This window comes from Oncorhynchus clarkii, chromosome 21 (assembly GCF_045791955.1).
Source record: "Oncorhynchus clarkii lewisi isolate Uvic-CL-2024 chromosome 21, UVic_Ocla_1.0, whole genome shotgun sequence".
Classification (NCBI taxonomy): Eukaryota; Metazoa; Chordata; class Actinopteri; order Salmoniformes; family Salmonidae; genus Oncorhynchus; species Oncorhynchus clarkii.
The window spans coordinates 10,113,641-10,169,879 of NC_092167.1; the positions used below are offsets into that span (position 1 = coordinate 10,113,641).

The window sequence follows — 56,239 nt, forward strand, 5'->3', positions numbered from 1 at the left end:
TTTTTGTCTTGCCCATTGCTCAACATCTCCAGACTTAAAAATCCTTCTTTAACCTGTCTCCTCCCCTTCATCTACACTGTTTGAAGTGCATTTAACAAGCGACATCAATAAGGGATCATAGCTTTCACCAGTTGTTCCTAATGTTTTGAACACTCAGTGTATAGTGCACTACTTTTGACCAGAGCGCTATGGAGTGCTTGTACTCCAGCTGGTGGGGGTTCAATACCCATGTGTTGGATACACAGTGGGGGAGCAGGACAAGGTCAGCTCTCTGCCTCACATCTTTTATCATCTCCAATTAGTTGTTAATTGTAGCTAATTCGTTAGAGCCTGTAGCTATGTTAATGACATTCCACCTGTACTGTTTCACCAGACAGTACTTGCACAGTAGAAACAAATTGGAGGTTTCATTGGCTCAGTGGGTTAGAGCATGATGCTGGCAACACCAGGGTTGTGTGTTCAATTCCCGCACAGGCCACTGAATACAGCTCTATTTGTCACTTTCGCATCTGTTAAATGATGCGAAGCTCAAGGCAAATGTCCAAAGAACTTGATTTGTGTTAAGAATAAGACCAAACTCGAAGGGAGGAATATTCCATGCTCAGCCTGATAGATTGTCCATGTAGTCTCTGATGAGAGTTTTAGTTGTATTACACTATGAACTCTCTGGTATAGAATCACATACCATGAAAGCAGATGTGTGTGACGGAATATTTTGGCTTAGAGTGGAACCACCCGTAACCCTAGCCATCGCTCAATGTATTTAACTTCGGTGTGGCAACAAAAAACACGTGTGTGTGTGTGTGTGTGTGTGTGGCCGCTTGTGAAACAAAGATACAGTCATAAGTACAGGTGGACAGTCCAGATTGCGTGATGAATTCTATAAACTGAAAGATTTATTTATCCTCCCAACAAGATGTTTTTGGAAAACTCCAAATGAAGCATACCAATGTTTTATCATCTCTGACCTCTACACAGAGCGGACATGTTTTACATGACACCACAGAGAATGCATCCTGTTCTCAGTTTGAGAGAGTTGCAGCTACCTACATCGTTTACAGTGTCAGAGAGGGCTGTTATTCAGAAACGTTCAGGTTCATTTCCCTCCTCTCGTCCTCTAATAATGTATCTCAGTTCTGTATGTAATGTCATGAAGATAGTTGCAGCCCATCCCTTCTGTCTGAGGCTGACGTGCTCTCAGCTTCATCACAGCCATTAGTAATTTACTGCTCCTTCCTCCTCGCCTCTGTAGAGGGGCTAGTTAAAGAGGAGACCCGTCTGCCTATATTCTCTCTGGGTGAAGAGAGGAGGCTTTACGGCCCTATGAAATGGTCTCCCACTCTGCTGCTCCGTATCCTGACAGTTTAATTGGAGAGGCATAAATCAGCCCATCTGTCAGAGAGAGGGGTAATTATTTTCCTGTGTCTCCACTACCAGCTATACCGCCCTCTCTTCCTCCCTTAAATAGACATGTAGGAGCACACCCACACATAGTAGTAGTAAATACACACACACACACACACACACACACACACACACACACACACACACACACACACACACTCAATTACATTTGTCTTAATATTGTGTTGCAATGTATTTTAACCGATTTTCTCTGAGTTAGTTTCAGAAAACACATTTGGAATGCATTTTCTGAGTTTATTGTATATTGAAAATGTATTGAACCATAACACATTGACAAATATGTATTTTCAATGGGGCGGTTTGCACCCAGCTTTCAAACTCTGTGAAAACTCAACCTCAAAGCTGTTCAAATGGAAAAGTGTAAATCCTGCTTGCTTGCCTTCACACATAAACTGACAGGAATTCAAGTCATTCCAAGAGCAACACAAATGTTCTCGTTCATGGAAACATAACCTGGGTAGAGTGTACAATATCTCACAGCCCTCTAGAGCACACTGGAAATATGGAGCACAATGGCATGTGGCTACTATGTGGGGTAACACATCTTATGTATTTAAGTATGTGCCAGGCCTTTGAACAATGTGGCTTTGTTTTGTCACTTTTCGCTGGCCTTAAGAGGTACAAACGAGGAGATACCACTACATATCTCATCCTGAGGTTCCTACTCAACTCAATAGTGGAAAATAAAGTAAATTCTCCCTCATTTTCAGAACCCCCTTAATTGTAACCCCCAAAGCTGACTCGGCACAACAGGGCTATGTTCATTAGGCACCAAATGGAATAAAATGCACTGAAACAAGGAGAGACTACCTGGACTTGTCTAATGAGAAATGGTCATTTTTATATTATGTTGCAAAACGTTTGAAAATGACCCAGGACTCCAAGGACCCCTTCAAACATGAAGTGTGTTTGGTGGGTGTGTTTTTAGGTGACTCTGAAAGTGATATGGTCTCTGCATGGTATGGTTGCATGCTTCTGGTCTTAGAGAGGACATACCACTCTGACCATGAGCCATACGCTCCCAGAGGCAACCCTACTATAGTAGATCTCTCAGGGATGCACTAACCTGCACTGTAAGTTATAATTTAGGCTTCTGGCAATACCTTAGTAAAGGCAATGGAATAATAAAGTGTTTTATTTATATATTATATATATATATTAGAATGGAGAGCCAGGCAATAAAAAAATCACACAAGTGGAGGAAATGAATAGTTTAGGAATATTTGTATGACTGCCATAGTAACTTCTGCCATAGTAACTTCCATAGGATATCAAATTATCATCAGAATTCAAATAATGTCTAACAACCTATTTTTAATATCTCAGCATTAAGAAAACATGTCCCACGACTAACTCAATATCTGGGCTATAACATTTTACGACACTACTATGAAATATTTAATTTGATGTTTTTGAAACTGTCTCCAGCCCATGTTAGATGTGATTTTATTATTTGGAAACATTCAACAGGAATAATATTTAATATTGGGTTGGTGTGTAGCTAGTGAAGGAGGAAGGGTCTGTGTTGATTTTAATCTACTGCTGAAGGGCAATATGACTGAATGTGTTGTGAGTGGGAAGTGAGTGTCCCTAGGTAAACTGTTCAGGGCTCTGTTGGACATAAATGATTATTACTGGCTCAGTCTCTCTTATATTCTCCTGCTTTCTCCCTGGTTACCTCTGTCTTCCTTATGTGAGGTAGGAGTCCTCTGCCTGCCTATGTGAGGTAGGAGTCCTCTGCCTGCCTGCCTGCCTGCCTGCCTGCCTGCCTGCCTGCCTGCCTGCCTTTGTGAGGTAGGAGTCCTCTGCCTGCCGGCCTGCCTTTGTGAGGTAGGAGTCCTCTGCCTGCCTGCCTGCCTGCCTGCCTGCCTGCCTGCGTGAGGTAGGAGTCCTCTGCCTGCCTGCCTGCCTGTGTGAGGTAGGAGTCCTAGGACTGGGAGGGATTGGGTGATCAGTTCGCTGTCTCGTTAGCTGACGGAGGGGGAGAGAGAAAGAGAAGCGAGGAGGGGGGGACTTCAGTAGAGTATGTAATAGGAAACCAGCCTTTTCTCTCTCTCCTCCTCTCTCTACCCTTCCTTCTCTCATCTCTTTCACTCATCAAGTCTGTCCTGCAGGCGGTTGAATGTAATAGCAGCAGCGCTCTCTTCTCTGCCTTCTTTCTGGGTTAGTCACCAGGGAACTGTCTCAGTGGTACTTAACTGCTTGACGGGGATAAGGACTGGGTCAACACAGGAACAATCAGGGAACCAGGGCTTTGGGATCGAGACAGAGCAGGAGAGGAGCCTTATAAGGTGGGTCCTAGGCTGGGCTGTCCTAGGCTGGGACAGGGGTGTGTGGACAGTCAATCTTTGTGACAGAGAGGCGGTAGTGGGAGAGGGCTGCGTGGACTCGGGCTAACAGGTGCAGGGTCCCACTGGTAGACAGACGGAAAGGGAATAAGAACGGCTGAAGCGAACACATTTAGACAAGTATTAAGAAAAGCTCCAAAAGACTTGATCCAAATGTAACTGCATTTGTGTCTTGTTAATTTAGATACCCGTTTACGGTTTGGTTTATTTTCTCCTTTCTATAATGATGGATAAGGGGTTCTCTGTGTTGAGTTTTGTGGAGATATGTCTGAAATGACGTGCTGTGAGGCGTCTGAAAAGTAATGCTGATCATTGAATGTGTTTTTGATTGTTCTTCATCACTGATGTTCACACACCATACTGTATTTATGGTGGGATACATGTTATATTAACAGTTACATTGAGTAGAAAGAAGTATAATTGTTATAGGACGTACTATTACAAATATATCAGGGTGATCACAAGTGTGCCTTTGCTCTGAGACTGAGATTCTCATGTTGTCTGACATCAACTATATGAGTAAAAATAGAAGTAAAAATAGAAGATGATTGACTATAAGCCAAAGATATATTTAAAAAGTGTTATTTAATTCAATTCAACAGGTTACTGTTGAGCCCTAAACCCTCAATTTTTATTACAAAAACATTTGTTTTTCTTAGCTCTTCCTGGTCAAACGTGTGTTTGGCAACATGTCCATGTACCCGAGCCGTTAACTTGTGAGTGACGGGGTGTGGTGTGAACACTCGGAGCCGCTCTGGTAGATCCTGTAGGCGGAGGGAAGACACCGATCCAGACAATTCACACAGTGTTCAACTCTTTACTCTCAGAATATTATTATCTGTTTACCATATTTTATTTATATGCTCTAGGTCTAAATAGCATCTCTTTCATGACTAGAGAGACTCTCTTGTGTAATTTGTGTTGTAATTACAGTGTGGTTATCTCTATCTAAAGTAGGAATCTTTGTACAAATAGAACCAGGAAGAAGAGCGAGTCTAGACCAAAACAATCCATTTATCAAGTCGTAATCCAGATGGGACTGCTTTTTCCTCATTACGCTCCATATACAGTGTATTCTGAAAATATTCAGACCCCTTGATGTTTTCCCCATTTTGTTACGTTACAGCCTTATTCTAAAATGGATAAACAAATTCCCCTCATCAATCTACACACAATACCGCATAATGACAACAATCTAGTGTACAAAGCCATATGGAGAGCCATAAACATGTACATTAATTTGTCTGGCGAGACTGTACTCTGTCCAGAAATACTGCTAATTGCAAATGTATTGAAAAAATGAAATATTACATTTGAATAAGTATTCAGACCCTTTACTCAGTACTTTTTTGAAGCCCCTTTGGCAGCAATTACAGCCTTGAGTCTTGGGTATGACGCTAAAAACTTGTAGCGTGTATTTGGGCAGTTTCTCCCATTCTTCTCTGTAGATCCTTTCAAGCTCTGTTAGGTTGGATGGGGAGCGTCGCTGCACAGCTATTTTCAGGTCTCTCCAGATATGTTCGATCGGGTTCAAGTCCAGGCTCTGGCTGGGCCACTAAAGGACATTCAAAGACTTGTCCCAAAGCCACGCCTGCATTGTCTTGGCTGTGTCCTTAGGTTCGTTGTCCTGTTGAAGGTGAACCTTTGCCCCAGTCTGAGGTTCTGAGTGCTCTGGAGCAGGTTTTCATCAGGGATCTATGTTCCATTCATCTTTCCCTCGATCCTGACTAGTCTCCCAGTTCCTGCTACTGAAAAATATCCCCACAGCATGATGCTGCCACCACCATGCTTCACCGTAGGGATGGTGCCAGGTTTCCTCCATACGGGACGCTTGACCTTCAGACCAAAGAGTCCAATCTTGGTTTCAAATCAAATTTTATTGGTCACATACACATGGTTAGCAGATGTCATTGCGAGTGTAGCGAAATGCTTATGGATCTAGATCCGACAGTGCAGCAATATCTAACAGGTAATAACAACAATTCCACAGCAAAACCTAATACACACAATCTAGTAAAGGAATGGGATAAGAATATAAAAATATATGGATGAGTAGTGACAGAGCGGCTAAGACACAAAAGATAGTGTAGGATACAGTATATACATATGAGTAATGCGAGATATGTAAACATTCTTAAAGTGACTAGTGTTCTATTTATTAAAGTGGCCAATGATGTATGTAGGCAGCTGCCTGTCTGTGCTAGTAATGGCTGTTTAACAATCGGCTGGCCTTGAGATAGAAGCTGTTTTTCAATATCTCGGTCCCAGCTTTGATGCACCTGTACTGACCTCGCCTTCTGGATGATGGCGGGGTGAACAGGCAGGGACTCGGGTGGTTATTGTCCTTGATGATCTTTTTGCCTTCCTGTGACATCGGGTGTTGCAGGTGTTCTGGAAGGCAGGTAATTTGACCCCGGTGATGCATTGTGCGGACCGCACCACCCTCTGGAGAGCTTGTTGTGGGCGGTGCAGTTGCCGTACCAGGAGATGATACAGCCCGACAGGATGCTCTCAATTGTGCACCTGTAAAAGTTAGTGAGGGTTTTCGATGACGAGCCACATTTTCTTCAGCCTCCTGAGATAGAAGAAGTGCTGTTGTGCCTTCTTCACCACGCTGTCTGTATGGGTGGACCATTTCAGTTTGTCTGTGGTATGTACACTGAGGAACTTAAAACTTTCCACTTTCTCCAATGCTGTCCCGTCGATGTGGATCAGGGGGTGCTCCCTTTGCTGTTTCCTGAAGTCCACGATCATCTCTTTTGTTTTGCTGACATTGAGTGAGAGGATATTTTCCTGACACCACACTCCGAGGGCCCTCACCTCCTCCCTGTAGGCTGTCTCGTCATTGTTGGTAATCAAGCCTACTACTGTTGTGTCGTCTGCAAACTGGATGACTGAGTTGGAGGCGTGCATGGCCATGCAGTCATGGGTGAACAGGGAGTACAGGAGGGGGCTGAGAACACACCCTTGTGGGACCCCAGTGTTGAGGATCAGCGGAGTGGAGATGTTGTTTCCTACCTTCGCCACCTGGAAGTGACCTGTCAGGAAGTTCAGGACCCAATTACACAAGGTGGGGTTGAGACCAAGGTCTCAAGGTTAATGATGAGTTTGGAGGGTACTATGGTGTCGAATGCTGAGCTTTAGTCAATGAACAGCATTCTTACATCGGTATTCCTCTTGTCCAGATTGGATAGGGCAGTGTGATGGCGATTGCATCGTCTGTGGACCTATTGCAGCGGTAATCAAATTGGAGTGGACTAGGGTGTCAGGTAGAGGTGATATGATCCTTGGCTAGTCTCTCAAAGCACTTCATGATGACAGAAGTGAATGCTACGGGGCTGTAGGCATTTAGTTCAGCTACCTGTGCTTTCTTAGAAACAGGAACAATGGTGGCCATCTATAAGCATGTAGGGACAGCAGACTGGTTAGGTATTTATTGAATATGTCCGTAAACACACCAGCCAGCTGGTCTGCGCATGCCATGAGGATGTGGCTAGGGATATCATCTAGGCTGGATGCCTTGCGAGGGTAAACACGTTTAAATGTTTTACTCACGTCAGCCACGGAGAAGGAGAGCCCACAGTCTTTGGTAGCGGGCTGCGTCGGTGACAGGCACTGTATTATCCTCAAAGCGGGCAAAGAAGGTGTTTGTTTGTCTGGAGACCCGGGGACGTGCTTTCAGTTTAGCGCGAATGCTGCCATCAATCCACGGTTTCTGGTTAGGGAAGGTTTTAATTGTCACAGTGGGTACAACATCTCCCATACACTTCCTTAAACACGCTCACCGAGTCAGCGTATATGTCAATGTTATTCTCTGAGGCTATCCGGAACATATCCCAGTCCACGTGATCAAAGCAATCTTGAAGCGTGGAAACCGATTGGTCAGACCAGCGTTGGTTAGACCTAAGAACGGACGCTTCCTGTTTTATTTTCTGCCAATAGGAAGGGAGCAACAAGATTGAGTCATGGTCAGATTTGCCAAATGGAGGGCAGGGGAGGGCCTTGTATGCATTGCGGAAGTTAAGAGTAGCAATGGTTGAGCGTGTAACTCACTCGTGTTCATCAGACCAGAGAATCTTGTTTCTCCTGGTCTGAGGGTCTTTAAGTGCCCTTTGGCAAACTCAAAGCGGGCTGTCATGTGTTCTTTACTGAGGAGTGGCTTCCATCTGGCCACTCTACCATAAAGGCCTGATTGGTGGAGTGCTGCGGAGATGGTTGTCCTTCTGGAAGTTTCTCCCATCTCCACAGAGGAACTCTGGAGCTCTGTCAGAGTCGTCATCAGGTTCTTGGTCACCACCCTGACTAAGGCCCTTCTCCCCCGATTGCTCAGTTTGGCTGGGCGGCTAGCTCTAGGAAGAGTCTTAGTGGTTCCAAACTTCTTTCATTTAAGAATGATGGAGTGTTCTTGAGGACCTTCAATGCTGCAGACATTCCCAGATCTATGCCTTGACACAATCCTGTCTCGGAGCTCTACAATTCCTTCGACCTCATAGCTTGGTTTTTAGACAGGTGTGTGTGCCTTCCCAAATCACCTCCAATCAATTGAATTTACCACAGGTGGGCTCCAATCATTTTGTAAAAACATCTCAAGGATGATCAATGGAAACAGGATGCACCTGAGTTCAATTTCGAGTCTTATAGCAAAGGGTCTGAATACTTATAATAAGGTATGTTTTATTTAAAAAAATCTAAACCTGTATTCACTTGGCCATTGTGTGTAGATTGATTTAATCCATTTTAAAATAAGTCTAACCTAACAAAAATGTGGAAATAGTCAAGGGGTCTGAATACTTTCCCAATGCAGTGTAAACATGATCAATTGTGTAAAATGTTAATATTCCATTACAAAAGACAGCCTTGGAAATTGCTCTCATTCAGTAAAGACATTATGGCAGAGGCAGAAAATCAGATCTCCTGTTCGGCATCTAAGAAAAACAAATTGGTCTTAAAATGTCGTCATACATTCATCAATTAGTAGTTTTTTAAAAGAGAGATGGGAAATTAATTAGACAAAGGGCCAAGCAACACACAATAAACCCAATTATCATTATACCACTTCGGTAATGTATTGCTGTATTTGTTCAAGTCCAGCTTCTTTATGGAGACCAATTTAATTGTCATCGCCAGGATTCCTGGCAAGGCTTCGACAAGCAGCAGTATTTCTGGTCTGATTACAGTCTCGCCAGACAAATGAATGTTTATGGCTATCCACATGGCTTTGTAGACCAGAATGTGGAGCAATGCTCCTTATAAGGCTGTTATGTATATCAATGGGGAGCTTGATTGTGTACATGGAGCACTATCAGGCTGCCAGACATGCCTTAGGAGGTTAGGGAGGTCAGTTGTACTAGCTAGGTGCCAGTCATATTTGTAGGGATCTCCATGATGTCACCTGACAGGTTATACAGTATGACCGTGGTAGATTTTACAGCAGGAGAGAAGTTCCAGTTGTATGTGTCTAATCCTGCTGAGGTGGCGTGTCATGGTAGGCCTGTGTCTTATCTCACAGTAATGACTCCTGGCACTCAGCAGCAGTAGAGGCTCCCATCTCCAGTGAGGGTTTAAGCAGCTGTGAGGCTGACATCTCCAGTCCAGAGCAAGGGCTTCTCTCTCCTGGAACTCACCCCAGCTAGGGTGGGCTGGGATAGGGAGGGCCAAAGAGATCTTAGCCCTTCTGCACTTTTCCATATGCGTTCTAACTCTTCACACGCGGCCCCTCAAACGACGACCCAAGCCCGTCATGCAGGTTACATTTCAGCTGGGTGATATATGGTTCATCTGATCCCAGTGCCTCAAACTTTCCATCAGCTGCATCCCAAATTGAAAGTTTCATAGATATCCCACCCTCATCTATAAGCCATGAGAATATACATCTGTGCTCGTTTGGGTGCATTTTATTGTTTCCCCCATTTTTATTATTTTTCTATTAAACCAAAATGGATACTCTGCGCATAATACATTGAGTGGCGTGGCCATGGGCAGAAGAGCCTGCTCAGTTTTTCAGAGGCAGTGAGAAGCTCAGTCTTTGGTTAGCAGTAAGACAATCTCTCTACAGGAGAAAGTCCCCTGGTAATACCTGTCTTTATAAATAATGGAACTCCTCTTGTCCAATAATGGAAGCAGAGTGAAGGCAGAGAGGAGATTCTCCCCCAGCTCTTTTGTGTAGATGAATCTCGTCCATAACAGGCAGCCATGTTAAAGGACATGGTAACTGATGGATTTAACTGTCATGTGACACTCGATCTCTCCTTTAACACGGATCCTTATTATTTATTGTTATTATTAGAACAGGAAGTAGACGCCATAGGACAGGAAGTAGACACCATAGGACAGGAAGAGATAATGGAGGGCTGCAGCACTGCTAGTTTTAATCCTACCTTTCTAATCAGGAATTGTTTCAGACCTGGGAAACAAGATGAGTGAATCAATCAATTACTGGGATCTATTAACTACCGGGAAGAGAAGAAAATCAGCTGTGGTGTAGCCCTCGTGGACTGGATTTGAACATCCTTGCTGCATCTGTGGTACTGTAGTCTGACCAGTGATGCACCGCTCTCTCCCTTAGGTTATTTGGACTAGGTGTGATTCCTGAGGCCCTGCTGTCATGAGGTGGCCGGAGGGGGTCGTGAAGACCCCGCCCTGGATAGGAGCCAGATCCACCCTCCTGGCTCTCTCTCTCCTCCTCACTTGTGTCTCCAGCTTCCTCCAGCCACTGCCAAGAGTCTTCCTCTCCTTCGAAGGTAAAGAAATGTCCTGTTTACTCCAACAGTGAATCCCTAAGCATTGGACAGACGTGTCCTACATCTAACCTTCTCCAGAACACCCGTAAAGCATTACCTCCGGCTTAGTCTCATCCTGGTCTGCTGTGTTTCACCACAGCTGTGATGAGCTTACAGAACACAATGAAGCTATTAGTTTATGGTGTTAATGGGTAACATATGGTCAATAACAGATTGATGCCCATCCAGAGGATGTACAATCATCTTCGTCGATTTGAACTAACAAGAAAATACTATATAATTGCCTTCTCTGCAATGTCTGAGATGAGGTCATCTCAGACATTCCCTTAGATGTTTGTGTTTGATTGACATTTAATCAGTGTTCTCTGCCAGATAGTGGTAGGGCGTCTCTAAATGTTATAGTACCCATGCTGCTTAGTCCCTGTGGGACTTAACATTGTCATGTTCTTGGTTTGGGCCTGTGAGACCCTGAGATCGTGGTTCTGTTCCATGTCATTGAGGCGAGCCAGAGCCATACCTCTGTGAGATCGTACTGTACTGTGTCATGAATGACTGACTGCCCTGGCTCCGCCTGGTCCTGGTTAAACGTTAAACACACACACTGGGTGGAGGCACTGTTTCCTTTCCCTGTGAGTGTTGTTACAGCCTCTTGGTTTGATTCTGTTTTATTTAATTTCCTTGACACCGATGATTGGATGAATTATTAACCCTCTGAACTAGGAAGGAGTTTGCGGGGGAGGAGGCTGGAGGGGTTGCTTCTTGTTTCTCTAGCTTTCAGGAACCATCTACCCCTCATAAGTGGTGTAGCTGTACACTGGTGTTGATGTTGTACAGCAACTTCTGGGTATGTTTGATTATCTTTCAGTACCTCCAGGCTGATTTATTTTGTCCAATCCAGGAAAGACTGTGGCTGTGCTATGTCTTTGTTGCACGTGTCTGTGCGGCGTCTGAGTGCTCAGACAGTGTGAAGAGGTGTTGTGGCTGTGACTCATTGTCTCTGGAAAGGCTGTGATATGCTGTGGTCATCTTTTTCCTTGACTCCTGGCACCTTTCTCTTCCTCTCACTGGCTCTCATCCTCTTTCCTTCCCTGACTTTCTCTCTCCTCTCCCTCTCTTCTTCTCTCTGTGTTTCTCTGTGATTGTCTCGAGTGCTGTAGCCCAGCTGTCAGACAGAGACAGGCAGTGAAACGCCCCACTCAGCAGAGCTGCTCACAGACAGGACCCAGGCTGTATACTCTTGTCTAGGGGATGTGTGGAGCATTGCGGGTGGCTTGGAAAAAGCCTGCTCGCTCACTGCAAACAGACCAAACCACTCAAATACCTCTGTGGCTTTTACATACAACCACGGTAGGCCTATTCACTCCTGCCCTGTTAAATGGCTGACCTCCAGGATTCATGGTCAACATGCTGGAAATGAATCTATCCCTGCTGCTGATCATGTGATTGGTTAATCCCTTTTCCATGTGTGGATTTAATATGTCCCCATTTCCTGTTTTAGTTTGGTTTTACTGTATCTGAGTGAAATGTCAAAGGGAACTATTATCAGTCAAAGTGGATCTTGGTTGGGTAGCTCTGGTTTTGTGGCGGACCGGTAATAGCTTGATTTTATTTATTTTTTATTTGAAAGTCAGGTGTGTGTATGTCACTTAGGATGATCTATGTAGGTGCTTCGCTGTGCTTTATTCCCATGGGACTCATTGGATTGAATTAGTGTGAAAACAGAAGCAGAGGGGATTTGGCAGTGACTGGAAGGACATATCAAGGTAAAGAAAGGAATGGAGATTTGATTGTGAGCCAAGATTTCAGGTGTTGGTTAGCTTCCATGCTGTGATTTCTAGAGCTATTCTGTCCGGGATGTTAAGCACAGGGGAGTTGAGCTGAACTCATCTATGTTGGTGGAGCTGGAAATCCTTTTCCGTTGGGGCAGACAGGCTCCATATTTCACCCTGCATTCAGTGGAGCTTCTGCCTGGGAGAGATCCAGATGTAGGGAGTTTGAGACTCCTCTGACCGAGGGAGAGGACTCTTCTCTCCAATAAACTCCAGTGTGGACGTCCACCACTGTGGGAATAATTTAGGGTGCATAGGCTCTCTCCAGTACCAGGGTGGGGAGAGGTGCAGGGCCCAGAGAGGGTAACAGGTGGGAGGTCCAGTCAGCAGCAAGTGTAAGGGTGTGTGTCAAAGGTTCTGCACTGGAGGCGAGATATACTGTAGTTCCCTAGAGTAAAGACTATTTTATTACTACAGCCTAAACTGACTAAACCAAAAAAAGAAACTCTGGGGGGAGACTTGTCAGTACACAGTATCTCACTCTCTCTCTCCCTCCCTCTAGCTATCCATCTTTTCTTCCCTCTCCCTTGAAACTCTAGCCGAGGGTAAGGCAGGTTCAAGTGGCTGAGTGAGCCAGCTCGCGTCTCCAGGAGAGGTTGCCGTCACTGACATTCCTGCTCCCTCACACTGCTTAATCTTGTCTTGGAGAAGCAAACGCAATGGCAACCAAAACACAATAATAAACAGTGAGAAACGCAGGCCCCAGAACGCAGCCCTATATAATAAACAGTGAGAAACGCAGGCCCCAGAACGCAGCCCTATATAATAAACAGTGAGAAACGCAGGCCCCAGAACGCAGCCCTATATAATAAACAGTGAGAAACGCAGGCCCCAGAACTCAGCCCTATATAATAAACAGTGAGAAACGCAGGCCCCAGAACGCAGCCCTATATAATAAACAGTGAGAAACGCAGGCCCCAGAACGCAGCCCTATATAATAAACAGTGAGAAACGCAGGGCCCAGAACGCAGCCCTATATAATAAACAGTGAGAAACGCAGGCCCCAGAACGCAGCCCTATATAATAAACGGTGAGAAACGCAGGCCCCAGAACTCAGCCCTATATAATAAACAGTGAGAAATGCAGGCCCCAGAACGCAGCCCTATATAATAAACAGTGAGAAACGCAGGCCCCAGAACGCAGCCCTATATAATAAACAGTGAGAAACGCAGGCCCCAGAACGCAGCCCTATATAATAAACGGTGAGAAACGCAGGCCCCAGAACGCAGCCCTATATTATAAACAGTGAGAAACGCAGGCCCCAGAACGCAGCCATATATTATAAACAGTGAGAAACGCAGGGCCCAGAACTCAGCCCTATTTAATAAACTGTCAAATACGTTTCAGTAAAGCTGGAAACTAAATGAGGGGCTTCCCCTTCCTCAATTTTTAGCAAAAATAATTTTGGATTTAGTAGCATGATAAGAGATTTGTATTTAAACTTTTCAATCACTTGTTTTCTCCAATATTTAGTCTAGCGACCCCTTTCATTTGACATATTCCAAAACACAAACTCCATCTGTCTCAGTGAAAGTTAAAATAATGAATAGCGGACCGCTCTGAAGTCTGTGTTTTGTCAGCCACGGATAAAATAAGATAAGGGCCATATTTTCCCATGAATCATTAAAATGTGAGACTGGTACAAAGCCCAGGACTAAGGACTGAATAATAAACCACTAACAGTGAGGCTTCCTATAGCTTTCCCTGAGCAGGTGAGGTGTAGATTAGACTGGGCTAGGTCTAATCCTAGGCCAGGATTCAGTGAAACGCAGAGAAAATGTAATAAAATATTTGGCTGAATCGTGGGTTAGGATTACCTAGTCCCAGTCAGATTTACACCTCACCTGCTCAGAGAAAGCTTTTGGGATTTGGAGCCCTAGGCGTCGTGATTTGATGGCTACTACAAGTCAAGAACACTGCGATGTCGATAATCTGTGTTTATTTAAATCCCTGCCATAGACTATATGGAGAAATGTTTCAATTTCAACTAAGGTGGAAAATGAATCTGGGTCTGTTCCAGTAGTCATATAGCATTGTCCTTTCTTAACCCGATTCAGTGACATAGGTGATATGCTTTTAATCAGAAACAGAATTCACTTTTCTGTCTTGGCTTTTTACTCCGCAAAATATACTTTCGAACATAAAGTATCTGGATTTCATCTCGGTCAAATTGCTGAGCATAGAAGAAAACGTTAGATCATCAGTTTCTTGGTCAGAAAGATGGCTCATGCCATGTTGATACTTTGTTTGACCCAGGTGAAACATTTCACAACCTTTTTGTTAGGCTGCGTTCTGCACCTGCCAGTGAGTTTACAAGCCAATACGACAATGTTTTAGCCCTGATCTAATTGTTAGGAGGCCGTATTAACGATTAACGAGTTGCCTGCCCAGGGCTATGGCTGTATGGTACTTATCACACATCTAAGGCTGTCTGTATACGGTCTGGTAGGATGATTTGGGTTTTGTTTCTCTCTGGGGGGTTGTGAAGAGGATTCTACACTAAGGCAGTGGGTGTTGAAAGTCATGGTCACTGTCGCTACTGACAGGGTACGTGTGGCTCAGGGTGGGTGCTGGTCTTTGTTTAAGATGTCATTAATGTCATCTGTCCTGCTGGTGGTCAGGGTGTCACTGTGTAAATGAGGCTTAAGAAAATATTCAAGTATTTGGATGTAAAAAAAATTAATTGTCTGTGTATATCTCTGTGTGTGTGTTTTAGCAGGTGTCTATTTGAATCCTTCGGTCTAGTCCTTGGTAGAGAGCCTTGGTCGCGTAGCTGTAGTTTGAGACATGTGGGAGATTTGATTAAGATGGTGTTCTTGTAATGAGTGTTCCCACTCTCTGGGAGCTACTCCTGTTCTCAGCCAAACCCTGAGCGGAACCAGACGTCACACACACAGCCGTCTGTCTCACAGCCTTTCACCATAGAACGGATGCTCTGGTTCCCCAGCTTCCTCAGATCAGTTCCTTCTTTTATCATGCGTCATTAGAATCTCCTCCTAGCCCTCATTATTCATAAAGGATGACTATCAGGAGGTCGTCCAACTGTGAAGTATGTTTATTTAATTGTGGTATGGTGTGTGGGTGTGCACGCGCATGCAAATTCTTCACATTTGATTACTTTCTACTTTTCCCTGAATCACCATGGAAACTGACAGTTTTTTTTTTCTCCATCCCTCTTTATAAAACAAATTGAGGCTCTGAACTGTTAAGTGAATATTTGGAATACTTCAGGTATCCTGAAAAATGTTTGACCCCTTTCAGATTTAACTCGAAGACTCCTCTGCGTTTTACTGAGGAAAATCATGAGGTGCATTCAGTGAAACTGAAACACAGCCAAGGTAAAACCATTTTCCGAATTCCTACGTGAAGGACTCATTTGGAAGATAAACAGCAGAGCCTTGCCAATGTAACATTCAACTCCTGTAAGATAATGTCTCAAACTTGAAATCTAATGGCAAGGTCTGAGCCAGTGGTTTGATGTTCAAGGTTTTATCCTTGCCGAACCTAAACCTCAAAACCTGATCATAAATCGCCTAACTTGCCCCAGATCTCATGATAATGTGCTCTCTATGGGTTTGCACTTTTGTCTTCTATCCCTGACCCCTCCGCAATTACAGGGCCTGGATAGGTCAAACAGACTGCTGCCTGCATGGTCGTCAGCAGGGTCAATAGGAAGTCAAAGGTCGTTAAAGGCAGGGCTGACGCAGGGCAAAAGTGGACCTGTGTGTCTGCATTAGTGCTCAGGGGCATGGAAGTAAAGTAAAATGCTTATAATTTCACAGAGCATCCCATATCTGCTTTACATTATTTTTCCCAGAGTGCATCTAAACTTGTAGTTTGCAACACAATTTGCCTTTGAAGTGAAATCACAAATCCGTGATGGTATGCTCCAGGGAGTTCAAGGCTATGCAAACCAGTGACCTGTCATTACTGTTGACAGAGAGATATATTTAAACATACAAATAACCAGGCTGACTGGGGTTGTTTTTTGTGTGGTTGTTGTTTGTGTCTCCAGGCATGTGTCCTGTTGCTAGCCGAGCTAATTGATTGAGTTACAAACAGGACATTTTCCAGTGAAGGTTAGCGGGTACAGGCTGCAGCAAAGCCTACGGCTGCTGTGTTTGCGGACAGGGTTTGACAAGCCTTCTGTCAGTCATACTTTTTCTCTCCTTTCTCCCCCTTTCTCTTCCTGTCTCTGTGTTTTGACATTCCTGTCTTTGACCTTGCCGCCCCAGATGAATGTTTTAGTGTTCATCCCGTGCACCATGTTGAAAGGTAATCCATGGCCATCAATATGGAAGAGAAGGTATCCTTCTGGAAGATGCACAAGGTCAAATGGAAATGGTGACGGTTGGTCTTTGGGAATTTAGGCTATTGATTCAGTGAAATGTGTTCTCAGCGTTGTTTTTCGGTCGTTTTTTTACAGGTGTATCATTAAATATTTTATCTTGCACACAACTATTCTGTATTCACTAACAATGGAACAAGGCTCAGAGTGACTCTTTTGGAATAACTCTTTATTATACCAGTGAAAATGTTTGTATTTTATTGTTGGGATCAATGACAAAATGTGAGTTATTTGTACCTTTTGAGGTCAAGACCCTTTTCTGAGATCTTGGTCATAACATATCGGTTTTGAGTGAAGATTAAAAGAAACAGCATGTCTGTGACCAGTCATTACTCTCTGTACCCTCAACAGTGGTGTAAAAAGTACCCAACTGTCATACTTAAGTAAATATATGTTATTAGAAAATGACTCAAGTGAAAGTCATCCAATTAAATACTACTTGAGTAAAAGTGTTTAGTTTTAAATATACTTAAGTATGAAAAGTAAATGTAATTGATCAAATGTACTTAAGTATCAAAAGTATAAATCATTTCAAATTCCTTATATTAAGTAATCCACACCGCACCATTTTTTTTAATTTACGTGTAGCCAGGGGCACACTCCACCACTCAGACATAATTTAAAAAGAAAGCATTTGTGTTTAGTGAATCCGCCGGATCAGCAGTAGTTGGGATGACCAGGGATGTTCTCTTGATAAGCGTTCACAATGTAAAGAGTAATTTCAGGTGTCAGGGAAAATGGAGTAAAAAGTACATTATTTTCTTTAGGAATGTAGTGAAGTAAAAGTCATCACAAATAGCAAAGTACAGATACCCTAAACGACTTACAGTAAGTAGTACTTCAAAGTATTTTTACTTAAGTACTTTATACCACTGACCCTCACCATAATTCAACAGCACTGAGATGACCGTTTGACATTCATGTCAGCCAGGAAGGAAAGACTTTTTAATCCAACAAAACGACGATCTCAACATGTCATCTCTGCCCAATTCACCTAAATTTTTCTCAGCCTTTGCTTCTCTTCCACTTCCACTAATAAATCAGAGAATCTCATGGCTCAGTACTGTCTTAATCCTCCCCTGAACCTGACAGTTTCAAGTTTTATTAGTCGTATACACTGTCCAACAAAATGCTTACTTGCAGTTTCCTTCTCAACAATGCAATAATAGAAGATAAGAATACGAACGTGAAGTAAATGACTTCGTAGAATAGAATAAACATTTTAGCATAAGTATAATACAGGAAGGCACATTTGATAGTTCAATATTGACTCTCCCTCTGGTCTCATGGGGCCTGTAGTCTGTAGCTGAACTGACAGTAAAAATACATTGATTTAGTATCTGCGGGCGGGGTGAAGGAGTAATTGGAGGACTGGTTAGGTGAAAGGTCATGAGAGGCCCTATCGGGGGGGTTGGTGGGATGCTATGGCAGGTGAAGAGGCCAGGTGCTAATTAAGGCTAACGCTTAGCTAGCGTGATGGACAGGTTGGGTTGCGTCTCCGGTTTCAGACTCCTGGAGGAGATATTACCCAACGCCACTGCAGCGCAGGTCATCCGTGTAAGAAGACTGCTCTGATACTGGTGCTGAGTAACCTCACCCTGCAGAGTCTTAGAGAACCACACTCTCACTGCCAAGGAGAAAGATTATTCTATGCCCTCGTGTTCTACCCTTGTGTCCTACATAGTGAAAATGGAGTGAGAAATCAATGATGGGGATGTCATACTAAAGGCTAATAGGAGAATAGTCATCCTACATATGACCGAGTCCCCTGACATGATGTCTGGAGACTACTAGATAATGCAGTAACTTACAGAAAATGGTGGGAAGAGGATGACATTGGATGGGATGAGAGTTAGCCGGCCGAGCGGTTGTCCCTCTTTCTCACAAGCAGTCCCTGTATGTCTATGGAGAGGAGTGTGTTGATACTTGAGCGGTGAGTTTGTGTGCTCCTGCTCCTCTTGCCGGGTCGAGAATGTGGTGAATGTCAGACAGACCGACGGACAGCCAGATGACTGTCGCCCTGCACTGGCCACTCTGGGTGGTCCCTCTCTACGGGAGGAACAAGAAGGAGACCATGCTCTGGCACGATACCCAACCCGTCCCCTCTGCTTTACCTGCCTAAATACCACCTGCCATAACACTGTATACTGTAGAGGTAATGTAGGCTAGGCCTATATCCCCATGGTGATGGAAGAAATGTCCTCGTGCGGGTCAGTGTCTCCAGAGCCAGACCGACGCTTTGAGTTGCCAGGATAAAGGTTGTGAGTGGCGCAGTATGTGTGAATGTACCAACATTGTATTAGAGGAGTGTAGCCATGCAGAACTGAACCCAAGGAGATGTGGCATTGTCCTCACAAAGAGCACCGACACTTGGCAAGAGGTCTAAAGTCAGACATTTATAAAGAAACCCACTCCATCTTCAGTGGGTACATGAATCAGGGGGCGGAAGTGTACTAAGCCCATGCTTCAATATTTATCAAGGCGAGTGATTGGCATCCGCCTACTCCTGCCCCTGAAAACAGTGGAACACAGCTCCTAGTCGTTGAAAATAGACTATGCCTCATTTGCATGTGGTTAATGAATTCATGATGGCCTTTGAGGGTGTGGCCCATTTTGAAAAGGAATGCATTGAATCTGAGACTCAAAGGGAGGTTTGTGATTGGCCGCCTGCCCGGCTCTGGTGTTAATGGCGTCTGAAGACCTCTGGGCCTTTGGCTCTCAAACACTGAGGTAGCCAACATCCAGCAAGAACTCTCACTCCACAGGCCTAGTTAACCATATAACGGCGGCAGGGTAGCCTAGTGGTTAGAGTGTTGGACTAGTAACCGGAAGGTTGCAAGTTCAAACCCCCGAGCTGACAAGGTACAAATCTGTCGTTCTGCCCCTGAACAGGCAGTTAACCCACTGTTCCTAGGCCGTCATTGAAAATAAGAATTTGTTCTTAACTGTTCTTAATTGCCTAGTTAAATAAAGGTAAAATAAATAAAAAAATTCAGTACCCCCTATGAGTAGAGCGGATTAAATCTTGGTTGTAGACTTGGTTCTCTTAAACTTCAGCCCCAGATGAGCCTTGGCTTGAACCGTCAAGCCAAATACGACATCCATATTAGGAAGTTGTCTATTCACACAATGCCGTAATCCTGATCCTTTGATGCCTCTTTGCACCTGGACACAGCTGGACTACACGTGTCATGGCTCAGTACAACCTGAGAGTGTCAGTCCCCAGCTGGTGCCCCCCACATAGAGAAAGGGAGAGTAGAATGAGTCTGTCAGGGTGGCTCAGTGGGCCGACCAGCACAGACTGCTGGCTCCATGTCCTTAAACCCGGTCTTGGGACCCACATACTCATCGCTCTTGCAAAAGCCAGACGGCGTACTTTCCAGCGGCGCTGAATCTCTCTTTTTACAATTCTGCAATGTGATAAAACTGTTCCTTGTATGGCGAGCCAAACCTAAAACACCACTGGCTTGTTTACTGGTGGGGATCATGGTGGAGGCCCACTACTTTGATCAGCCTAACAAATGGGAGAGTTAGTATGTCATTCCGTGTTATGGGTTTTCACTTCGCCGGAGGGAGACTTCTTGTGGTGGTACAACCCCCCCCCCCCCCCCCAATGTAATCACAGCAACGTGAAACAAGACGAGGCCTATCCCATCTACATTTATACAATTATGAAATGAACACTGCAATCTCTTCCACGATTTTAATTACAGTAATACCATCATGGGCGGAAGGACAAGTCCCTGCTGCTGCCCAAATCCTTCACTTAGATTCTACAGACTGACATCACAACTGCCCTTTGGATAGTACTATGTGGCATGCAGGACGGTTCTTGCCTTTCTCTGCTATCCTCCCTTAGTTTACAGAATACTGATGATGATGATCAAAGCTTGTAGTCTGGTAATGTCATCAGGTGTTCCTGGTGGGTTTTAGACTGGATTAAAAGGCTGCTGTCTAAAACAGATTTGCCCTCCGTGCACAAGGTTCACTGGACTGGGGATCAATGCAAATGTGCATCGAAAGTGTGTTTAATAAGCTGATGAAATATAGATCTGAGATCCTGCTGTAATGTCAAGGTGAATGTGTATCCATTAGGTTCATTAGTTACATTATCACCATCGAAGATCTCTGACCTGATGTCTTGGGTGACCGCTAGTATGGATTTATATCTGGGTTTTAGTCTTGCATGTGAAATATGTAGACTACTCCACTCAGACTAGATAACATCTGCAGTTGCTCTGCGGCAGTGTACAACCATGCGAAGCCCGCAACCCACCACCACTCTTAAATATTGAATGACCGTTGTGGTCTCTTGGCCCTGACTGAAGGTTTTTGTGCCGCTTCCGCTTGACCAAGCTCTCACAAATGAACCACTCTTCAAATGGACTAGAGGTATTACTGTGTGGTCACCTGCAGCGGTCGGCTGCTCTGCAACCCACAGTCCACTACATGGGTGAACGATCCTGGTCAGAATGTTATTCCTGCACAGCGGAGCCCCCATGGGTGAACGAGTCTGGTCAGAATGTTATTCCTGCACAGCGGAGCCCCCATGGGTGAACGAGCCTGGTCAGAACGTTATTCCTGCACAGCGGAGCCCCCATGGGTGAACGCGCCTGGTCAGAACGCTATTCCTGCACAGCGGAGCCCCCATGGGTGAACGCTCACAGTCAAAGTGAACTCTGTAGTCCAAGCAGGAGGCACACGGGGGAAGGTGTGGCCCACCTGCCCACATAAATAATAGACTACCCACAATCCTCTACTGAGTCTTCAACACTGCTCTGCATTCTCCTACTGCGGGTGTGTTCTGTAACGGGGGCAGAAATGTTTTTGTATCCTGTCTATGATGCCTAAACAACAAGGGATACGCCATTTCATCCTCAGTCAACACCACAGCAGCTCAACCTACATACCAGACCTCCCCAACGTCTTACTGTCAAGGGTGGTGTCCTCCCGTTTTACGATCCCCTGAATACTTCAAGCGAGCCAATAACAATGACCAGCATTCTTACTCATTATGTTTAACAGAGCCCGTTTTTTCCTCAAGCCACATCTGAGTGAATCCAGTCTACATAAACAGCACCATCCATAGCAGACTGGACAGACGAGGACAATATAGCCAATTATATACACAAACACTTATGACATACTCAGGGTCTCTGCTGGTGATGTCATCATAGTGGAATGCAGGCTAGGCCCATGGCTAATAAATATTACTACAACCTAATGGATTTAAAATTCATTGTGATGAGAGCATATGGGAGCTCCCATTTGATATGTTGGTTTTCAATAAACAGTCCCGAACTCATCGTAAGAGCATGGGTTTGATTGTCAACCCAATGATTTATATGGTAACAGATCGTGTTGTACATGTACCAGCCACTGTCCTCAAATGCTTTAAGCGATACTTCTGGGACTCATTATTACTGATCTATGACAGCCATTATATTGTTTAAGGTTTGCTTTGATTACAGCCACGTATTAATGTTATGGCGTCAAAAGCTTAACTCGTCCCACAAGGATGACCTCCGATCCCATCAGGTCAGAGGTTAATGGGTAGTAGAATAAACATCCTCAGACCTGCCTGCCACCATCTCTCTTTGTAAGCCGATCTCATCATAAATTAGACGCATGCTAAATTGTGCAAATCCCATGCATCTCAGGCAGAAAATGGTGGAGAAGCACTTGAAGTGAGTCTTCATGTTTTTTCTTCAGAGAGTGCAGGTGCGGTACACCAACGGCTATTGTGACATTTTGATAGGCTGTATTGCTTACCCAGGCATGACTCCTGTCTTTCCCGCTGGTGTCATGATGAGCAGACAGACACTGGATCCCATGGTATGCACCAGAGGCTATGCTCGCCTCACAGAGGATCAGCTGGGCGGCGGGGTCATGTGACGCACGCCTGCCGCGCTGTTTCCCCCCAAAACACTGGACTTAGTTAGGGCTTCCACCCACGGTAGGAAACATGAGTGTCCAATTCCTCCACTGAGAAAACAATACAGAGTTAACTTATTATCATTATTTCACCTGGGCCGCCTCACCCCACACACCTCTGAACACTTTGTTCCCCTTGTGGAATGTTCTAGAGGGACAATATGGATAGAATCAGACTGTATCAAGAGCATTGACTTTAGGGGGGTTTCCAGATCCACATTGAGCAGAGCTACAAACCCTTCTGTAAACAGGAATCATTAAGTGAGAGTCAGCACCTTTTGCTCCAGGAAAAACAGAAGCAGGAGCCCGCAGGCTTGTAAACTGAACACTCCTTTCCCTCAAGCATAAGAAAAAGATCAAATAAAACCCTTTCCAAGAAGGTCTTTAAATCTCTCCTGCCTGCTTATTCTGGAGGGATGTAGGTAAGAGTGGTTTGGAGTGAAGCATGGTTTTAATTAGTTCTTATAGTTACTCCTTCACCCCTGGTGGCACGCCTGGCTTCCCTGATCTCTGGCAGCGCAGGCCGTTGAACCTCTGTAGCCTGATGAGTCAAAGGCTTGAGCTAACTTAATATCTCCCTGAGCCCAATGCGACCCTATCTCCTCACCTCTAAAGCTTTGGACACGTGATCTTCTCCTTTTTCCAGAGGTTCTCTTTGTTAAATGCACATTGTACTTGTTGGAGTTTGACAAGGGCCTTCGTATTAGATTTGAGTCTGGTGGAAACAAAGCATTGTGTGTGTTGTTCATTAGGCGCTGTGAGATAATGCTCATGCCTAAAGTTATACATGATACACCAACCGACTGCTTTGTGCTTTTTTAAGAATATCGGCAAAGTTGATTTCTCTACATTTGATTGGGGCGTAGGATAAATAAATTTGTATTTGTCACATACACATGGTTAGCAGATGTTAATGCGAGTGTAGCGAAATGCTTGTAGTGTAGCGAAATGCGGATGCTTGGGCCTCCCGAGTGGCGCAGTGGTCTAAGGCACTGCATCGCAGTTGCTAGTTGTGCCGCTAGAGATCCTAGTTCACGTCCAGGCTCTGTCGCAGCCGGCCGCACCTGGGAGACCCATGGGGCGGAGCACAATTGGCCCAGTGTTGTCCGGGATAGGGGAGGGTTTGGCCGGCAGGGATGCCCCTGTCCCATCGCGCTGTTGCGACTCCTGTGGCGGGCCGGGCGCAGTGCACGCTGACACGGTCGCCATGTGTACGGTGTTTCCTCTGCCACATTGGTGTAACTGGCTTCTGGGTTAAGCGGGCTTTGTGTCAAGAAGCAGTGCGTCTTGGTTGACTCGTGTTTCGGAGGACACATAGCTCTCGACCTTCGCCTCTCCCGAGTCCATACGGGAGTTGCAGCGATGGGACAAGACTGTAACTACCAATTGGATACCAGGAAAGGATGCTTATAGAGGTATGTGAAGATCAATAGAGTGAAGAGCCGTGGGAAACGGTACTTATCCATGTAAACAACTCTAGCTGTATTCCATACGGCAACAGCACTAAACATGATCAGAAAGAGAGTGAGGTGAGGCACTGGAAAACAGCTTTCATTCAGGATTAAAGGGCCTCGACCTCAAAAGCAATACTATTGAATAGAGTAATGAAAAGTGATTTTAGCCTGGAGGCCTCAAGGAGAGCATAGCCAGCCTGTTTGTTGATTAGAGAGAAGAAAAGGAAGAAGGATCAACTTGCTCTTAACTCCTCCACTCCTGCCCCCCCCCCCACCTGCCCCTGTCAATAGTGATGAATATGCGTGACTTTGACATAGACAGTGAAGGCCTTTGATGGTTTGGATGGAGAGCTCTGGACGCTTAGACAGAGAACGTTTACTTCTTCCTTCTTGCTTTAGGGCAATACAGGCTTTTTCAGTAGCTGTCGGTCAGAGAGACAACCAAGTAAATGTTTTTTCCTTAGATTTATTTTGCTCACCATGATAGTCCAGTGTTCATAAAGTGTCTGGAAAGTTGTTGTGTGGAATCTACTGCATGCATTGAAAAACGGACGCAATCACCTTTTTATGCACTTGTTCAGTCAGTGTTAGCTGACTTGGTATAGTCCTGCTGTAAACGCAACAGATCCCTCATTTATTTCCCACCATAACATTGTCCGTTTGTGTATCCCACAGACCTGCAGGCCTCCCAGACGGTGGAGTACTACAGTCTGTCAGACAAAGCCATGGACTACAGGATCCTGTTGATGGACGAGGACCAGGACAGGATGTATGTAGGCTGTAAGGACCATGTCCTGTCTATGGACATCAACAACATCACCCATGGGACACTCAAGGTGAGGTCCTCTGAGCAGTCCGTTAAACTGCTAAGAGGATTTTCCTTACAGCATCAGGGAAATGTTTAGTTGATCATTGTTTGTTGTGATAGTATTGTAAGTAGAGAATGGATATAGCAGGATACTGACTTCATCTGCCTTACAGTGTGATGGTGTGATGACTCATAACTTTGTCTGATACCAACATGAGTTCTATTACTTTCCATCCTATTGATCAAGCTCACACTAGAGACAAAACGACCTTGATCTCATTTAGCTTTCCTTGCACGTGGCAGATCATGCTGAATACATTATGCTAATTATACAAGAGCAGTAATGGTGGTAATTAAGTTAAAATATAGTACATTTTATAAGCTAGATCACACCCATTTCATGGAGCAAAATATGACACATCTTAGTGGTGCTTGATGCAGTTCTGTGATTCTGTAACAGAAGTTCCCTGCTAATTGTATCTCTGTGTGCAGTGAGGGAGCCGTCCTGTCTATAACTGACAGGTGTGAAGAGCAGAACAGATGGGAATGCATTTAGTTTACCCCAGAGAGAGCTGTAGCACATCCATTTGCAAAGTAATTGCCTGATACGTTCCCAGCATTAGATCCTTCAAGCTCCTCACGGGATTGGAAATATAGCATTTACTGGAGACAAGTTATCATCATGATTGGGAAGTTCACTAAAGTGTAGAGCATCCCTATTAGGAAGTCACTACAGTGTAGAGCATCCCTATTGGGAAGTTCACTACAGTGTAGAGCATCCCTATTAGGAAGTTCACTACAGTGTAGAGCATCCCTATTGGGAAGTCACTACAGTGTAGAGCATCCCTATTGGGAAGTCACTACAGTGTAGAGCATCCCTATTGGGAAGTTCACTACAGTGTAGAGCATCCCTATTGGGAAGTCACTACAGTGTAGAGCATCCCTATTGGGAAGTTCACTACATTGTAGAGCATCCCTATTGGGAAGTCACTACATTGTAGAGCATCCCTATTGGGAAGTCACTACAGTGTAGAGCATCCCTATTAGGAAGTTCACTACAGTGTAGAGCATCCCTATTGGGAATTCACTACAGTGTAGAGCATCCCTATTAGAAAGTCACTACAGTGTAGAGCATCCCTATTAGGAAGTCACTACAGTGTAGAGCATCCCTATTGGGAAGTTCACTACAGTGTAGAGCATCCCTATTAGGAAGTCACTACAGTGTAGAGCATCCCTATTGGGAAGTCACTACAGTGTAGAGCATCCCTATTGGGAAGTCACTACAGTGTAGAGCATCCCTATTGGGAAGTCACTACAGTGTAGAGCATCCCTATTGGGAAGTCACTACAGTGTAGAGCATCCCTATTGGGAAGTTCACTACAGTGTAGGGCGTCCCTATTGGGAAGTTCACTACAGTGTGTCTATTCCTGTTCAATATGTTATCTTCTCTTCCTTCCTTCCGCTCCACAAACTGTCCATTGTTTTTGGGTTTAAAAAAAATCCCAACTTTCCAAGAAGACCAGGATGTGCAATGGTCCCTAATGAAGCTGTTTTCTGTGATTCTCACCAGGTGTTTTGGCCTGCATCTGTTAGCAAGATTGAGGAATGCCAAATGGCTGGCAAGGACCCCACGGTAAGAACACTTACACTCATTATGTAGCACTAACTGCTAACTAAATCCACTGAAAGTCATGTGTGATTCTAACTGCTAACTAAATGAATGAACACACTATACTGATGAAGTCTCTGGTCCTTCTCCATTAGCATGTGTTAGCATGTGCTAGCATCCTGGGTTCCAAACGCGTGGGGCTGCAGATGTGGAGTTGAGGAGAGTCATTGACTCCTGGCATTCCTTATGTTAGTTTATAGTTGAATGAGGCATAGGAGTGCTCAAATCCACCCAGAGAAAATAAACAAGCATCAAAACAGTACGCTAACTACTGTGACTGACAACAGATCCCATAACCTGGCCTGAACCCTTACTGCACTGAGTCTCTGTTGTATTAGCATATACAACATCGACAACCTCAAAACATCAGCTGGTGATTCAGATTTCTGTAACTAATTAGGCTGTTTTGCATGTTAGGACAAACATTCTGTTTTTGTTCCATTGTTTTTAGTGGACTGTGTTGGTCTGTTTTTTATTTGGACTGTGACTTCAAAGGCATTCATGTGGTGTACTGTTATGAAGCTAGTAGTCGTAGTTAGTAACAACAGCCACCATGACAGAGAGCTGTGGTCTTGTACAGTACTAGAGTGTAGGACCATAGTCTTGTACTGTAGGGGTAGAGAAGAAGCTGTTTCCAGTCAGTGGAGGGTGATTAGTGCTGCCTAGAGTCACGGCTCCGGCTCTGTGGACAGCCTCGCACAAATATTTGGCTAAACGTCTCTATGTGGAGAAGCCCAGTGGTCGGCTTACCTCCCTCCTCCACCTCTACTCCTCCATCCCTCTCTTTCGCAGCCCTGCCTGGTCTCTATCTTGCAGTCTCGGCCTCTCCCCTCTCTCTCTCGCTTTACTCTTACTGTCTCTCTCTACCTCTCACTCGCTCTTTTTCTCTCTCTGTTTAAACTCGGTTTTTATAATGCAGTTTCTCCCAGACATTTTATTTGTCTTCCTGAATCGCAGCCCTTGTCAGGTTGTTATGGTTACCCTCCTGATGAGTGTGTGTGTGTGTGTGTGTGTGTGTGTGTGTGTGTTCAATTCCTCCTTTACGATAGAATCTGGGGTCACCGGGCCTCCAGACTACGACCACACATTGTTAAGCGCTGGAGGATGGCATTTGGGGAGAAATATTCCTTTATTGCATGTATAAAAGGATGAGATTGATTAAGTCCATGTTTAAAAGTTCCCTCGCTGTGTGATCTTCCCTTAAAGGCCATCAGCCTGGTTTTAAATCCCCTACTACAGTTGCTCTGGCTTGTCTCTAAAGGGGGCCTGTGACTGGATAGTTAACCCCAGCAAGCTCTGGGACATGAAATGAGTTAATTTGTAAATCTGCTATTGGATATGAGCAGTGGGGGGTGCGCAGAGTTGATGGAGGGTGTCGTCTGAAGGGTGTTTATCTGCTAGGAGGAGAGGGAATGAAAGTGAAAAAGCGAGAGAGGGAATGAAGGGTGTGTGATGTTGGACGTATCATTGTTTTTCTCGGTAGAGTTGGTGTGCGGAGTGTGAGTGGGCGCAGCTGCTCCGTTTCCGTGGGGATGGCCAAGTTCCTAATGGCTCCCTGGGTGCTCCTCTCCTCCGCTGGCTCGCTCCGCGGTCTGAGTTTTTAGCACGCACAAAGCCCAGTGCTCCGGCCAGTCCCACCTCGTGCTGAAGAGGGAAAGATCTCAATTGGGTCTGTAATCAGATCACAGGGCTGTATATACTCAGCCCTGGAGACAGGGCTTTGGCGAAACATCACTTCACTGTTGACACCCTTTTTTCCACTCTACCAGTGCCAGGGAGCAAACTGGAAATAGCTATTATGATTGTACTTAATGACAGTACATAAGTAGCAAGTGAGGAAAGTTGGAATAACATTGGTAGCTAACCATTTGGAACTGTGTAATGGCTCTTTATGAAGCATAGGCCCTGACCAAACACAACTTAGCCACTGTTAGCTTTATGACCTTCTCAACAATTGCAATCTGGAAGGATTTTGCTGTTGAACATGCAACATTACATGATAGATTGATTGACTGATGTATGGATACTTTGATTTCATACATGTACTAACCAATTTCCTCTCCACCTCTCTGCAGCATGGATGTGGTAACTTCATCCGGGTGGTCCAGCCGTTCAACAGAACCCATCTGTTCATCTGTGGGAGTGGTGCCTACAGTCCTGTCTGTGCCTTCATCAACAGGGGCAGGAGACCAGAGGTTCGTATGCTCCTTGACTTATAATCAGACCATGACCGCTATGTTATAGTTCACCTACAGTACAGTCTCTACCACCATATTCTCATACAAATGGAAATTCCTGTGGATATGTGATGTGGTTATTGCTGAAACTAGAGTTTGGTAGGTTTACGGCTGGGCGCCTCTGCTTCTGAAACCAAACTACCGGATTTTTTATGTCTCATCTGGGGCAAGAGGAAGTCTGTCTTAATCCAAGACATCCTCAGGAAAGCAGCCATAACAGTTGAGTTTAGCCTTGTGTGTCAGTCTCTCTGAGACAGAGACGAGAGGGATGGAGTAGAAGAGGAGGAGCTGTCTGCCCCGGTCTCTGGCCACCTGGCCCTGAAAACAAGACTGGGAAACCCCTCCAGGAGAAAAGCGCTCACTGAACTCACTCGCAGTTACAGCAGTCTGCAGCGCCTGCCAAATCCTAATCGGCACAGAGTTCGAAACCAGGCTCTTTCTTCAGTATGGTGTCTTCTGTCATTTAGGGTTTTGTTTAAAAAGCAGCATTGCTCTGTTTTTCCCATCGGCCAATGCTTGGATGTGTCAGTATCGTTTCTCAGACTGGGTTTGCTAACAGTAACAAGCTGCTATTGTGGGACTTTGACGCATATCTCCCTGGGCTCTTTGGCCCCTAAGCGTGTGTCACATTGTTGTATGGGAGCCTAGTGAGGAGGATTTCAGTGTCACAGACAGGTCACCTTTGTGTGAGTGTGTCGCCGTACAGACCCTGTGATGAATGGCCACGGATCGCCGCCAGAGCCACGGGAAATCTTTACGCACCACTTGGAGAGCAGCCGCGCTTTTCTGGATAACGTCCCTGGGCTGACAGCACCCCCTTCCCCTTCATTCCCCCAGTCAGAACTGTCGAAGTGTGGGTTGGACCAAGCCGGGGGGATTTTCCGCTGACCGCCGAGATTGTAAATTCAGATGATCCATTTCACTGTGAGGGGTGGCGGAGGGCCAGGTCTGAGATGGAACCACAGCATCTCAGCCCATCGGAGGACATTCTTCCCTAATGGAATGTTCTTTTAATGTCCCGTGCAGACCAGTAAAGGTAAAGCCCAGCGCTGGTTTTGTAACTCTGGTTTAAAGAGGGGAAAAAACCTTACTCTGGATTACCTTGAGAACATTTGGAATGCTCATAATCTCATATTTATTGCTAAAAAGAGCAGAAGGTTGAATTCCACCAAATTCCCATTTGAAATATGTTATTTGCATATTTTTTTTCCTGCAGGAGCAAGTGTTCCACATTGACTCCAGAGCGGAATCTGGGAAGGGAAGGTGCTCCTTCAATCCTAGAGTCAATACGGTCTCCGTCATGCTTAGTAAGTTTTCCTCTGTCCCTCTATTGGCTCTATTTCTGTCTCTGCAGGACACATCATACAAAAACCCAAATCGCTGTGCTTCCCCACCCCATGGTTAACCCAACTCCCCATCCTCCTTATCGGTGACCCTGCCGTAGGTCGGGCCGCACACCCTTGTCAGTCTATGTCGTCCTTTGGCCTCTGATTGGTTGCCGGGTGTCAAGTTTCTGACGAAATAGCCAGAGGCACCGAGTCGCACGCACAGCTCGACTTTCTGACACCCGAGCCCTGTGGCGTCAGCAGCCTTTACCCGTCATCAGCCCCTCAAGCCCGGGCCGTCCGGTCACAAGGAGAGGGTTGGCAGAGAGGAGGGGTAGTGGTGGCAGGGAGGGGACCTCTGAGTCAGACTAGGGGACAATCAGGCCTGTGTCTGGGCTAGATAAAAAGGCTCCATCTCCATACTGAACCCCTCATATGAGCTTGTGCTGTCTGGGGGATGTTGACACCACTGCTCCCCTCAAATCAGCCAATCACATACAAACACTTGGACCTGAGCCACACCGCCAGAGTACAGGCTGCTGCATGCTGGGGCTGATGGAATGATGAAGTGACAGAGTAATGGAATGATGAAATGCACAGAGGGTGTGGAGAGAGGAAAGAAAGAGTGCGGGCTCACAGCCAGGGTCATTAGCAGAGTACAGGGAGATCAAACACTATGGCTGTAAATCCACTGTTGGCTCCATTACTGTTTACTGTCACCATTCCCTGTCCACAGTGATGTACTGTCTCTGTAAATAAAGGCTGTCATTGTAAATAAGAATTTGCCTAGTTAAATGAAAAAATTCCATCACCATTGAATTCACCATTGAATATGAACCCAGAATTTCCATTGCTGTCAATGGAAATTGAGACAGGCACATTTTTATTCCCTTGGCCATTAATAGTCAGTGATTTATTGTTTTATTTTTGTGTGTGTGTGTTTTGTCAAGTCTTTAGGGCTCGTGGGGGGTGAACAGAGGGTTCTGTTTGGTCAGATGGGAGTAAGATGGTTCAGCTATGATCCAGGGGTGTGTTCATTAGGGCACACCGTAGCGCAACTTTTTGCGATGGAAAATGAAAACAAGTTTTTCTTAGTGGACAAGTTCAGGTAGTACCTCCCTGTTTTACTTCATTTTCTTCCATGCAGTGCCATAATGAACACAGCCCTGTATGTGTCTCTGTGTTCCAGACCAGGAGCTGTTCTCAGGCATGTACATAGACTTCATGGGGACGGACGCTGCCATCTTCAGGAGCCTCACCAGGAGGAACGCAGTGAGGACAGACCAGCACAACTCCAAGTGGCTGAGTGGTGAGCACGTACAGCAGAAACATATGAAGCACATGTGATGTGCACCAGAAGTCTCCAACTGTGACCCTGAAGAGCTAGAGGTTGGGCAGGTGTTTGTTCCAGCCCTGCACTAACACATCTGGAGTTGGAGATCCACATTTAGTACATCAAATGTACTTCAACTACTTTGACACTGGAAACAATGGACAGAACGTTATACTATAACCTTTGACCCTGTTTATTTGTTTTCCATAGAACCCATCTTCATAGATGCCCAGTTAATCCCAGACGGATCGGATCCCAACGATGCGAAACTGTATTTCTTCTTCCGGGAGAGACTGACGGACAACAGTGGGAATACCAAGAACATCCACACCATGGTCGCTAGAGTGTGTCCTGTAAGTGTGTGTTCAGGAAGTGTGCGCGTGTGCATTGCATATGTGTGCATGCATGTTGATGTCTCATGTATCTCTTTCAACGTCTACAGAATGACATAGGTGGCCAGCGTAGCCTGGTGAACAAGTGGACCACGTTCCTGAAGGCCCGGATGGTGTGTTCAGTTCTGGAGGAGGACGGCACCGAGACACACTTTGACGAGCTCGGTGAGGAACACGCCAACACCTACCTACTGTGTTTACCAAGGCCTGGAACTTTCTGTTCCAACCCAAACCACTTCTCCTGTTTACCTACAACTCAACATCTCCCTGGCCAGTCTTAACAAATACCAATGGATCTCAGATTCTCAGTTGTTTTGGATTATAAGAAGGGTCTTTACACCGGTTTGTTGACCTTCTCAGTATTGAAAGAATTCATGGTTGCACTTTAGTTGGCTAGTCCACCTGTAAATGCTCTACAGACTATTAGTAACACTTCAACTATCTTCTAGCTCTATCCCCAACCATAACCCTTACCCTAACTTTTAGTCTAAACCTAACAAGCAGTAGCTGTTCAACAGATCGTTTGTTGATAATATGACGATCCGGACTATCCAAACAGTGACCCAATTCATCCCTTAGTATTATTTTAGTCTTTGAGTCTAGGGAGGTCTGTCAACACGGACATTCATTCAATACATCTCCACTTCAGACTCTTCCGTTCCAGGAATATTAAACGATAAGGTGCATGATGAACGCTGACTCCATAACACAACGTTGTGTTTTCCCTTCCAGAGAGTGTGTTTTTGCTGGAAACTGATCACCCCAAGAGCCTCCTGGTGTTCGGCGTCTTCACGTCCACAAGGTGAGGCCAATGGTGGTATTGCTCAAGCCTTAGTGGCTATGCTGACTGGCATGGCAGCACCGGATACCATTAGGAATGAAGCAGACATGACAGGAGCTCCTGGATAGAGAACTCCAGTATCACCTTACTGTAGCATTTCAAACATCGTTGCCCATCTCGCCACAAAAGCCGCGGCTCTTGCAGAGCAAGGGGAACAACTACTTCAAGGTCTCAGAGCGAGTGACGTCACCGATTTTGAAACGCTATTAGCGCGCACCACCGCTAACTAGCTAGCCATTTCACATCGGTTACACTTACACCGGCCAAACCCGGACGACGCTGGGCCAATTGACCGCCGCCCAATGGGACTCCCAATCACGCCCGGATGTGATGCAGCCTGGATTCAAAATAGGTACTGCAGTGACGCCTCTTGCACTGAGATGCAGTGTCTTAGACCACTGCGGCACTTGGGAGCACACTCTAGTGACCTGCATGTAGTACCAGAGGAGGCTGGTAGGAGGAGCTATAGGAGGATGGGCTCATTTGTAATGGGATAAATAAAACAGAGTCATACATGTGGTTACCATATGTTTGATACGGTTCCATTCCAGCCATGACAATGAGCCCATCCTCCTATAGCTCCTCCCACCAGCCTCCTCTGGCACTACAGTATTTGGCTCATTGACTTAACTTTACCATACCGTTCTCATTACATTGATCACTTTTCCTTATGTACTAGTAATGCAGTTAGTGAGCTCTGCTTCCTTTCACAATGTTGACAGCAAGTTCATTATGCATGAGTATCACCATGTAATACCCCTGGTGTTTCCTGAGATCTACTGTTACTGTATGTGGTAACTTCAGACACTGTATGTGTTCAATAACTTTATTTATCCTCAAGGGCTTTTGCAGGATGGCTATGGATGCCTGTTATGTGTACTCACTAGGAACTAGGTGTGTATTCACTAGGAACTAAACGGAAGCAAACGTGCAGAAACAGGAAGGGAACTATCAATAAGAAACTTTTTTTTTTACATTGCAAAACATTTTTCTATGCTCTGCCCTAATGAATACAACCCTGGTTTCTTCAATCATCAAGGTTAATTGGGCAGTCTCTAGATCAGGGTTACTCTACCTTGTACCGGGACCCTTCCATAAATCCTAAGGAAACACATGTATCTTTTAACCCGGCCATTTGAGATTCATCCTCTCTCTATAGCCAACACAAACAGTCTGTAGTCTCCATGTCTCCAAGCAATCTCTCGCTCTCTCTCTCTCGCGCTCTCGCTTGCGCTCTCTCTCCCGCTCTCGCTTGCTCGCTCGCTCTCTCGCTCTCTCTCTCGTTTATATTTATATATGTATATATATATATATGAATCTCCAACACAGTCTGTAGTCTCTATGCAACATTGTCATTCCTATCAGCACAATGTGTTTCTTCCTTTTGCTCCTTCAGGCTTTCTCCTCTGTTTTGCTCGCTGAACAAAGGCTCTCTGTATTACTGATGGTCATGTGGTTTTTAGGGTCTGGTCCAAACCGCATCATATCCTTCTGGGAATGGAGCAAGAATGAGGGAAGAGGGGCAAGTTGGGTAGAGCGGAGTGGGGTGGCAGTAAGCTTCACCCGGATTTGATGGCTTGGATATCCTATGAACAGCAGGGTTTAAAGGACTGATGTTTTAACTGGGTGGGTCTGGGGGCTTCTGGGATGTCAGTTATCCACATCACACTGACCGCCGGAATGTGTGTGTCGTTTCCCACAGCTCAGTGTTTAAGGGCTCGGCCGTGTGTGTCTACAACATGGCAGACATCTTGACAGTCTTCAATGGGCCGTTCGCTCACAGGGATGGGCCGAACTTTCAGTGGGTGGCGTACCAGGGACGGATCCCCTACCCCCGGCCTGGAACAGTGAGTTTAGGATCTAATATCTGTATTGAACTCAAAATAAGACGAGTGCCAATGCAAATGTACAGTTCCTTGTTGTTCTCCTACACAGTATCTACTGTGTCTATCAGTGTGGTTGAGGAAACAAGGTTAGAGAAACATTAATAGATGAGGATGAGGACAGCAGAGTTAAGGGGTAGGCTTTTCCTTTATGTACCTTTGTCACAGAGCTGAGTGGTAGGGATTTATTCACCTCTATAGCATCTCTCCTCTTTCTCCCTCCCTCCAGTGTCCAGGCGGAGCCTTCACCCCTCACATTCAGAGCACCAAGGAGTTCCCTGACGATGTGGTGACGTTTGTCAGGAACCACCCGGTCATGTTCAATCCTATCTACCCCGTGGGCAGGAGGCCCCTGGTGGTCAGAACTCAAGCTGACTACAAGTACACCTCTATCGCTGTGGACCAGGTGACCGCCGCAGACGGCCACTACCAGGTCCTCTTCCTGGGCACAGGTTTGTACTGAACGATACATCCTTATTGATCTGTTAGAGACAACTAGCACCCAGCCCCACCACACAACATACACACATCACAGGCTGGGAGCAGCACAGGGCCTGTACATCGCCTACATCAGCACCTAAGTAGCTGTTCAGGATGCCTGTTCAGGATGCCTGTTCAGGATGCCTGTTCAGGATACCCTCAGACTAACATTCTCATATTCCTCGTCTCGCCACTTGTGTTCAATAACCATCAGAGTTGCACTTTAAAGAGCTCTGACTAACGCGGTGGGTTATATGAGTGGCATGCTTCGTAAAGAGTGTGACATCGTCCATGATGGAGCATCCATGTTGGCTACGGATGCTAATAGATCTCCAGGCCCCAGCATGACAGCCTAAATGACCTGTTCACTCTGTCACCAGGGGGTGGCGCCACCACAATCCCCTCATTATACATAACCCACTTAATTCCATTTCATTCTATATTGCAGTAATCCATCTCTGCTCTCATGCCATAACGCAGGCATTTCATAAGCAAATTATTACAGAGGGGATATGAACTCAAGATAAGTAGTCGGTCTCGCTCTTCTGTGAATAGAACAATAACTGCACTATAACGAGCTGCAAGAGAGAGAAATAGACATTCAGGAGGGCGATGCAGCCCACTGGGTGGAGGAGGAAGAGGAAGAGGACAGGTCTGAGAGGGGAGTGTGGAGCTGGCTGTACGTCATGCATCCCAGGGAGCCTCTCTCCTTTCTCTCACCCACAGCTGTTTATGTTTATCAGCCTTCCAATCCGCCAAGATTCCTGAAGACATGCCAGTAATGTCAGACTGCAGGGCGGAGAGGTGGGGGCTTTGTTTCAGGGATGTGGAGTTTTTTTTCAGGGATTTTCAGGAGATCTTGCTGTAACTCTCCTCTCTCCTCCTTCTGCTCGCTAGCTAACTCCTGGACAAACATAGCTCTACCCCTTTCCGTGGCCTTTGTCCGTTCTCCTCTCTGTGGGTTCTAAAGCTCACAAACCCACAACTGGCTTGACTGTGGATACCGGTCACAGCTGTCTCCATTCTCTGACGTGTATATGGAACTGATAGATACACACACACACACACACACACACACACACGCACACACACACACATTTCAAAACAATAACATGTAGTATGGCAATTGTGACGTTTTTTTTGTCTGTAATGTATTTTTCGTTATGCGTTTGCTAATGGGGATCCGAATAAATCAGAACAAAATTTGTGTGTGTGTGTGTGTGTGTCCGTCCCCTCAGACAAAGGGACAGTGCAAAAGGTCATCGCTCTCCCCACAAACCGCTCCCTGGACCAGGATCTGATACTAGAAGAGCTGGAAGTGTTTAAGGTTTGAATTCTCTCTCTCTCTCAAACACAGACAGACATCAAATGCAGACAGAATAGGAGCTCTTGGCTTTTTCACAAAGGGTCACAGACTGTACTCCTAAGGGAGTGGCATTCAGGAGCGTGATGACCCGGGCACTAGACCACCACACAAGACTGATGGGAAGCATACTGACATTAGAGGGCGATGCCAGTCACCCATACCAACCCTCACAGGCTCTGTTTTATCTCAGCGTGATAAACAAAGCAAGTCATCTGTGTGATCAAGGCCCAACCAAGCTTTAATCTCTCTCTGCACCTGGACTACACCGGTCTCCCACTAGTGTAGTTTGACGTGTCATAGAGATCTCACATAGTATTCCTACTAGTTCCGCACGTTGGACGGTTACAAGGTACTCAATAGGATGTTAGATAACCTGAGTGTTGGTAAAAAGACCCCTACACAGGATATACATTTGGTCCATTACATTCTAAGATTCACGGTGTGCAACAAGGACTAGCTCAAACACACCTACAGTCTTATGTAATATGATAAGATAAGAAAGTTATTATGGTCCATTACTTTTATGACATAGGGTCACAACATTTGTTATATAATATTATTGACATTGTGGCATGTTTCTCTCTTCCCAGGACCAAGCTCCAGTGACAAACTTGAGAATATCTTCCAAAAAAGTAAGTATATGCAAGCAGTGCTTAATGTATCTCAATATTGTTTCAAAATGCTTCTGATTAGCTCATTGCTATCGCCTAGTGCAATAGTTTATTTTCTGCATTAAAATTGTGACTCAGCCGGAAAGCCAGATAATAAGCCATAATTGTCCGTGATCTTAACTTAGTTAAGTCACGCTTCCACTTATTAAAACAGTGTGGTTGACATTTGAACTGTTTTGCCTTGCAGCAACAGCTGTACGTAAGTTCAGAGCACGGCGTGTCCCAAGTGTCTCTGCACCGTTGCCATGCCTACGGCTCAGCCTGCGCCGACTGCTGCCTGGCCAGAGACCCTTACTGTGCCTGGGACGGCCTGAGCTGCTCCCGCTTTTACCCCACTGGCAAGAGGTACGGTACTACAGACCCTGGTTTGGGTCAACATCAACAGTACAATGCCAACTGTGAGAAAAGACCACTCTAAAGCAAACCGAGCGGCACAATTAACATTTTACAGTGTTATTCCACTCTATGGTGCAGTCTGCTTTTACCCGTAAAACATTGGTGCTGAGGACCCAGGTTGTTAAGGGTTACAGTATAGGGCAACACTTCACATAGCTAAGGGGTTATTCATGGGGAATTAGCTGGGAATAAAGACAAGTCAGGCTCATCTGGGCTCAATCACCTGCTTTCATTACCTCCCCGATATCTGTCTGTTCCAGAGGTTGTTCCCCGCTTCAGCATTATCGTGGTGATGTCATTCTGTTCCCCCTGTTCTGACACCTTTCCTGTCCTGGTCCTTGTCTGTGTTTGGTATACTCAGTGTATACACCATGTATTCTTGAATTGATCCAACCATAGCCGTAGCACAGTGAGTGATACCGTTCTACTTTGAACAGTCCCCCCTCTGGTTTCCCTCCTCACCGGCTGCTCAGCTGCCATTTCAGTCAACCACAGTTCAAGTGCAGCTTGGTCAGGGAACAGAGGCTCTGCCCTTTTACTCCTCAGAAAGCCTGCTGTTTAAGCTCTCTCTCCCTGTAACTGTTGGATGGGAGGCGACTGAACCATATAGTGGAATAACACTGTCAAATGTTCCTCACACCTCTGTCTGGCTCAGTGGTCCTTCCTCACTGTTGATATTTGGGGATTTTAGAGATTTTCATAATGGGCTGGATGGAGGGTTGGTATAACCATGTTTCTAATCTACTGGGCTTTGTGAAAGGTAGGTATTCTCCAACTAGTTTATGTAGGCAATGAAACTAGATATACAATATATTTGACAGGATTCAACGGTTAGGCCACTTCATAGTACATTTTATTTAAATATATATATAAGGGTACTGTATTGTGGCATTGGAAATATTTCTGGATGGTTATGGTTTCTATACAGAAGGAGCAGAAGACAGGACATCATCCATGGCAACCCACTGACTCAGTGCAGAGGATTCAACCTGAAAGGTATGACAACATCCAGCCAACGTGCGCCCAATGCCTGAGAAACCCACAGCTCTGTTGAATTGGCCAACAGAGGGCATTGGTGTGCTTATCCATTTATCTGATTTCCTTGACTCATTTGTTATGTGGCTAGTCTATCCCATCATTTTACTCTAAAAGGGTCTAACATAGATTCTGTTGGTTTATGGGTCATTTGAGTTCAGGCCCTTGTGGGTCAGCAGCAGGTGCATAGTGTTTTACTGTATTGTCCCCTTGAGTGTGTGTGTGTGTGTGTGTGTGTGTGTGTGAGTAAGAAAACAGACTATACAGAGATGATTCACTCAATCAGCTGTCGGCAAGCAGTCTAACAAGGGGAGGCGCTACGGTCCCCATAGTGCTACATTCCAGTATAAGTCTGTGTAAATGAACATATGTCATGGGACTAAACCATATGGTCACTGGTGCTAATTACCCTGTCATCCATCCAGCATGGGGATGAGCTAGTTGGCTGGGACACAAACATCAGATGACAATGCTGTCAGTTAAAGACCAGGTCAACCAAGCTTGTTCTACTATACAGATATGAAGTGCATCTCAGTGGGGATTCAATCTGACAAACAAGCGCACTTGGGGGATAATCTTAACTTGAGTCAAATTTCAATGGGAGACTAATTGAAAATTAGACTTAAGTGGAAGTTAGGATTCACCCCCTAGTGACTGTGAGGGTTTGGTTGTACTGCAGGTGTTACTAACCCTCCGGTCAACTTTTGACCCTGACTCTTGGGACCTACATCATCCTGTTGTGTGGTTTATGTCTGTCAATGAGTTGATGTGTGTGAAACACCCTTGTTTCAGCGTACAGGAACGCGGTGGAGATGACCCAGTATGGAGTGAAGAACAACACCACCTTCCTAGAGTGTCTTCCTAAGTCCCCTCAGGCCTCCATTCGCTGGCTCATCCACAGAGACAATGACAGGAGGAAAGAGGTCAGACAACAACTTCCCGAGTCAAAGTTAATTGAGAAGCTGGGTTGAACCATAGAAATCGAATGATTCATTCTGTGTGTTCAATGTCAGAGCTGGCTCAATTGGCTCAATTCCGACTCCAGTTTCTTGCAAATCAATGACGTTTTAGGCAAAAATGGAATCCCATGATGTAAAGGAGGATTGAGTAGGTATCCTTCGATTGTGACGACGTGTTTGAAGTAATATCAGACCACTATCATGTCATGCCTCGGGGATGACGTTGTAAAGTATTTATTGGCTGTGTAACAAGATAATGAGTAGTGATATACTGTAGATCAGATGTGATATGGGACCTAACTAATGAGTCTATTCTCAACGGGGGAAACATTTCACATTACTGACACCCTCTAAGACTTCCTGCTGCCCATCAGGCCATGAGAAATGATACGGGGCTGTGCAAAGAGAACCTGTTCTTTTGATAAAGATTCAAATTTTTTACAGATTTCACTGTTTGTAGCTCATGAATAATACTTATATCAGAGATTATATGAGAATGAGTATTCCAGATGAACTGTTTAAAGACTTCCTCCTGCAATTTTTGACCTTTTACTATTGAAAAGCGATATCCCCAGTATTCATACAGTAAAGGACACTAGAGGGTAAAAAATGTTTTTAAAAAAATTAGCAAAATTGTGTTTTTTAGACATAACTGCAAACTTCAAGGAGTAGGGCATTCATGGCGTTGGGCTGATGGGAAGTCGTGATATCATGGGCCTCCCCCTTGCTTGTGGGACAATAGAGAACAAAGGAGTAAAGCCCCCCCTTGTGCTATGTCATGACATATCTGGACCACCTATTGAGATGTGCCTTACGTTAAGTAAATCCAGTGTTAAATGAGCTGAAAAGGAGACTGGAGTGCCACTTTAAGTTGATTTGTCTTTGCTCGATTTACTTGACTATAGATCATGCTGTGGGATAATGTGTTATGCTATAGGACAATTAAGACCATTCTGCTGACACCTCTCTTTCCCCCCTCCAGGTGAAGCTGGGTGACCGTGTGGTCGCCACTGACCACGGCCTGCTCATCCGCTCCGTCCAGCTGTCCGACCAGGGCCTGTACTATTGCCTGGCCACGGAGAACACCTTCAAGCGCACCGTGGCCAAGCTCCGCCTGCGTGTCCTGAGTGAGGCCATGGTGTCAGTGCTGATGGACAAGCAGCAGTCTCCCTGGGCCTGGGCCAGCACCCTGCACCCCAAGGCCCTGCTCTCAGCCTTCAGCCCTGCAGAGAGCCTGGCCATACATCAGTACTGTAAGGAGAAAAAGCAGCTCCAGAGCCTGCAAGGGGCCAGGCAGCAAAAGGGGCCGAGGGGAGGGCCTCCCCTACGGGGTGACATGGCCAAGCTCAAGCCCCTGCTAGACCTCCGGAAGAGCCGCAACCGCAGGAACCACCTGGAACTGCCTGATGTCTGACTGGTGGAGACAAGGGCTGTGTAGAGGGGGTATACATGAACACACACACACACACAACCCCCGAGCTCCCGCCCTGCCCAGAGGCAATGGACCTGAACTGAACACTTCCCTAGCTCCAGCTACTGTAGGTTTACAAGGAGAGAGTGGGACTCACCCTGCCTGGGGCTGTCTGTAGTCTTATATGCATGAGGTACACTGACCAGATGACTGTGATATACATGCACACCTCACATCCTGTCACACTTGCCATTTAGACAGAGGTGTAAGCCCTGACCCTGGATCAGGACACATGGCGATGTGTGGATTTAGGCATCGGGTTCAGGTGTCGTAGGCTACATACACAGAATGACTTACTGCATTCAATGCTGCTCCCATAGTTCTATGATAATACTTGCCACACATATATACTGTAGTCACGCTATACAGTAGGCAATGGTCTGATAGCAGTATTGTAGTATATTCTGTATAGACATTTACAGCATGGGGAAATAATTCAGGCAGCATATAATGGCTTAGTATGGATGGATGTCTGGTCCAAGGAGAACAAACCTGGACTTACAGATGGTAAAGATTGTGATTGAGTAGGGAGATCATTGGCATATTAATTTGTATATCCAAGAGGGGTGTTTCATAGGGAGCACCCTAGTTGTTTACACTCTGCTCTGCAACTGTACATTGACTCATATTCATATCATATCACTGTTTACAACTACCACCTATTACAGTTTTACATTTGACAATATCAAAAACAAATCTCTCATTGTATGACCTGTTTCTATGTTCACATTGTAGCTCTGTCTCTATGGAGGAACTCTATCCCTCCTAACACCAGATAAAATGGCAGCACTGTCTATACAAAGGGCATATTGTCCACACTAAGTGGTCCCAATAAAAATATTCCAGCCTTGGAAATTGAAACAGTGGCTAGGCCAAAGTACACCTCCAGCTCAGCTGCCACCCATATGGACAGTACCGTTACACTAGAGCACGTAGCGCTGTGTGAGCAAAGAACCTTTTGTTGTGGAGGGATTCTGCTCAATTTATTACAGGAACACTGGTAAGACCACCCGACATGTTCACAATCCTTACTCAGTCATATTCTAAACATCACGTTGAATAGGACAAAGGTCATAGAATGCGGTGACCTAACATTTTACGTCGTCTTTCCTGTATTTATTCACGTTACTTGGAACATTTATGTTCTTAAATGGTACGGGACATTGTGCCATACTGCACAAGTATCTCTTCGATAGTGTACGATGCTGTGTCGTCAGCACATAAGCATGTTCATGTGTATAATCTCCATCTTAACTCTGTGGCTATTTGCAATACATCGCTGGATTCGCTGGATTGGTTTTATACTGATGGAGTATAGCAGGGATGCACATCCTAGCTTTTGTATTCAGGTACATGTACACTCCTGATTTTGGGGTTTGCATTTTCTTGATCCATGATTTGATGAAGATATATTTCATCCCCTTACGGAGTTTTAATTTCACGCACAGCAAGGCAGACGTGCACGATCAAAAATAATCGTGATGACCATTTAACTTGAATATCATTCTAATCATTTCGTTCACAGTTTGTGAGATGGTCAGATTGGCGCTCTCTGTTTTCTATAGTGTGAATAGCTCTTTCCTGTTTGTCTCAGAAGTATAGTCTGTGTAGATGTATTCAGGGTCTGTATGTGTACAGAGTGTTTTTCATTCTTTATTTTCATCATTGTAACTTATGTCATTGTGTCCAGTTTTTGTGGATCTGCGCTTTGGAATGTGACCCTAGTGTATATAATTTAACATATTTAATTAAATATTCTTGACCGTATCTGCAAATCGTAGAGCTATATTTTCTTTTTGACAAAATATTTTTTTGAAGGTCTGGCTTTTCCTTAACATAAATCTCTAGACTGACGAGTTGAGGTCGAGTCAAACGTTTAACAAAAGTGTCGTCATAGTGATGTTCAATGTCATTTCCATGTCATCATAAAACTGGTGTATTTCTATTTATTAATGTAATGACAGCCTGAATAAATGCATTTAGAAACTACTTTGAATGTCCTACATTTAGGTTGTAAGTAGTCAGAGATGAATCGGACAGGAGAGGAACAACAGGATCATTCCAAGGAGCAGGAAGTCCCCATATTTCACTTAACTCTTCAGATGTGATACACTTTCACTGTTCAGTCACGCTTAGGAATTACATCGATTTATTGAATGTATGGAATTCATGAGGTTGGTGGCAACTTAATTGGGGGGGGGGGGGGGCTTATGGTAATGTCTAGAGTGGAATTGGTGGAGTGATATCAAATACATCTTAAACATGGTTTCCATGTGTTTGATGCCATTCCATTGACTCCATTCCAGCCATTTATTATGAGCCGTCCTCCCCTCAGCAGCTTCCACTGATGAAATTGTATGATGAATGAAAACAATCACATTACTGTTCTGTTGGCTAGATATTTGCCGTGTTCATGGGCTAGTCGGAACTCTGAAATGTCCATCTTGCTAACTGGTTGAACGCGGTACGTGTATAATAACTACAACCATTTAGCAAGTCGAAAATGTAAGTTTCCTAGTTCCGACTAGCACGTGAATGCAGCATTAATATTGAGAAAAAGGTCAGGGGTCCCTTCTGAGGAATTATGGGTAGGAAGAAACTGCCCATGCAAACGGGGTGGATATGGGAAACGGGAAAGAATTCTGGGAAACAGCGTAATGACTCCAAGTGAAGCTGAATAGATTTACAATGTGATTTATTAGCTACCCACAAGTTTAAATACTTGATCAATTATACTTAGGCATGGCCTACTTTCCTTCAGAATATTTACATGAAGATATCAGTAGCTGCTGTTAGAACTAGCATTTTAATATTGGTTAGTTTCTTGTTCAATCTCAATGAAACCCTTTCCTTTGTTACTGTACTCTCTAGAGTAGACAGCGGTATCAAAGCGCCCCGGGAACCGGCAAATGGTCACCTCAAACCCCTTAAAACTAAGGGAGGGTTCCTTGCGGGGAAAAACAGTGCTTTCTTACCAAACAAACCCAAGTGCCATGCAGAAACCACAGAATAATCATCCGTATGGGGGTGTTTTCACTCTCATTTTGATTTACGGGCCACATGAGGTGAAAGGGAAACTGAATAATTTGTCTTCAAATGTACAATAGAGCGGTTTGTTCCAGTAATGAGAGAACCTAAGCTGGTTAGGTGGGCCAGTTTAAGTAGGGTTATGGCACGGCATGAGTCTAGCTTAAGACCCCTTGAGAAGCAGGGTATCATAAAACAACTTCACTTCCTCCCCGTTCCTGCCTCCATTGATATTCATGGCTCAACTTCAGTGGGAGCCGAGATTAAGTTGAATACATTTGAATCAGCTTGATTTATTTTCATTGGAGTCATGAATGTTCACTACATTAATGTCATAGCAATTTCAACCTACTGTATATTCTAGCTTTCAAAATCTCTGACCAAAATCTAGCCGGGAGGTGTGTGAAAATCAAATTACAATAACATAAAGGAACAGTTTTATAAGAATTTGTACAAAGAAAAAGTACATTCTAACTCCCACAATGTCTACAATATATCCTCGCTTTGTATCAGAGCAAGAATTTTGACATTGTAAATAACACAAATGATGAACGTGCGTGATATTAAGTGACAAGTTACAGCACACTGATGTCCTTGTACCCCCGCTGTTCCTCTGTTGTCCAGCAGCATTGTCCCTCTCACACAAGCTTGTTGTTGTTTCTGCTTACCAAACAATGTGCCACTGTGCAGAGTACCAAGGCTGCTGACCCTAAGCCTATCAGCGTGAACTGCACCGTCTCCAGCATGTCAACACGAGATAACAGCTCCTTCTTAAATCTGTCCGCTGTCTCGTCATCCAGGGATGCCGTCTGTGGAAACAGACAGTCGTTGAGGTGTAGCACGTACAGAAACGAGAGGTTATATACGCAGGAAATACTTTGGAAATATGCCATAACGAACGCAAGTTAAAAAGTTTTAGAAGTAAGGCCTGGAAGCAGTAAGTACAGCTCAAATGACTTACCTCGTTTAGCCAAACTATAGGGAGCACGGTGTAATCCTTCACTTTCTTTAACACCCTGGAGTATATGTAATGAGAGTGAGATATCCTTGGATGAGTGTCTGTACATACAATAGTAAAGTACGGGAAAATAATAGACCGAGATATTAAACCTACGTGATGATCTTGGAGGGGCCGTACACCATGTTCACCTGCAGTCTCTTAGCGAATCTCAGGCTGAACCCCGTGGTCTGACAGAAACAAACAAACACCGAACACATTTATTCCCACAGCAGTTAGGCCTACTGTACTGTACACGCCAGCAACAGACAATCAGGATATGTCAAAATCGAAATAGATGCGAGAGCAAAAGGATGTCGCTTATTGAGAGAACAGCACAAGAATACCATGCGTGCTAAGACTTTTTTGGGAGCGTATTCACAGTTGACTGCATAGTTGGGAAGGTCCTTTGACATCTCCTAGAGGTCAGAGGTGAATGGACGCAGGGCTCTCACCGGTTCCACATCCAGGAACGTGACGTGATGCTCCTCACTAGGACCAAGGCCCTCCACATCTTCAACCAGGTATGGACTACCATGCAGGAAGTGAGGCAGGGAGATGTAGACTGGTTGTCCTGGTTGAGAATATCAAAGATGGACACGTTGATCACCTGGTACTGTACACAGGACATGCATACAGTACGTGTCGAACCCACAGTTTTCCCTGACCAGGAAAAACTCTGGGACCTGCTTGTAATGGAACTGCAGTAAATGCTAGTTGCTATTAACCCTTTATTGCTCCTGTAAGTCTCTCTGGATAAGAGCGTCTGCTAACATGACAAAAATATTAATTTATTAGACTTCTGTGCTAATAGATCATATTATGATTTTTATCTGCTGATGTCCAGCAGTGCAGGAACCAGTTAGTGACTGTTGCCTGTGTCCCTCACCACGAGAGGAGCTGATGTCCAGGACTCCGGCCGATGTGCAGTTCTTAGAGACCACGGAGTCCGTGCAGAAGCACTGGTTGTCTGGGTTGACTGCAGGGGAGGCTAGGGTGAGCGGGGGCAGTTTGAACCGGTAGACCTCGATCCCCTTCAGGTTCAGGCTCCTCTCATACTCAGCTGACACAGACCTGAAGACATTGAAGAACAGTGCTTTTATGAGACAAGGCTCTTTGTTTTTTCCGGGGCCTGACCTCTTGTGGTCATGATTAAAAGGGCATCTTCAAAAGTGATGATGGGAATAGAAGATCAGGGTCCCTACTGAGTGAAGAGTCCCTTCCAGACTTCAAGGAGGGTGATAAACAAGTAGTACATTTCTATTGACTGTATGACGGCAGTGGACAGGATTAAAGCTGATAGAAGTTGCTTTACAGACTAGGGCCTCTGCAAAACATAATCAGTTATCATCTCCACTTGTATTTGTATATACCGTAACACCAGTCTACATGAGATCTGAACATTGATGAGTTGTCATCTCCACTTGTCATCGTATACCATAACACCAGTCTACATGAGATCTGAACATTACTATCCACCCCAATAGGTAAATGATCACTCCACCTGCTGATGTCAGGGGAGAAGAAGTACAGAGGCTTCTTCTTGTCCAGGAAGGGATAGAATGACGAGCCATCTGATGAAAATAGTCAGAACAATGGTAAAGAACATAGAATTGAATATATTAACCATGGGAGTATAAGATGATTTAGTAATGATTCTCCAGTGTTCTTAATTGATTTCTTATGCATTTTAAATGTTTTGGTTGTGTGAGTAAAATGTAATTCAACAAGACAGTGATTCAATGCAAGTTGTCTGCTGCCTGGGTATTTGGGTGACTGTACCTGTGCCGTTGATCATGTCGCAGTATGTGTTGTTCCAGAAAGACACCTTCCTATTAGAGAGAAATCAGTAAAGCCATCAGTTATTGGGTAATACGACCCAGACAAAAACTACCTACATTCAGGGGTGGATTGGGACAATAAATTGGCCCTGGCATTTCAAACATACCAGCATATTGTTTTCTTTGAGGCCCCCACACCGGCCTATTTTTTTTCTTTGAGGCCCCCATTATTAGCCAGATCATTATTTGGGGCACAAACAAAAACTAGTTAGACAGGCCTACTGGGCTACAAATGGACCAGCCGATCTGTCTTTTGCCCAAAATACCAGATAGCCAGTCTGCGCCTGCCTACACTCACCAAAGACCTGTGGTTTTACATGGTTTGCCAGGAGAATTCTACAGATGATGCTGTAAATCCATGACGCCATTAGACTGAACTGACAATATGGACCGTACGGTAACGGTAACAGACTCAGATGTTTCACTTTAAGATGTACGCCAAACAAAAAGCATTGATTTCAAAGTTTAACAACAAACCATGCAACTCTATGCACAAGGACTACTTTGAACAATTTACACAGAAAATGTCACAAAAACACATTTACTAGAACTGTGCAGATGCACATTTTTCTAACAGAATTACAGTTTATTTATTTTTTATTTTGTTTATTGATATTACAGTAGGTGAAGTGGATTTACATCCGGTAACAGAATAACGGTAAGAGAATTACATCATGGGTCCCTGTTATGATATGGGGGGAAGCTTAGTGTGCACTCATTGCACCATTTAGATTCAACCCTCACAACAACTCTCCATCAACTTCAGTGTGTAGAGGCTCAAGATAGACTCACTTTTCCCCCTGCCAGCTGTCAATGATAGACACTTTAGAGATGTCATCCTTGCCTGTGAAGACATTGTATGGCCCATCATAGGTGCCGTTGTACTGAGGAAACAGCACATCACACCATAGTACATTACATTTCATTAAGTTATTCTTACATTTTCAGTGAACATAAATAATGTAGATTGGTATTTTTTGGAATAACGTACATATAAAACGAAATAAAATATTTGTATTATTCTATATAGGGAAGGTGTATGAAAATAAAGGATTTGTATTATTCTATATAGGGAAGGTGTGTGAAAATAAAGGATTTGTATTATTCTATATAGGGAAGGTGTGTGAAAATAAAGGATTTGTATTATTCTATATAGGGAAGGTGTATGAAAATAAAGGATTTGTATTATTCTATATAGGGAAGGTGTATGAAAATAAAGGATTTGTATTATTCTATATAGGGAAGGTGTATGAAAATAAAGGATTTGTATTATTCTATATAGGGAAGGTGTGTGAAAATAAAGGATTTGTATTATTCTATATAGGGAAGGTGTATGAAAATAAAGGATTTGTATTATTCTATATAGGGAAGGTGTATGAAAATAAAGGATTTGTATTATTCTATATAGGGAAGGTGTATGAAAATAAAGGATTTGTATTATTCTATATAGGGAAGGTGTATGAAAATAAAGGATTTGTATTATTCTATATAGGGAAGGTGTGTGAAAATAAAGGATCTGTATTATTCTATATAGGGAAGGTGTATGAAACTGATATGCTGGTGAGCTTACAGGAAAAAATAGGCCCAGTGTCCCTTTCAGAATGGGGTCTTTGTAACCCCAGAGTATTTCCCTCACTGTCCGTCGCTGGAAGAGGGAGACATTGTTTAACTTTATTGCAGCTTCCAGTACCCATGGGGGTAACAACTTGTACCCACCCTGAAAGGAAGGAGAAGAAAAATGAAGTCGCATTTCCATGATTCAAAACGAGTACATTACACAATGTCAGCACACCTGCATATTACTGCTTCCCCGGCTCATACAGATAGAGGATTGCAACAGAAAGGTTTTATGACTGATGTGGTGACGTGCGAGAGAGGGCTGTGTCCTACAAATGGTTGTATTATTGACTCTAACCTTATAGATCCTTGAACATATAGAATACAAAAGATCTGTTATCTACAGTGCCTTCGGGAAGTAGTCAGACCACTTGACATTTTGATTGGTTACAGCCTTGTTCTAAAATGTATGAAATAAAACAAATACTCAGCAATCAACACACAATACCCCATAATGACAAAGCATAAACAGGTTTTAATTTGCAAATATATAACATATAAAGACAGAAATACCTTATTTACCTAAGTCTTCAGACCCTTTGCTATGAGACTCGAAATGAAGCTCAGGTGCATCCTGTTTCATCCTTTTTCTTTTCTCTTTTCTCTTTTTCTTTACTTAAAAAAATAATAATTAAATGCCCCCTTTTCTCCCCAATTTCGTGGTATCCAATCTTGCATTGTGCCCGGCCCGCCACAGGAGTCGCCAGTGCGTGATCGGACAAGAACATCCCTGCCGGCCAAACTCTCCCCTAACCCGGACGACGCTGGGACAATTGTGCGCCGCGCCATGGGTCTCCCTGTCGGCTGCGACAGAGCCTGGACTCGAACCAGGATCTCTGGTGGCACAGTCTTAGACCACTGCGCCACTTGGGAGGCCAAGATGTTTCTACAACTTGATTGGAATCCACCTGTGGTACATTTATGATTGAGAAAGGCACACAGTTGACAGTGCATGTCAGAGCAAAAACCAAAAACCAAGCCATGAGGTTGAAGGATTTGTGATGGTCATTCTGAAAGAGCTCTAGAGTTCCTCTGTGGAGATGGGAGAACTTTCTAGAAGAACAAGCATCTCCGCCACACTCCCCCTATCAAGCCTTTATGGTAGAGTGGCCAGACGGAAGCCACTCCTCAGTAAAAGGCACATGACAGCCTGCTTGGAGTTTCCCAAAAGGCAGCTAAAGTGTCTCAGACCATGAGAAACAAGATTCTCTGGTCTGATGGAACTAAGATTGAACTGTTTGGCCTGAATGCCAAGCATCAGGTCTGGAGGAAACCTGGCAAGACAACACAGGAGTGGCTTCAGGACAAGTCTCTGAATGTCCTTGAGTGGCACAGCCAGAGCCCGGATTTGAACCTGATCTAACATCTCTGGAGAGAGCTGAAAATAGCTGTGCAGCGACGCTCCCCACCTGACAGAGAATGAGAGAAACTCCCCAAATACAGGTGTGCCAAGCTTGTAGCATCAACAAAGTACTGAGTAAAGGGTTTAAATACTTATGTAAATGTGATCTTTCAATTTCTAAAAGCCTGGTTTGCTTTGTCATTATGGGGTATTGTGTGTAGATTGATGAGGGGGAAAAATCCAAATCCATATTAGAATAAGGCTGTAATATAACAAAATGTGGAAAAAGTCAAGGGATCTGAACACTTTCCTAAGGCACTGTACATGTGCACTTGAACCAAACATTCACAATAACACTGGAGTGTTGTGAGACCACCACAGCCAGACTCACAACTAAATAAGTTGTGGTTTGTAAAGACAGTGAAAGCTAGGGCCCCATAACTTATGTTGTGCTCATATAATCCAGACACTTGGTTCCCTTCAACCCCAGCTCTCCTTATTGTCCTTTTTCTCTACTCCAGACAAAGGAACCTCGACAGAGGTGAAATACACAACATCCACTCAGACAGGTAGAGAGAGCCATCACAAGATAATGAGGTGTCACCCACTTACAGCCACAGCCAGGTTGAGGGAGGTGACACTGTCTTCCTCAGACCCCACAGACAGGGAGGGCTCAAATATGGCCCCCGCAGGGAGCAGGAAGGAGATGGTGTGGTTCTCTGGGTTGGCCGTGATGTTCTCTTTGGGCAGGTACCGCGTCCTGATGGGTAGAGAGACACACACGGACGAGTGTCACCCACCCTATCGTCTCCTGCTTTCCCACCCAGTGATTTTTAATCTCTCGTACATTATATCATATTAGATTGGATTCTAGATTAGATGTATTAAAATATAGGTGTTTTCTCTTCATCTATATTAGTAGTAGATATTAAAGATTTATAATTCAATTTATAATTCAAAGCAATTTATAATTCAAAGTCATCCAATTATATTTAGAATACAAAGTGGAGATGAACAACACCATAGGTTTTCTTCCTCTATACAGCATTGAAATCACCTAACAGAGATGATGCACATTGTATATACATCATTTTGTTGATATTTTAGAGGCATCTGAGTAAGTAGGGACCTACTTGTATGTGTAGGGCCCTTTCTCCACCAATGTGGGCTTTGACCCATTCTCCACCACGTCCTGTGGGTTCTGCACGTCAAAGAGCCAGAACTGTCTGTAGACAGGTGTGTCTGCAGACACCCAGTTGTCCCAGGCTGTGGTCCCAGGCTCGATAACCGATTCCTGCATTCACCAGACAGACAGAAACACTTTCTATACAGTGTCCTGATTTTAAGTAAAGCAGCAATCTTTTCACTCATTTATTTAAGCTACAGTGCCTTGCGAAAGTATTCGGCCCCCTTGAACTTTGCGACCTTTTGCCACATTTCAGGCTTCAAACATAAAGATGTAAAACTGTATTTTCTTGTGAAGAATCCACAACAGGTGGTACACAATGATGAAGTGGAACGACATTTATTGGATATTTCAAACTTTTTTAACAAATCAAAAACTGAAATATTGGGCGTGCAAAATTATTCAGCCCCTTTACTTTCAGTGCAGCAAACTCTCTCCAGAAGTTCAGTGAGGATCTCTGAATGATCCAATGTTGACCTAAATGACTAATGATGATAAATACAATCCACCTGTGTGTAATCAAGTCTCCGTATAAATGCACCTGCACTGTGATAGTCTCAGAGGTCCGTTAAAAGCGCAGAGAGCATCATGAAGAACAAGGAACACACCAGGCAGGTCCGAGATACTGTTGTGAAGAAGTTTAAAGCAGGATTTGGATACAAAAAGATTTCCCAAGCTTTAAACATCCCAAGGAGCACTGTGCAAGCGACAATATTGAAATGGAAGGAGTATCAGACCACTGCAAATCTACCAAGACCTGGCCGTCCCTCTAAACTTTCAGCTCATACAAGGAGAAGACTGATCAGAAATGCAGCCAAGAGGCCCATGATCACTCTGGATGAACTGCAGAGATCTACAGCTGAGGTGGGAGACTCTGTCCATAGGACAACAATCAGTCGTATATTGCACAAATCTGGCCTTTATGGAAGAGTGGCAAGAAGAAAGCCATTTCTTAAAGATATCCATAAAAAGTGTAATTTAAAGTTTGCCACAATCCACCTGGGAGACACACCAAACATTTGGAAGAAGGTGCTCTGGTCAGATGAAACCAAAATTGAACTTTTTGGCAACAATGCAAAACGTTATGTTTGGCGTAAAAGCAACACACCATCCCCACTGTCAAACATGGTGGTGGCAGCATCATGGTTTGGGCCTGCTTTTCTTCAGCAGGGACAGGGAAGATGGTTAAAATTGATGGGAAGATGGATGGAGCCAAATACAGGACCATTCTGGAAGAAAACCTGATGGAGTCTGCAAAAGACCTGAGACTGGGACGGAGATTTGTCTTCCAACAAGACAATGATCCAAAACATAAAGCAAAATCTACAATGGAATGGTTCAAAAATAAACATATCCAGGTGTTAGAATGGCCAAGTCAAAGTCCAGACCTGAATCCAATCGAGAATCTGTGGAAAGAACTGAAAACTGCTGTTCACAAATGCTCTCCATCCAACCTCACTGAGCTCGAGCTGTTTTGCAAGGAGGAATGGGAAAAAAAATTCAGTCTCTCGATGTGCAAAACTGATAGAGACATACCCCAAGCGACTTACAGCTGTAATCGCAGCAAAAGCTGGCGCTACAAACAAGCTATAACTTAAGGGGGCTGAATAATTTTGCACGCCCAATTTTTCAGTTTTTAATTTGTTAAAAAAGTTTGAAATATCCAATAAATGTCATTCCACTTCATGATTGTGTCCCACTTGTTGTTGATTCTTCACAAAAAAATACAGTTTTATATCTTTATGTTTGAAGCCTGAAATGTGGCAAAAGGTCGCAAAGTTCAAGGGGGCCGAATACTTTCACAAGGCACTGTATGTCAACTTTTTTTAGATACATTTGGAAAATATGACCTGGGACCTGCAAGAGATTGAACAAATGAAGATGTTTCTTTCACTTACTGTTTAGAATCTACTGTCATGTCCCTTTCTCGCTAGCAGCAAACCACTTTTTCCTAAACGGACCTTTTGGAAATCCACAATGGTTACAGCTCTAGCCAGCTGACACTCACCTTTGTAACAGTCTCACGGATGATATTGTTCCCCACGGGGATAAGGATTATACCTAATATGGCCACCGCAATTCCAGCCCCAATTCCAGCCTTTAGCCCACACAGCTTGTTACAGCAACCCATGGTGGTGTGTGTTTCTATCTGTGGTGTATGTAGGTCCCAGCAGCAGCCGTGCCAGTGGAGAGACCGAGAGACTGAGACTGAAGGACAAGTACAGACAGATGTAGCTGGTCCTAAACCAGGTCACCTACTGATAAGAGGTATATAGTAATGTGACAGCTGGGGGTTGAAGGTTGGGTGATGATGACTCCTGACCTACAGATATCACTACACTACACTAGCTGATTGGAGCTCTGCTTAACTGAGGAGGAGTCAAGAAGGAAGGATATGCTCTGAGAGGAACTGTGATTTCTGTACCTATAAATACAGAGCAGGTATATCATGTTGTGTTAATTTGATATTCTATTCTAATATTATTTCCTGATGGTATGTGGGTTGCTTTATACCCTTTCCCTGCTTAGAGGAAGAGATGAGATGGTCACTGTTGGAGGTGGGTCGGAGGAGACGAATTGGGTACTTTTCAGAGAATATATCCACAACTCTATGTTTTCAATGGAATTTGCAGAGCTTTACTAATCCCATGCTGATGTCGAAGAAGTAGATGCGTAATCTTGATTGTATGATTATGGCAAACCATGGTTATGGCAGCCATAGATTTGAGTGATATTGGAGTTATCTTCTACCTCGGTAAGGTCAAATGTCAGGTCATTCAGTATGTGGGAGATTCTGTGTCACAAATATGCCCCCTGGTGTTACAAATACAGACCTACATCTTCTGTTGAAAAGGTGTATTTATATTGCAATACCGTACTGACATGCATTATTCAGGTGTTGTTCTCTTAGAGTTAATAGGTTCCTCCTCTTCCCTCCAGGTGACCCTCTGTCCCACATCCGTATCTCTACTTTACTAAACACCTTGACCCAGAGGAAGCTGGTGGGAGGACATATGAACTCAGCCAAAAAAGAAACGTCCTCTCACTGTCAACTGCATTTATTTTCAGCAAACTGAGCCAGTGTAAATATTTGTATGAACATAACAAGATTCAACAACTGAGACATAAACTGAACAAGTTCCACAGAAGTGGCAGAAATTGAATAATGTGTCCCTGAACAAAGGGGAGGGGGAGCGGTCAAAATCAAAAGTAGCATTAAGTACTGCAGTGCATCTCCTCCTTATGGACTGCACCAGATTTGCCAGTCCTTGCTGTGAGATGTTGACTCACTCTTCCACCAAGGCACCTGCAAGTTCCCGGACATTTCTTGGGGGAATGGCCCTAGCCCTCACCCTCCGATCCAACAGGTCCGAGACGTGCTCAATGGGATTGAGATCCGGGCTCTTCACTGGCCATTGCAGAACACTGACATTCCTGTCTTGCAGGAAATCATGCACAGAATGAGCAGTATGGCTGGTGGCATTTTCATGATGGAGGGTCATGTCAGGATGAGCCTGCAGGAAGGGTACCACATGAGGGAGAAGGATGTCTTCCCTGTAATGCACAGCGTTGAGATTGCCTGCAATGACAACAAGCTCAGTCCAATGATGCTGTGACACACCTCCCCAGACCACGACGGACCCTCCACCTCCAAATCGATCCCGCTCCAGAGTACAGGCCTCGGTGTAATGCTCATTCCTTCGACGATAAACGCAAATCCGACCATAACCCCTGGTGAGACAAAACCGCGACTCGTCAGTGAAGAGCACTTTTTGCCAGTCCTGTCTGGTCCAGCGACGGTGGGTTTGTGACAATAGGCAACGTTGTTGCCAGTGATGTCTGGTGAGGACCTGCCTTACAACAGTTATGGACATTGCAATGTATTGCCCTGGCCACATCTGCAGTCCTCATGCCTCCTTGCAGCATGCCTAAGGCATGTTCGCAAAGATGAGCAGGGATCCTGGGCATCTTTCTTTCTGTGTTTTTCAGAGTCTGTAGAAAGGCCTCTTTAGTGTCCTAAGTTTTCATAACTGTGACCTTAATTGCCTACCGTCTGTAAGCTGTTAGTGTCTTAACGACCGTTCCACAGGTGCATGCTCATTAATTTGGGAAACAGTGTTTAAACCCTTTACAATGAAGATCTGTGAAGTTATTTGGAATTTTACAAACTATCTTTGAGCGATAATGAAAAAGGGACGTTTCATTTTTTGGATGGGCTCATTGTAATGGCTGGATTGGAATTAATGGAACGGATTCAAACATGTGGTTTCCATATGTTTGATACAGTTCAATATAATCCATTCTAGCCATTACAATGAGTACATCCTCCTATGGCACCTCCCACCAGCCTCCTCTGCCCTCCTGACCTGCCACACCCTGTTCTCCCCTTTACGGACACCAGGTAGCCTAGTGGTTAAGAGCGTTGGGCCAGTAACCAAAAAGTTTCTGGTTTGAATCCCCAAGCTGGCTGACTAAATAAAACATATGTTGATTTGCCCTTGAGGAAGGCACTCAACCCTAATTGTTCCTGTAAATTGCTTTTTTATTATTTTTTACACATTTTTATTTAAATGTATTTAATCCACAGGAGGATATCAAACTCCATCTGAAGATTCACTACAACAGGTGCACAAACCTGGGCCAAACATGACTAAAGCTTACGTGTGATTCCTTGTTCAATATACCAAAGCAGCAAATGCATTCTACATAATAAACTACGATCTGAAAGAGGCTGATTAAGCAAAAATACTGTCTGTAAAATATTGGTTGAAATGACTGTCTTTCACACATTGAGATACTTCAGAATGACACCATCACCACAGCAGCCAACCACAGCTATGTGGTATTATGTGTTATTACACTACAGTCCACGGGTAAGGATCCTTCATCTACAGCACGTGGCTTCCTCCCCTCCAATTCTCATTCTCATCTCCATTCCAGATCCACAGTAAAGGTTCTACACCTATTTCAATGTTTGGTCCTTGCTTCGCAAACAGGCACATAAGCATGCCTCTCTTCATGTGAAACAATTTGGAATAGTTACAATATATTAGAGATGACATTAGAAGATGTATGCAATTAAATCTAGTGAATGCAGTTATATTTAATGACATTGCAAGACTGGGGTCATGACTAACATTACCATTTCGGATTACTGCCATGATTATTAACAGGCGCAAGGTTCTCAGATCTGTCTTGTTTGCTTTTCATTTCACATAGGTTGGAAGAGCTGTCAAAAGGTTTATTTTTCAGTGCTGTGAGCTGTACCTCTGTGGCGCATAGTG

The 56,239-nt window shown here is 44.5% G+C and overlaps 2 protein-coding genes across 2 annotated transcripts; one reads left to right on the forward strand and one right to left on the reverse strand.

The window, feature by feature from the left end:
• Positions 1 to 3,508: 3,508 nt before the first annotated feature.
• LOC139378507 (semaphorin-3C-like) lies at positions 3,509 to 42,933 on the forward strand. The gene is made up of 18 exons (XM_071120731.1): positions 3,509 to 3,716; positions 10,339 to 10,513; positions 24,754 to 24,914; positions 26,457 to 26,519; positions 28,631 to 28,750; positions 30,009 to 30,099; positions 31,307 to 31,426; positions 31,661 to 31,803; positions 31,893 to 32,007; positions 32,575 to 32,644; positions 34,386 to 34,530; positions 34,796 to 35,018; positions 36,285 to 36,373; positions 37,003 to 37,044; positions 37,271 to 37,428; positions 38,408 to 38,475; positions 39,307 to 39,437; positions 40,456 to 42,933. Exons 2-18 carry the CDS (start codon positions 10,378 to 10,380, stop codon positions 40,885 to 40,887), a joined length of 2,307 nt encoding a protein of 768 aa, XP_070976832.1. The 5' UTR covers positions 3,509 to 3,716; positions 10,339 to 10,377; the 3' UTR covers positions 40,888 to 42,933.
• A 1,676-nt stretch (positions 42,934 to 44,609) lies between these two features.
• LOC139379303 (platelet glycoprotein 4-like) lies at positions 44,610 to 53,085 on the reverse strand. Its single transcript, XM_071122106.1, has 12 exons — positions 52,963 to 53,085; positions 50,902 to 51,062; positions 50,381 to 50,528; positions 48,380 to 48,526; positions 47,602 to 47,693; positions 46,751 to 46,800; positions 46,473 to 46,542; positions 45,858 to 46,042; positions 45,424 to 45,542; positions 45,086 to 45,159; positions 44,933 to 44,987; positions 44,610 to 44,780 (listed from the first exon to the last, which is right to left on the reverse strand). Exons 1-12 carry the CDS (start codon positions 53,083 to 53,085, stop codon positions 44,610 to 44,612), a joined length of 1,395 nt encoding a protein of 464 aa, XP_070978207.1.
• Positions 53,086 to 56,239: the final 3,154 nt, after the last annotated feature.

Excerpts from the sequence above, each read along its gene's own strand:
- LOC139378507 (XM_071120731.1), top strand. The coding sequence starts at position 10,378 with ATGAGGTGGCCGGAGGGGGTCGTGAAGACCCCGCCCTGGATAGGAGCC. Across the intron at positions 35,019-36,284 it reads GGTCCTCTTCCTGGGCACAG|ACAAAGGGACAGTGCAAAAG; the intron begins GTTTGTACTGAA and ends CCGTCCCCTCAG. Across the intron at positions 37,429-38,407 it reads TTTTACCCCACTGGCAAGAG|AAGGAGCAGAAGACAGGACA; the intron begins GTACGGTACTAC and ends GTTTCTATACAG.
- LOC139379303 (XM_071122106.1), bottom strand. The coding sequence starts at position 53,085 with ATGGGTTGCTGTAACAAGCTGTGTGGGCTAAAGGCTGGAATTGGGGCT. Across the intron at positions 47,694-48,379 it reads CACTGGGCCTATTTTTTCCT|TACAACGGCACCTATGATGG; the intron begins GTAAGCTCACCA and ends CTGTTTCCTCAG. Across the intron at positions 45,160-45,423 it reads CGTTCCTGGATGTGGAACCG|ACCACGGGGTTCAGCCTGAG; the intron begins GTGAGAGCCCTG and ends TGTTTCTGTCAG.